A 57,373-nucleotide genomic window follows, 5' to 3' on the forward strand; every position below is an offset into this window, starting at 1 on the left:
AAATAATTGTTTTATCTATTAAAAATCGTGCATGACAAAGTTAAAAATCTTAAAAGTTTGTCTTATGTTGTTTTGTCATGTACTTACCTTTTACAACTCAAACGAAATCTTAGAACATGTTTAATGAAGATATCTCCGTTAAAAAAAATAAATTTAATGAAGGTATCATGGAGAGTTTTATAGCAATATCATCTTCTCCACTAATTTCAAATACAACACCCATTAGTATTTCACTTCCTACAACCTATAACAGGTTACCCCCCACCACCCCACCACCCTTTCCACCTCCATTTTCACAACACTAATTTTACATCACCACAATTTCCATGTCACACTTCACCCCAACAATCTACCATTTCCCCCAATATTTTGCTAAACCCACACACCCCCAATTTACTTTAACTAACCACAATCCACATACATATCACCCAAAGCTGAAATCAGAATTTTTTATGTATCAGATACTGGAATATTTTATATTTAAATATTAGTAAATTATTATATTAATTATATATCAATTATATATCAAATTATTTAAATATTATTTAAATATTTTATATTTATATTAATTATATATCAAATTAAGAGCATAAATTGATTAAGTGGTCAAATAAAATTAAAAGACATTCCTTTTTTTTTTGTTTTAGAATGAAAAAAAAGAAGTAAATGATGCAAAAATTGATTATACGAAAGCGGTAAAGTGTGAGAATTGGATGTCAATGAAAATTGAGCTTTTGGTGCTAATGAAAATTGGGCTTTAATTGCCAATTGATGTTGGGCTATTTAGAAAATAATTTATTGCATATGGACTGAAATAGAATGGATTTCAGAATGACTCATTTTGGAATGGGAACCCTAATGGGTCATTACCCTATATATATGGTACTAGTAGATGAAGAATCATACAAGTCACCCTATGAAGAATCATACAAGTCATCAAGCCTTTTGTGTTTCAAGATTACTTTTGTGTTTCAAGATTACTGCCAAAAAACTATTATCATGGATCCAGGTATTCCTAAAGATCATCTTGCCAATCCTATAATTTTAAACATGCTTCTATAACTATTTGGTTTCTGCACTAAAGTTTATGTTATAATATGTTGAGCATGTATATGTTATTGATTTAATTCTAACATCGGATCTTTTAGAATGGTCGTTTCGAGCTGACAATTTTTTTCTTTTCATTTTATAATATTCCATTTGAAAATTGTTTACCTATGTCATCATTTTATATGAAAGGGGATGCTTCAAGAGCTGACATATATGGATGTTTCAAAACAATCAATTGACTAATTGGAATTCTTTTTCTTTTGCTTTTGAACTACAATTTGGTCAATCATCTTATGAAAATCATCAAGCTCAATTGTTTAAACTAAGACAAATTGGATTTGTTGCTGAATACCAGACTAGCTAGTTTTGAAAAACTATATAAAAGCTAGGATGTTGGGATTACCACCTGAAGTTGCTTTAAACTGTTTTTTTTATCAGATCTAAACCTAGAAATACAAAGACCTTATTCGATCTCTCAAGCAATTGGTCTAGCCAAACTCATTGAGGCCAAAATTAAAGACACAAAACCAAAATTTGACAAAGCCTTTTGTCATCATCCTACCATAGGATCCACACTCACCCACCTACCCAAAAGCAAGCAACAACCCAGAGTTTTCCTACCCTTAACAAAAAAACAAAAACAGATTCGCTATAGTAATTGCGTGACGCAGTTACTGCTTTCTTCCGTCCGATCATAATTAATGATTGGGATTGTTTAAGGTTGATTTTTATTTGGACCTTTCGATCTTAAATCAATGGTTGATATTCATTACTGCATACGATGGTGTCATTTTCCCTCCTGCGGGTAATATCTTGATCCACAAAAAACAAAAACAATGAAGCAGATATACTGCTGTAATAGTTTTTTTTTTTTTTTTTTTTAAAAAAGATTTCCTGTTGTAATCTTCCCCACAATTTTCACGTAGTTCTGATTTTGGATCGTGCAGTTTGTTATGCACGGTTGTGATTGTTTTGATGGATTTTACGTCTGATTTGATCAGAACCATTTAGTCAATAAGCAACGGCCAAGATTGAAACTACGTGAAAACTGTAGTTTTATTACTGTAGCAAATCGTGGTCCCAAAAACAACTCCAAACTCTAAACAACTAAGGTAAATTATAGTACTTGTCTGGTATTCACTTGAAATAATCATAGAAAATATTAATACAATTCTAAAACAACTCCAATGTAAATTATAGTACTATTTTATTATTAATATTAATTTACTTCATTTAAAATTAGAAATTTACTGTAATCTTCCACACTAAATAATTGCTTTATATATTACAATATAGTATATATTAATATTATTAATATTGATTTACTATATTTAAAATTAGAAATTTACTGTAATCTTCCAAACTAAATAATTGGTTTATTACAATATAGTATATATTAATTCCAGTCCAAAAAATATATTAACTAATTAACTTTTATAAACCAATTTCCATTGTTGTCAAAAACCTTAAACTTTGTCCTTTGTAAATTCTAAGTCTATAAAACTGAAGGCCCAAAGGTGTCCATCCTTAAAATCTTCATTCAAATTTTTTGTTCTTTATGTATATTTGTTAGATTCAAACATTATCAGTTATTGAATAATATGTATATAATGACAACATTTTCAGTTTTTGGCGAGCAAGAAGCAGAAGGAAATAATTTGTCAATTGAAATATCATCAATTGAATGTTTAAGGAGAAAGAAACTTCTTGTGCTTGATTTGAACGGTCTCCTTGCTGATATTGTATTTCCACCACCATGTCATTCCAAACCAGACACCATTATTGAAAGAAAAGCAAGTAAGAAATATATAGTTGTTTTTTATTTTTATTTTTATTTTATTTTATTGTAACTTTTTTATTTTACATTTTCAATGAATTAAGAATTTAAGTTGAGTAGCATACATGTTGTCTTAGGTTCAAATCTTACGGTCTACATTTTTTAGGTTCAAACATTATTATTATTTTTTTATAAAATGGAGGGCCGAAGCCCAGAATAAAAAATTACATACTAGTGTTCCAAGATTAAGTAGGTTCAAACATTTTTAACTATATGACACCGCTACTAAAATGTTGACACTAATAATAAGTTTAGTCACATTACATGTATCTATATAATTAATTCATTTTACATCAGCGGTGTATATAAATTGAATCTTTGAGTTAATCTGTTTTTTATGATTGATTTTTTCAGTATTCACGAGACCTTTTTATCAAGAATTTCTCAAGTTCTGCTTTGAGAAATTTGACGTGGCTGTGTGGTCTTCAAGAACAAAGTACTATATTAAACCTAATTCTTTTTGTTCTATAAAATGTCATTTAACAAATTGTTTTCACTTTGTATACAATTAATTAATTTGTGGTTGGTTGCTGATTCATGTGTTTTATAATCTTGTAGGAAAAATGTCGACAGTATCGTTGATTATTTGTTTGGAGACATGAAACAAAAGCTGATTTTTTGTTGGGTTAGTACTAACATCAATTTTATTTAAGTTTTTTTTGTGCACTTCATCAATTTTATTTGATTTAAAAAATTTATCTAATGATGCGTTTTAAGTCACTTTTATCATTTTAATAGGTGTTTGTTATAAATTTTACAAAAAATTATTTTGTCAAAAAAAATAATTTTAACTTTAAAATGAAAAGCTAATTCCTAGTAGCTTTTATAAAATCTATTTTCTCTAAAAATAAGAAATTTAAGTGTAAGAACTTCAATTTATTTATTTTAAAAAAGTTTTATGATAATACAAATTAAAAGAACAATAGATCAAGGTTTCCAATATTTTTTTGATACATAGAAATTAAAAGAAGGAAAATGTTAACATGTGCACCAAGGGCACATGTTAAGGAAGCAAAAGTAGAAATATTATATTAAAATTTGTGCATTTAACTTTTGAGAAATGCTACTTATCGTGAACAGGAGCATCACGAACGTGTAACGAATGACGTGGAATCTTTTAGTCCACCGATTTGTATCATTTCCATTAATTTATTTTGCTCTTGTTTATCTCTTCTCTCACATCCTCGTCTTCCAAAATTTCTTATTCTACATTTTTTAACTAGTCGTTTTCATCTCTTCTCCATAATTTCTCTCTTAATCTAACCAATTGAGGTATTTTTCTATTACCTCTCAAGACTGACCTCTTTTTTCAACTTGGTTTTTCTTTTTCTTGTTTGAAAGAACTGTTAAGATGAGATTTTGGAAAGTGAAGATTTTGATAACAAACTACTCTTAGAAAGTCTTTGTTTTGAGGTGTATCGGTGGAGATGAACTGGTTGACTATTGAAGAAATCGAATTTGTTAAGTGGTCAAAAAATTGGTGGTTGAAGGTTCCTATTTCTTACTCTTTTGTTCAACGTTTGCTGGGATGTTCAATAAATTAAACCCAAAACTTGCAGGAGTGTAGTTGATGGTGTTCTGTTGAAACTTTTCAGAGCATTGAAATCATTTTTGGTTCATGATGTTGGTAGCAGATGGTTTGATGCATTTTTCTTGTAAATGGAGTCATAATGACTTGCATAAATTTGATTTTGTTTACCTGTTAACAATGATCTATTTCACGAGGCTGTATTTCTTGACAAAACAATGGTGGGTGGTATTTGCATAGTTTGATGTAGTTACTGGTAGTATATAGGAGTACAATAAAAAAGAAAAAACAAAATATTCCCTTCGTGAAAATTCGCGAGAAGTTCGTTCGCGTTATATAGCAATGCTTTTAACTTTTTAAACATTAAATTTTTTTCGAACATTAAATGCTATTTTCTATATTTAGAAGCTTAACATGCGCTCTTTGTGCACATGTTAACATGACCCTTAAAAGAAAAGCAGAAAGCAAACTCCAATATTTATTAGTTCTATTTATTAGTGGTATCGATCATGGTTTCTAACTCGACATATTCTTCATAGGACATGTCACATTGTACTGACACAGGTTTCAAAACTCCTGAAAACATGTACAAGCCAATTGTTTTTAAGGATTTGAGGAAAATTTGGCTTAACTACTATCCTAATCTTCCTTGGGAGAGAGGATATTACAATATGTCAAACACATTGCTTTTGGATGATTCTCCCTACAAGGCACTGCTTAATTATGTAAACAAACAAACTAACTAACTGATTCTTTTTTATCATGCTTTTTTTTTTCTTCCAGGTTTCATAAATTGTGACATGTCCTAACTTATGTTTAATGTTTTAATAACTTTTCGTAGGAACAAAATTCAATCTTCCCAAATACTTTCAGTTATTTGAATCAGAATGACAATTCATTAGGTATGATACATGATAATTTATGTATTTGTAAAGTAAGAAGATTTTGCTTCATTTTCTCCTTCTCTATTCCTCTCCTTTGTTAGACTATTTGGAAGAGTTTATTAAAATCACATCTATAAGCTATTTTGATTATGTAGTATTGACACTTCAGATTTTAGGTGTGTCTAGTATTCAACACACGTCAGTATTTAACACTAACATGTGGTTATATTCAACTATTATGTTTTCTCAAATTATTACCTATGTTGAAGAGTTTGTGTCAAACCTAGTGTCTGTCTGCATCCGCGTTTCCTTAGTTTTCATCTTATTTTTATAAGCTCTTTGGAATAACTTATGAATCCACTTTATAACTTATATGAACATATATAGGTTTTTATTTTTTTTTATTTTTACAAAAATAGCTTATACACGAACACCGTACAATAATAAATGTTTATGCACATGCATTATTAATAACAAAACATGTTTTTAATTTGTTAGCTGTCGGAGGCAATCTACGTCGATATCTAGATGGATTGGCAAATGCTGAAAATATGGTGGAATATGTTGAGCATCATCCATTTGGTCGAGAACATATCAATGAACATAGTGAATATTGGAATTTCTACGTCCATGTTGTCTTAATACTTTTATTGTATGCGCCAGAAAAGGTTTATCCTTCGATTGAATTAACATCAATATAGTTTGTCTGATGGGCTAAACAACTATAGAACTGTGTATTATGCCCTCTTTTAATTATGGTTTTTCTCCTTTTGGAGTAAATGTACAAGGGCCGAAGAATTTTGAAAAGAAATCTTGTTTGTTGAAATTTTGCAGAAAAAATTTAATAAATGAATTTCATAGATTTTCTGTGTGATTACATATTTTATATATATATATATATATATATATATATATATATATATATATATATATATATAGGTTTTGCTAACGTACACCCACTTGTTTTTTAGAAGGTGTGTATTAGCAAGTCATAACTAAAAAGTGGTAACATACACCTTGAGGTGCATGTTGCTAAAACACTCCTTCTAAAAAATAAGTGGGTGTACGTTAGCAACTCCTATAAGCATTTGCTAGAATACACCCACTAATTTTTTAGAAGGTGTGTTTTAGCAACTAATAACTAAAAGGTGATTAAATACACCCTAAGGTGTACGTTGCTAATGCACACCTTCATAAAAATGGGTGGGTGTGTTATAGCAAATCCCTATATATATATATACTATATGCTTCTTAATTGACTATATTATAAATTAGACTATTATAATTAGGTTCATTGTATTTAGACTATATTATAAATTAGATACATTAATCATGCAATGAATTTAAAAAGTAACTTTTGCTTATATTTTGTTACGGAAAGTGTATTTTAGTAATGGAATGCCCATAAAATAGCATTGATACAGTAAATCAAAGGCCTTAGTGTCTTACAAGTATTATTGTTAGGATGAAGCTCATAAGAAGTTCCAATGTTGGACACTTGTTTTTATCTACTCAGTGTGGATGGTTTACAAACCTAGAGAGAATCATTAAGTACAACATGAACCTACAAGAAGAAAAGAAATAGCAATGCCTTCTCATCTCTTTCTTTTCTTTCTTTGTAACAGCCGCGACCTCCAATCTTAGTTTATTCTTTTCTTTCATCCATGAAGAAGGGGTGGCTTTTGTTAGATAATAATATTATTAGGGCTTTAACTCACTTGGGGTCTGTCGAGTGGTGTTGGCTTGGGCCCTTGGAGTATGCTCCTCTCAAGGTCTCAGGTTCGATTCCCACTGGTGCCAATTTCGGTGGGCTAAGTCCATACAGAGCAAAAAAAACTCTGGCTTTAAATGGGGCCCCCGCAAGTGGGCGGTGGGATTGGTCCCCTTGGATTAGTCGGCCCTAAGGCCAGATACCAAGTTTTAAAAAAAAAAATATTATTAGGGCTTTGAGTATTGGGCTTTATGTGTTAGTTGTATAGTAGTCCATTATGAATTATTATAAATTCTCTTGTAATCCTTATTATGTTAAGCAATTCAATTCTGATATTATTGAAACCCTAGCCGTCACTTTGTGTTTCTCTCTGAACTTTAACATGGTATCTAGAGCAAAGTTCGATCCTTCTTGAATTTGTTTGTTGCTTCCGCTGCCGAGTTTCCAAAAGTTTGGAAACGTGTTTAATTTAGCGTTTGAAGTTTGGTTCTAGTGTTGATATTTTGAAATTTTTGTTGGATGTTTTACATGTTTTGAATGAATCGGCTGGGAAAAGAGTTGTGGCTTATTTGATTTTGCAAGCACCAGTATTAGTATGTTGTGGTTTCATGATCGGCCATGTCGGCAATTTGGTGAAATTGGTATTTTTATTCTAAGGTTGATTGCTTTGAATTTGGAAGGTACGGTTGCTGCTCTTGTGTTTCTTTGATTCCATTTTGTTTGGTCCGGTTTGATCGGTTTAGATCAGTTCCGTTTGATTTGATTTGGTTCCGACTAAATTGGTTTTGTTTTGTTATATTTGACTACAATCTGAATATCTGAATCTGGTGAGCGAAAGCTCGCAATTTGTCTGGTGAGGGAATACTCACAATCTGAATCCGGTGAGAGAATGCTCACAATCTGAATCCGGTGAGGGAATGCTCACAATCTGAATTCGGTGAGGGAATACTCACAATCTGAATCCGGTGAGAGAATGCTCACAATCTGAATCCGGTGAGGGAATGCTCACAATCTGAATTCGGTGAGGGAATGCTCACAATCTGAATTCGGTGAGGGAATGCTCACAATCTGAATCCGGTGAGGGAATGCTCACAATCTGAATCCGGTGAGGGAATGCTCACAATCTGAATCCGGTGAGGGAATACTGTCTGAAACTGAAACTACTCTGAAGCATGAAATCCGAAATCCGAAGCTGAAGTCTGAAATTGAAGCCGAAATCCGAAATCTAAAGCTATTAGTTAATTTAGTTTATTTTCAGGGTTGATATTGTGACAAACTCAATGCTTAGTAAGCTTTAACTTGAGGGGTAGTATTAGAAAGAAAAAAAAAATTAGTTAGAGTTAGTATGATTTTTGTTTCTTGTCTGACAAACTCTCGATGATTATCTGTTAATGCATCGTGAGTTTGAGTGGAAGTGTTAGATAATAATATTATTAGGGCTTTGAGTATTGGGCTTTATGTGTTAGTTGTATAGTAGTCCATTAGGAATTATTATAAATTCTCTTGTAATCCTTATTATGTTAAGCAATTCAATTCTGATATTATTGAAACCCTAGCCGTTACTTTGTGTTTCTCTCTGAACTTTAGCAGTTTTATGGTCAATTTTTGACCCAAAATCATTTCTCTAAATTGTTTTCCCTTTTCTTTTCATTTAAATACGTGATTTTCACATATATTTAGTGTTTTTCTTTGTGATATCGTTGTCTTAGTGCGACGTTGTGTTAGTTTTCGTCTTGTTGCGGCGTTGTTTTGTTATTCTGTCTTAGTGCGGTGTTTTTTTCGGTTCAGATTGACAGATTAGATTGACTAAGTGCATATTCAATCTATGACTTTGACGTCGTCAACGTTGCAAACTCGGAGAGATAGGTATTCCGAGCATTTCAATTTCATCAAATTTGTAGGCTTTGTCACATTTGTAGGTATTTTGTCATTGTATGCCATTAACGTGGATGTTGTGAGTTTGTTCACAAATTCATCCTTTTCAGTTTTTAGCGATTTTGAATTATATTATTCAATGTATTCTATCAAATTGAATGAATGAATGTAATTTTTAGTAAAAAAATAAAAAAAGTAAAATAATAAAATATGAATATTTGCTTTCATTGATATATCACAGAGTGCAAATACGTTTTACATATATAGAGTGATGCCTTCACCCTTTACAATAGTTGGATCCATAATCTTAGCCTTGATTTGAGGAAATGATAACATCAAATATCATGACTTAATTACAAATTTACAACATATTCAGCAAGTTAATTACTTTCTCTTTACTGTTTTACTGTTGGGAGCTTCTATGGTGCATTCCAGCTTTGGAATGTATGGGTGCATTCCAAACTTTTAACCAATAGAATTCAATTTAATTGCCACATCAACTAAGGTCCATGGTGAGTCTCTTTTTCCTTAATAAACTTTTGTTTATTGCATATGAGTCCTCCATCAAATGAAAAATACAAATCAAAAACATTTTTAATTTCAATTTAAAATCATAAATCATTTACACTTTTTTATTTATGATTTTTAACATTATTATTTGAACAAATTAAAATTGAAAGTGAAAACCCTAAATCCCAAATTCCCACCTGTTCTCCATTTTGTTCATCCTTCTTCGTCCTTCTCCTTCTTCGATTGTTCATCCTTCTTCGTCCTTCTCCTTCTTCGATTGTTCATTCCTTTCTTTTTCTTCGTCATCCATCGTTTTATTCTGGCCTCTCTCAGACTTCGTCTTATTCGTTTTATTTCATTGATATCCAACTAAAGCATTATCGACTTCTCACCCAATGTCGTATCTGGGTTCCTGGTCGTTTGTAATTCGCCAAAAACTAAAGCGTAATTCGTATCTGTCTTCACCCAACAACTATTTTCAGTGCAAGATTGTTCTATGGTTCCAAGCATCGTAGTGTACTTCACAGGTAATTGTTCGTATATTTTAGCCTCTGAAATTATCAATTTAGGGTTTACATCGTTAATTGAAGTTGATTCAAATTGTTACCCTGTATCGATCGAATTGGGGATTAGGGTTGCATTTTTAATTGAAGTTGCTTTGAATTCTTACTGCATAAACCATCCATTTGGGGATTAGGGTCGTTATATATATTGTAGTTGATTTCAATTCTCAACCATAAAGTTTGGAATTGGGGATTTGGTTTTGTATTTATCAAATTGTTAAATTCTGTTTGTCAATTTTATTTGAATTCATTTGATTTTTGAATGTATATATGCTGATACTGTTATTTATGGGTTGGGAATTATGGTTTCATTTGAATTGGGGATTACGATTTGTAAGCCATTTTAATTGTGAAATTAGACTATGATATTATTCATAGGAAAAATAAGTATGGTATTGTGAATTTGACTGTGATATTAGTGTGGTATTTCCTGACTTATTGCATCAATTATTGTTCATATATACTGCAGTTAAGTAATGGATGACAATCTATTCACTCTGATCCCAATTGAGGAATACTGTGTTATCAAAATCTTAAAATTCTGAATTTGATGTCATTTGAGCTGGTGATTAGGGTTGAAATTGGACTGTGATATTATTCACACTTAATTAGTGTGCTTATGTTAATTTGAATGTCATATTAGTGTGCTATTCTGAATTATTTGATCAGTTATTGTTCACATATCATGCAGATAAATAATGGATGGCAATATTCCACTCTGATCCCAATTAAGGAATCCTGTGTTTACGAGGTTTGAACTGGAAAACAGACAATGTAGAAGGGCTTGAAGGGTAAACAAATCAAGTTTTGTAATGTTAAGTTTATAGTTAGTGATATGTATTTGAGTTGAATAAGCACTAGTTAATGATATGAAGTCATTGCTATATTTTAGCTAATGCTCAGTGTTATAGTTGAATAATATATACCAAATTAAGCTGTAGTACAGTAACAATTTTCAAATTGAATATTGTAATCTTTTTTACTTGAGTAAAACATGGTACATTATCTTTTGGAGGCTATTCAATGTTACTTAATTTTTGATAAGCTATGATTTATGCAATGTAATGAGAAAGATGAAACTTTTTAAACAATTCCAATTAACTTTTAAAGGTTGCTCCAAGCTTAAGTTACCTAACTATTCATAAGCTATTATTTATGTCATGTAATGAGAAACATGCAACTTTTTTAATCTGTTCAATGTACATTAACTGATCACACAAGTCCCATTAAAGGTTGTTGAATGTACCTGATGTGAAAGATGTATAAGTTTTGTAAGTTATCATGAGAAAGGTGTAACTTTAATAAGTTTTGGTAACTTTAACGAAGATGATCCAACTTTTACAGAACAATGTTGTGTAATTTTGGACAATAACATTTTTGATATTGATTATCCAATTTTTAAATAGTTTTGATTAAATACATGAAAAATGTCTATTTCCAATACCAACTTTTGTTACAATGCCAAATGTATGTTTATTAGGTGATAATTACAGCAACTTATGTTTTATTGCAATTTGAAACAGGTTACATGAATATGCATGCAACATGGTGATTAGACTTGAAGTCAAAAATGTTAAGAAGGAAAGGTGATTCATATCAATTTTACAAAGACATAGAACTAAGAGGTATGTTCCCAACATATATATATATATAATGTTTTGAAAATTGTATGAAACAAACAAATAAATCAAATAGTTATCTCATGTATTTAAGTCAAAAACATAGCATGAAATTGGATAATAGCATGAGATACCTACAGCTTAAGACAAACATATAATAAATCTTAAAACCGAATAAACCACAATCTCCAAAATATCCACCAGAATAGAACACTGTCAACTAAATTCAACAGAATATCCAAAATAAAACTTCAAACCGAATAAAACAGCATATCCAAAATATAAGACCATATTGTGCAAAATACAACCCACTGGTTAACAATCAACAGTACCAAAAATCAAAACAGAGAAAATAAACCAAAATATCCAAAATAAAAATTCAATCTTCAAGCACCCATCCCATAGTCTAAGAACCAAACTTGAAACTTCAGATATCAACCAAAGCCTTCCTTTTCTTGTGCATATCATCCCAATACTTTGCAGCATTTGCCAATAGTGATTGTAACAACATATTATTAGATGAATGACAGAGATATAAAGCAAGCTTCATCCTTGTGGCAGTGTTAACCTACATATCATGAAAAAACAGTGGATGAATTAGAAATTTGCTTAGATTGAAAAATGTTTTACAAAAAACCATGACATTAATTCAACTTACAGTTATGCCTCCATAGTTACTATTGTATGGACATTCAATCATCCATTTAGCAACCCACACTCCACAATCATTCCTATGATTATTCATAAAATTGCATTAGTACGACACTAATATGTAGTTTAAGTAAAATCATTAATAGAGATAGGGGTTAACAATACTTACGATCCAGGTCGCTGATGCGGGAGACACGTAGGTTCAATCCTGGTGAAGTTTGTGATTAGGTTATCATGACCAATTAGATTAGCAACATCAACAAAACAAGGAAGAAGCAGGATTTCCTCAAGCTTGACAATCTGCCACAATAGTAAATATAAAGTAAATATAAAATTTGAATTAAAAAATCGAACAATAAATTTGAATGTAAAACAAACTATAGATCACATGCATACCAATCTAATAATTGAATGACGCCTAGGATGATATCTTTCATCTGAAGGTAACGAGTCCAACCAATAAACTTTTCTTTCAGTAAACTCAACAACCACCAAAAACCAATGTGCACCCCCATCATTCATAGGAATAAAAATCTGTAGTTATAGAAATCATTTTTAGTGGCATGAACTGATTTTCAGGTTTAAATCACACACTAAGCAGAATTTATAGAAAACTCACCTTTGAAACCACAGAGTTTGTTGGCATGAACTTATCCTGATATATTTTCCGGATATAGTCAGCTGTGTATTTGTCATCCAGAGCATATTGCTTAAAAAGTAATGTAGTTTAAGTCAGTGGTTATTACTCAACTAATGTAAATGTAAATGTAAAATAAATCAATGTTAGTTAGGTAATTACCGCAAAATATGTAGGCAAATACCAAACAGATTTCATTTTTCCTAACGATTCAACCAGCCAATTGCTTCGTGCAACAACCAAGTTGATAACCTATATAGCCAAATGAAAACAACGTTATGTCAAATTTTAGTTCACTTTCATCTGTCATAGCCAAATAATTACAATGTTAGGTCAAAATATAACCTCTTGGTCCACATTACACCTAGGCATCAACGACTTAATTGCTTTCCTGTCCCCATGAACACCTGATGTAGATTTAATCAGAACCTCGCCACTGCAACAGGTAGATGTATGAATTGTTAGATGTATTCAAATTAAATGGGCTAAATAAATTTACAGTTAGGTTTAGCAAGATATATTAAAAACACATACCCATGTTTCTGCTCATCATCGCCCATAAAGGCGTATGCAATAGTGTAAGCGCAAATATCATTCAGATTCATTTTTGGGGATGGCCTAAATGTGACAGGCATCCACTGTAATAAAACAAACGTGGAATAAATATTTTTATTAGTACTAAATGAAAGTGTTGTATTAGGTTTAAATATAAGACGATTAAATAACTTACCTCAGGAATAGGGACTCCGGTGTCGAAAAATTCATATCCCATCGGTGTCGATGGATGGTAGTTAATGTGGAAATCATTGTCATCCTCCTCTTCTGGCTGACAGAACAGAATTTTGTTAATCTTCTTATATTGCCTAGCTTCAAGCAATGCAGTCCACTCCTTGATATCCTTCAATCTCGAAGGTGCCGATGTTGATCCCAAATTGTGACAGATTTTTTTGTTGGCTGCTTTTGTTTCTGTGGCAGGGTATTGTTTTTTTTTCTCCTTTGCTTTTGGTTTTACAGGGGTTGATGCTGTTGAGTCACAATCTTTTGAATCTTCCTGGTCATTCCACCCTTGGGTGGTAGTGTGGTGACTGTTCAAACCATTTAACAAAATAAATTAAAATTACCTACTGGTATATACAACCATTAAGTCATATGTAGTAGCTGAAATATAAATTATTAAATAAAACAGTAAACTTTATTATATTTTTGTTGAAAATCATGATAGATTCAAACACACACATACACATACAAATCCAAAGACTGTTTCTTTATGAATGTTGATGGTACTTTTCGTATAAATTTGTTTAGAATCATCATAGATTCAGACACACACACACACAGACTGCTTATGAATCAATTATTAGATTAAAAAATTAGATTCAGACACAAACACACAACATATAAGGTACTACAAATCTGATTGGTTATGAATCAAATATTAGATTCAGACACACAAACACACCTCATATAAGTTTCAGTCACAAACACACATCATATAAATATTAGATTCAGACACAAACACACATCATATATATTTCATGCGTGTTTACAATAAGAAATGAGTCAATACCTGGATGATATGTAAACAATCTCAGCTTTGAATTTCTTTTTTGTAGTCTCAGAATGCTGCTGAGTTTCAGTCTTCTCAGTCTTAGTGTTCTGAGTTTTTGTCTTTAGAGTTGTAGTGTTTGTGGTAGTGTTTGAAGTAGTGTTTGTAGCTTCTTTTCCTCTCTTACTGGTTTTTGATTTTCTTTCAGGCATGGCGCGTTTTGTGCTTGGACTTGGTGGATCAGTGTTTATCATTGTGTTTTGTTTGCTGGATGATGAAGTTTGCTTAGAGTTGGACGGTTTTTGTGTTCAGAAAAGCAAAAGAGTATTATGCATGAGTAAAGTTAAGAGTTGGACAATTTGGGAGGTTGATACGTATTGGAAGTTGTAGCTACCTAGGTTTTATTTTTCAATAGGCTTTTTTAGTTGTAATAATTAGCAAGTGCAATGTGTGTAAGACTGTAAGTAGAAGGCCAAGCATCACGTTTTTGTGTGCTCAATGTAAGCTAACCAACATGAATTAATGTGTTGTCCATAATAATAAATTGTAAGCATGATTTATTTCGTAATTGATTTTTTTCAAATAAAAAGAATACTAACCTATGGCCTTATATTTGTATGAGTTCATAAGTGTCGGTGTCGGTTTCGGACGAGGACACCGACACGTGTCTAACACGGACACGCCTAATTTGAGGAGTGTCGGTGCTTCCTAATTCATAACTCAAATATCATAAAAAAAAATTAATAATTATAAAAAAATTATTAAATTTTGAATTCGTTATTTAATTTAGTTTTAAAATATCTGTATTACTTTGTTTTTTTTTAAATTAATAATAAATAGTAATCATTTTTTTTTCGTAATTAATTTTTTTCAAATAAAAAGAATATTAAATTTTTATTTTTATTTTTAAATAAGTTACTAACCTATGGCCTTATGTTGGGCTATTGGTCGTATGTGATTATACACTGAGTTATATTTGTATGAGTTCATAAGTGTCGGTGTCGGTTTCGGACGAGGACACCGACACGTGTCTAACACGGACACGCCTAATTTGAGGAGTGTCGGTGCTTCGTAATTCATAACTCAAATATCATAAAAAAAAATTAATAATTATAAAAAAATTATTAAATTTTGAATTCGTTATTTAATTTAGTTTTAAAATATCTGTATTACTTTGGTTTTTTTTAAATTAATAATAAATAGTAATCATTTTTTTTTTCGTAATTAATTTTTTTCAAATAAAAAGAATATTAAATTTTTATTTTTATTTTTAAATAAGATACTAACCTATGGCCTTATGTTGGGCTATTGGTCGTATGTGATTATACACTGAGTTATATAAGTGTCGGTGTCGGTTTCGGACGAGGACACCGACACGTGTCTAACACGGACACGCCTAATTTGAGGACTGTCGGTGCTTCGTAATTCATAACTCAAATATCATAAAAAAAAAATTAATAATTATAAATAGTAATCATTAAATTAGAAAACTTGTTTTTACAAGTTTTTAATTGTCATTATAATGACAAACTACGAACAAACTACTAAAATACATGGGAGCCAAAATACATACAACATCGGCGGCAAGCATCAAGTTTTCCAAAATATAATCAAAATACTAATGGTTACAAACTTTGAAATCAACTTAAGCTCCTCACATAAAAGGTATGGTCATCATATATGCTAGATGTGTTGAACAGTAGGCGGTCTCTAACTTTAAATCCGTTAATGGCAACAACTTCCCTCCATCCCCTAAAGATCGATACCACGAACGGATCCATTTGATACTCTAGCTCACACTTATGCTTTTCTCTGATTGTTCCAATAATGTAGATCTCATCCAACATCGTGTCACACAAATACTCCCCCATATCGTTTGGCAATATCTGCAACAGATCAAAGAAAATTTGATAAGCATCAATTTGTCTTAAATTCGGATAATCAATTTAAACATTAACAAAAACAATTGGATTGAGATACCAACCAAATATGGAACAATTTCTGGATCATCCTTCATAGTAATTTCGAAGGTAACAGCTTTCCGGAGGGCTCGTGATCGGGTATGCCAAGTAGGGAATTTATCAGGAGTAATTGGGTCCTCTTTGGGAATGATCTGGAACTGATCGTTCCCCAAATATTTGAAGAGAATTGGATGATGACCTTGAAATTGGTAATGTTCTCGTATAGTCATCCAACCGTCCGTAATTCTAAGGACATCATCATCATTGTTGAACTCTACGCAGAGTTGAAGACCTTTGGAATCAAACAGGTACCAAAATTGACCCAACTCAGCCTTGCAGTTTTCGTAAAAACTTCGTTCAACCTCGCCCTGGACCTAAAAAATAAACAAACCGAAACTAAGCATAATTGACGAAAACAGACACAGGACTCAATTTGGCGAGTAACAATAACCCAACTCTAAATCAGTGAAACATTCATACTTATTTACAAACGGAAACAAATAAAATTAACATCACACATAACATGCTCTGTTTTTTGGACAAAGATTTGTGACATGCTCTGTTTTTTGGACAAAGATATGCTCTGTTTTTTAAAATTTTTTTACTCTAACTTGTCTAAATCAGTGTAAGATCTAGATCCAGTTTCAAAACGAAATAAAAATAAATAAATACGAACAACATATAACATGCTCTGTTTTCTAATCTATGGTTTGAACATCATGCGATTTTTTAAAAATCATATTTGGCGACATGAACAGTCAAAAAAATCAACAACGAAATCAACAAAACATACTATCAAAGTATCAAACTTACCTCTCCTGCAACATGAACAGTCAAAAAATAATCCCTTGCTGGCTTTCGAAGAACATCGGCAAGAGTTTCCACCATTTTTTTTGATTGATTATCGTCGCAGGAAGTTTGAAAGACGGCCGAAAGTTGAAGGTGAAGGAAGGGAAAAAGAAGAAAAATGGCGTGTGAGAGAGTGGAGATATGAAGGGACTGGTTCAGTCTTGGTGAGAGGAAGAAAAGATTTTTGGTTAATGATCTTTCTTGGGAGAAGAAATGTAATGGTTTGTAATGATGATTGTTGGTTAGCAAAATTAATTGTTGTGTTATTGGTAAGGCGCGACGAAACAATTGGTACTGGAAAGTGGGAAATAACACTGTATCAAGTTGTAATTTGAATCGTTTAATTGGTTTGAGACTACAAACATTTACAGTGTCATGCAACACATGTTTTGGATCGTAGGATCAACATCGTTTGTCATCTAATGGTTGACATTAACAAGTTTACTTTCTGACTTCCTAAAATAATCACCGTCCGATTAAAACGAATCGACATGGAACATTGGATGATGTAAACACGTTAGCAGTTGTTGCATTGGATACATCACTCGTTTTTTAGCTATTAATCTTAAAATTAATATTTGTTGATGTTTTATTTTTTAAAACCATTAATCCTTAATAACCGGGATCATACATCTAAGTCTACTATTAGGGTTATCGGTTCTTAATTGAAATTTAAACTTACTACGAACAAATTTTTTTTAAATTTAAAGTAATTACTCGTTTGAAATTTAAAAGTCACCGATATATGTTGGATCAATAGATAAGGCCATTAGTCCTTAATCGAAACCGAGATCATACATCTAAGTCCACTATTAGGGTTATCGGTTCTTAATTGAAATTTAAACTTACTACGAACAAATTTTTTTAAAATTTAAAGTAATTACTCGTTTGAAATTTAAAAGTCACCGATATATGTTGGATCAATAGATATGGCCATTAGTCCTTAATCGAAACCGAGATCATACATCTAAGTCCACTATTAGGGTTATCGGTTCTTAATTGAAATTTAAACTTACTACGAACAAATTTTTTTAAAATTTAAAGTAATTACTCGTTTGAAATTTAAAAGTCACCGATATATGTTGGATCAATAGATAAGGCCATTAGTCCTTAATCGAAACCGAGATCATACATCTAAGTCCACTATTAGGGTTATCGGTTCTTAATTGAAATTTAAACTTACTACGAACAAATTTTTTTTAAATTTAAAGTAATTACTCGTTTGAAATTTAAAAGTCACCGATATATGTTGGATCAATAGATAAGGCCATTAGTCCTTAATCGAAACCGAGATCATACATCTAAGTCCACTATTAGGGTTATCGGTTCTTAATTGAAATTTAAACTTACTACGAACAATTTTTTTTAAAATTTAAAGTAATTACTTGTTTGAAATTTAAAAGTCACCGATATATGTTGGATCAATAGATATGGCCATTAGTCCTTAATCGAAACCGAGATCATACATCTAAGTCCACTATTAGGGTTATCGGTTCTTAATTGAAATTTAAACTTACTACGAACAAATTTTTTTTAAATTTAAAGTAATTACTCGTTTGAAATTTAAAAGTCACCGATATATGTTGGATCAATAGATAAGGCCATTAGTCCTTAATCGAAACCGAGATCATACATCTAAGTCCACTATTAGGGTTATCGGTTCTTAATTGAAATTTAAACTTACTACGAACAAATTTTTTTAAAATTTAAAGTAATTACTCGTTTGAAATTTAAAAGTCACCGATATATGTTGGATCAATAGATATGGCCATTATTCGTTAATCGGAACCGGGATCATACATCTAAGTCTACTATTAGGGTTATCGGTTCTTAATTGAAATTTAAACTTACTACGAACAAATTTTTTTTAAATTTAAAGTAATTACTCGTTTGAAATTTAAAAGTCACCGATATATGTTGGATCAATAGATAAAGCCATTAGTCCTTAATCGAAACCGAGATCATACATCTAAGTCCACTATTAGGGTTATCGGTTCTTAATTGAAATTTAAACTTACTACGAACAAATTTTTTTAAAATTTAAAGTAATTACTCGTTTGAAATTTAAAAGTCACCGATATATGTTGGATCAATAGATATGGCCATTAGTCCTTAATCGAAACCGAGATCATACATCTAAGTCCACTATTAGGGTTATCGGTTCTTAATTGAAATTTAAACTTACTACGAACAAATTTTTTTAAAATTTAAAGTAATTACTCGTTTGAAATTTAAAAGTCACCGATATATGTTGGATCAATAGATATGGCCATTAGTCCTTAATCGAAACCGAGATCATACATCTAAGTCCACTATTAGGGTTATCGGTTCTTAATTGAAATTTAAACTTACTACGAACAAATTTTTTTAAAATTTAAAGTAATTACTCGTTTGAAATTTAAAAGTCACCGATATATGTTGGATCAATAGATAAGGCCATTAGTCCTTAATCGAAACCGAGATCATACATCTAAGTCCACTATTAGGGTTATCGGTTCTTAATTGAAATTTAAACTTACTACGAACAAATTTTTTTAAAATTTAAAGTAATTACTCGTTTGAAATTTAAAAGTCACCGATATATGTTGGATCAATAGATATGGCCATTATTCGTTAATCGGAACCGGGATCATACATCTAAGTCTACTATTAGGGTTATCGGTTCTTAATTGAAATATAATACGAACAAATTTTTTTTAAATTTAAAGTAATTACTCGTTTGAAATTTAAAAGTCACCGATATATGTTGGATCAATAGATAAGGCCATTAGTCCTTAATCGAAACCGAGATCATACATCTAAGTCCACTATTAGGGTTATCGGTTCTTAATTGAAATTTAAACTTACTACGAACAAATTTTTTTAAAATTTAAAGTAATTACTCGTTTGAAATTTAAAAGTCACCGATATCTGTTGGATCAATAGATAAGGCCATTAGTCCTACGAACAAATTTTATACTACGAACAAATTTTTTATTTTAAAATAATTATAATTTTTGTAAAAAAAAAAAAAAGGTTATAATAAACCAGCAAGATATGCTGCACTGATGTTAGTCATATTTGGGGAAAGAATTTTAATCACAGCCCTTGGTCCATATTGGACGGACGTGATATAGCTTAGCCTAATAAATCTGAACCATTGATGTTGATCGTACTGTCGATACGTTTTCTCTATTTAGACTTGCTCTGCATCCTTTAATTATGCTCCCCCATCTAAACCAAAAATATATAATCTACTAATGTAATTCGAAAGACCCATTTCTTCTCTTCCCAAAACCCTAAATTCCCAAATTTTCTCACCTAGTTTACAGAATCACCTTCAACAAATAAATCGTTTGTGTTACTAATTCAACAATGTCTTCCTCTTCTGTTGCAAACTCCATGGCAGTCCAAATCCCAGAATGTGGTTGCAAAAAACCAATGAGGATGTACGTATCCAATACAACCGAAAATCCTAAAAGGAGGTTTTGGAAGTGTGCAACTCATGGGGTAGGTTTCGTTCCATACGATTTTGTAGAACTTACTTTTTTAATTTTTTAATTAATTGCTTGTCATTCTGTTTCGATTGATTTATAGTTGCTCTGTTTCCTGACAATTGAAAATTCGTTCAATGTTGTCTGTTGGTGTTGTTCATAGAAAGCTGGGAGTTGTAACCTTTTCGATTGGGATGACCTAATTGAAGGACACCCTCCCTATGTTCGTCCAACTGTTCGACCAAGCGAGCCTGAACTCAGAAATGTTCTGGGTTATAACGATTCAGATACAAATTGTGGAACAAAAATTTGTGGTTGCAGATGCTCAGAGTTGTTCAGAGACGTGGTTACCATTGTAAAAGAAATTCAATACCAAAAGGGAGAGAAGATGAAGATGAAACTACAGAATGAAAGGAAGACATCCAAAATGTTTAAGAACTTGTTGATCTTTTCCTGGATTTTGATCTATGTATACTATAACATGTTTGCCTAATTAATCTAATTTATATTTCGTTGTAATGTTTAAACTTTTAAGGTATGAAGAATAATTTTTAAATTTTGCTCAATATAATTGTTTTGTTAAATCAACGATTTTCCTTTTAAAACATGTGGGGTTATGGAGTGAACGTATGGAAAACATTTCCATCACATAGGGGAGTAAATATAGGCATAAGACATAGGTTTAGCGTGACAAATGGGTTTAGCATGGTTATAGGCTGTTCCAACTTCCAAAACTGACTCAATTTGAAAAAGGATACCTATTTATTGAGTTTAATGAGTACAGTAACATAATTAACAACATATGAAGCATGGACTCCAACACGGGCACTGCGATACGACACAGACACTGATAACGTAAAAAATATAAGACACCGACACCGCTACATAGTTTTTTTTTTTTTTTAACCAAATCGCTACATAGTTTTTTTTTGTAGTTATGAAACCATATAATTGAGAATCAAAATATATTAATGTAAATTTAATTTGAGCAAGTATGAGAGTCTTACATGAATGTCAAACTAAAGGAAAAATTGAATTTTTTCCGACGTCGATATGAGCTATCTGACAATTGTGGGACAAGCGAAAATAGAAGTGTCGGACACAGACACGTGCCGAACACCGCGACACGTCTAAACAAAGAGGTGTCGGTGCTTCCTACAGAGTCACTCATGATCTAAAAACTGCAACATTTTGGCAAAACATTAACACATTTTGATACAAAATGCTATTTAAGCAACAATCAAAAACCTACTATTCCTAAACCTTATATTTTTGTAAGCAATGATCCAAAATATACTAAATTAAACACAAACATTTCATTGCAATGATCCAAAATGTTGTCCGGCTACTACTAAGAGTAGAGATTGATACACTTAAACATAAAATACGAAAACATAAAATAATACAACCATTCAGGAATTTGTTAATTCATTAAACTAATAGAACTTAAACAGTCACTAAATACTACACATGATACATCCATAAAGCTTAACAATCAATTCAACTGGTGGGATCTTTGCGGAATAATTCAACAGCCATGAACTCAGGAGGGGATTTTTTAACAGAAAAATGCAGCAGGTCACCAACTTTAGGCTTGTGATCGTCCAGATAATCATACCAGCCACTACCAATGTATCTTTGAAACGGGCCTCGTCCCGGATTCAAAATAGTGCAGTTATAGATACGGCGGTTGGTATGAGATCGCAGCCTAATCCCAGACAATCCTTGTAGACGATCCTGCACAACCCAAGCTGGAAGATGCTGGACAAATATTTGAAAAACAAAAGTAAGTCAGCAATGAATTAATAAACTTAAGTGAAATAGAATTAAAACTAATGAAATCACCAACACTCACCAATGTTTGTTTTTTCTTCAAGTTCTGAATTGCTCGGGAAACCGGAGTTACCCATTCGCAATTATGAGCATTGGCCTCTGCTGCAGCACTCTTGCCCCGCACCGAATCATTCCTGCCCTGTACTGGAGTACGATTGCTCTGCATCCTTCCATTCCTCCCCTGTACTGGAGGACTACTGCCATGCATCCTTCCATTCATGCCCTGTACTGGAGGACTACTGCCCTGCATCCTTCCATTCATGCCCTGTGATGCCTCACCCTTGCTCTGCATCCTTCCATTCCTCCTTCCCTTAACTATTGGACCCTCATCGTCAGAACTTAAGTAAATAAGATTCTCTGGTTCAATTTTGACTCTGTTCATCCTAATTTCAGCATAAAAAAAACATGTTAAACATCATGTTTTAACCAAAAATAGAAACTTTTGTCATAACACATGTACATAGAACACAATAAACATAAATTTCTTTTGAATCTAAGCATTGTTTTTTCCAGATGCGAGGTTACGAAAACAACATCAACCTAATAAAGGAAAAAATTATATCAAAACACCATTAACAGAGATGTCATTAACTTGTTCATACATCAAACAACAATTTTTTTTTTTTCAAAATTAATAATATAAAGAATAACTTTTTTCATTCATCGTTGTAAAAAAAAAAAAGAAAAAAAGCCTAATAAAAAAAATCAAATCAAATCGCCATCAACAGATAGCACATCAATAACTTATTCATCCATTAAACAACAAAAAAAAAACAAATTTTGGGTAAAAATTAATTTTCATTCTTCCGTAAAACAAAAAACACTACTTGAAACCCTAGAACATGTTTAACAACAACAAGTGCATGCATCACAGGACACTTCGATCTCTCTGAAGTTTGATTAAAAACTATTACCCGCGAAGTTTAACGAAACGAAAGAAAAAAAACACGCAACGACAACGTCAATGTAAGTTGAAAAGGGGTTACCTGTTTTGCGACGAGGACGCCATTGGTGGTTTTCAAAAACCAGGCTTTGAAATCAGCGGTACGCTTTGGACGATAGGGAAGGAATTTTGAAGCAGAGTGAGAGTGCAAGTTAATGGAGTGAAACGTTGTGTGGAAGGGGAAGAGTGAAAAAGTAAAGTGGCGAAAGGTGTGACCTTTCGTCGCCACGTGCGTGTGTATTTGTGGGAAATACAAATATTTGATGTGCTTCTAAACTGGGCCTATTACAGGGGGTACAAATAGAAACATGGCCCAATTAGGGTTATCGGTTCTAAATTGAAATATAATACGAACAAATTTTTAAATTTAAAGTAATTACTCGGTTAAAAGTCGGTTGGATCAATAGATAAGGCCATTATTCGTTAATCGGATATAATACGGGTTATCGGTTCTTAATTGAAATATAATACAAATTTTTAAATTTAAAGTAATTACTCGTTTGAAATTTAAAAGTCACCGATATATGTTGGATCAATAGATAAGGCCATTATTCGTTAATCGGAACCGGGATCATACATCTAAGTCTACTATTAGGGTTATCGGTTCTTAATTGAAATATAATACGAACAAATTTTTAAATTTAAAGTAATTACTCGTTTGAAATTTAAAAGTCACCGATATATGTTGGATCAATAGATAAGGCCATTATTCGTTAATCGGAACCGGGATCATACATCTAAGTCTACTATTAGGGTTATCGGTTCTTAATTGAAATATAATACGAACAAATTTTTAAATTTAAAGTAATTACTCGTTTGAAATTTAAAAGTCACCGATATATGTTGGATCAATAGATAAGGCCATTATTCGTTAATCGGAACCGGGATCATACATCTAAGTCTACTATTAGGGTTATCGGTTCTTAATTGAAATATAATACGAACAAATTTTTAAATTTAAAGTAATTACTCGTTTGAAATTTAAAAGTCACCGATATATGTTGGATCAATAGATAAGGCCATTATTCGTTAATCGGAACCGGGATCATACATCTAAGTCTACTATTAGGGTTATCGGTTCTTAATTGAAATATAATACGAACAAATTTTTAAATTTAAAGTAATTACTCGTTTGAAATTTAAAAGTCACCGATATATATTGGAACAATAGATAAGGCCATTATTCGTTAATCGGAACCGGGATCATACATCTAAGTCTACTATTAGGGTTATCGGTTCTTAATTGAAATTTAAAGTTACTACGAACAAATTTTTTTAAAATTTAAAGTAATTTCTCGTTTGAAATTTAAAAGTCACCGATATATGTTGGATCAATAGATAAGGCCATTACTCGTTTCAAATTTAAAAGTCACCGATATATGTTGGAAATAATTCAAAATGAAGTTTACGATGTCGGTTCCTACTTTAAACCGAAGTTTAGTACGAGTTAAATTTTGAATAATAATTAATTACTCATTTAAATAATAATTACCCCCCAAAATATGTCTATTAAAATAAATTAATTTTAAATATCAAATTAACTACAACTTTACAAATCATACAAAATGAAATAATTAAAACATAAAATTGGAAATAATAATGTAAAAAAAGACCCCAACAGGATTCGAACTCCTGCCAAGTCTTTCCAAGATAAACGCCCTAACCACTGCACCAAATCAATTAATTCGTTATTCTTTCGCGCATCAAAATATAAATAACACAAATACTTACATGGCCTGCTTAAACATATGCCTTGCTCCTTTTTTTTTTTTTTTTTTTTTTTCTCCTTTAGCATATGTTTTCAGTAATAGTGTTAACAAACATTAAGTACCAAAAATCAATCATAATTTAACAGTACCTTAAAAACAATAATTTATGGTTCAATTCATTCCAAATCTCAATGTAAATGTACATTTAAAAAATAAACTTAGTTTCAAAATATCATAAACATTACAGCCCAAATAAAGAAAAACTCATTGTTGTCCATCAGCAGATTTCATCACCTGTTGTAACAGACCATAACACGAAGTTGAATTTGCACCAACATTCATTCCATACATTTGGTATATAGGTGGTACATGTGGTACAGAAGTTACATGTTGTGCAGGTGGAACATGTTGTCCAGATGGTACGTGCATCTGTCATAACCGGATGTAACATAGGAATCATATGTTGAAATCCATACATCGGAGTGAATTGCCCGGTCGCACTAGTAACATCAATATGTGTTGGTGTTGACACATTAGCGCCACGCTCTTTCAGTTGCACCGAACATTTATTTTTCTTTTGCACAATACTTTCACAACGATCTTTCGGTAGCTCTGAACATTTCTTCTTTTTTGGTGCCACTCTACTTTCGCAAAGGTCTTTCGGTTGCTCTGCACATTTCTTCTTTTTCTGTCGCACACTACTTTCACCAACGTCAACCGGTAGCTCTGAATTTATGTCTTGCACACTACTTTCAGCGTTGCAACTTTTTTTTCTCTTTTTGTCCTGTTTATAACAATAAAAAAGAAATTTTACTACAAATATAAAACAATATAATTAATAAAACATATTATATGAGTCGAAAGATAAACAATCAAGAATTATTAAAATTACCGAACAAGTCCTCGCATTATGAGTTGTACTCTTGCAATGAGTACAATGCCTGAGAGCTTTTGCGTCATTCTTTTTTTTCTTTGGAGCACCTTTACTCTGAACCGGGATAGGATCACCAACAACTGACTTTTGTGTTCCAATAGGATCCTCAACACTGCAATATTTTTTTTTTAAATTCATGAGGTCATCCATAATGTCACCATACACACCACTCTTTTTAGAAGCTTCTTTGCAAAATGATGTCAGAACAGAACAATATGCACCAAAACGGGCAAGCTCAATCACATCGGAATCAACTGGATCATTAACATCCACCATGTTCAAATAATCAATTTTAGCATCCTTGGTCCATCGCGACAATACCAAAGTGCTAGGAATGTGATCAACATGTTCTTCCTTCATCACGTGAAAAATATGAGAACAAGGAAGTCCACGAGAATCAAACAACCGGCACGAACATTGGAATGTATCACCATCGTAAACAACTGTTCTTTCATACACATCCCGACAATATTTAGTCAAAGTATAAAACTTAGTATCTCCAATTTCCTTTTTATGCTTAACAATCAATTCACCGGCCTTCATAATTTCTTCTTTCACTTCTTTGAAAATCTCCGCTGTATAGATTTTAGCGGCATTGCTCTCAATCAAACGTAGTTGAGTTGTCAACACAGGTTCTGAAAACTTTGACTTAAAATCTTCAACAAGTTCATTGTTTCTGTAGCCTCTTAGAGCCTGCTCAAAATTTTGCATAAATTCAAAGATGCATCCTTTCTTTCTGACATAACTCTTTATTATTGCATTGATTGCTTCACATTGAGACGTAGTTCTTATACGTCCAAAAAACTTATCCCGCAGGTATGCAGTTGCCCATAGTAACTTGTTCTCGTAGGTTTTGATAACCCAAGGATGTCCTTCAACTCCATTTTCTTTAATCATCTCTGACCAATACTCTTCAAAATCATCCTTTGAAAAATTTGAGAACATGGCTTTTTTAAATCCCTTCAAAAAACCTGAATTCTTCACATTCTCACCTGCATTCTTATTCAAATGCCAGGCACATAACCGATGGGTCGCATCGGGGAAAACCTCTTTTATAGCCTCCCTCATAGCCCCATCTCCATCTGTCACCACAGCTTTTGGGCGTTTATTTTCCATACACTCCAAAAAACAATTCAACACCCACTTATACGTCTCCGTGGTTTCATCTGATACCAACGCAGCGCCAAAAATTATTGTTTGGGAATGGTGGTTACAACCTGAAAATATAACCAGCGGGAGGTTGTATTTGTTCCTCTTGTATGTTGTGTCAAATGCAACCACATCTCCAAAACAGAAGTAGTCAGATCTACTGGTCCCATCAGCCCAAAAAAGAGACTTCATCCGTCCATTGCTAGTGTCAGCAGCATATTCAGCATAGAGCATGGGATCAGTAGCTGACTTTGCATTAAGATAATGTAGCGATGCGGCAACATCACCATCTTTAACAATATCACGCATTTTTTTATCAAAATAATTATAAAGATCTTTCTTCGTAAACCCAACACCACCATATCCACCCTTCTGAGCAACCATGTACCCCATAATATGACAAGTTCTAATTCCACGTGACTGCATACCATCAACCTGAGCTCTATCTGCTTCGCTAATTTTACGATAAACCGGGTGTAAGTGCACAAACCTAGCTGATGTTAATTCATGGTTATGAGTCTCTTCAAACACAGACACTACAAATCTACCTTTATTGGCTTTGTATGTCACACGAAACCTAGCCGTGCATTTCGTACGTGTCAAACGTCTATGCTCTCTTTTCCTATCTAACCTAGATATGTGTCTCTTATCTCGTAAACCTTGTCTACTGCATACAAAAAGCTTGTTTGTTATTATTTTACTACCATCAGGCCCTATTTTTTTCTTATCATCACTTTTCCTAACGGAAAAACCTTTACATTTACCGTATTGATAATAAAATTCATAAGCTTCGTCAACACTACCAAATTCCATACCACGAATTTCATCAGCAGTCATAGAATTAATACGTACCGCTCTTTCACCTATAGATGCTTCATCACCAAAATCATGGTCATCATCATCATCATCATCATCATCATCATCATCATCATCATCATCACCATCATCATCATCATCATGGTGGTCACCAGTATCATCGCCATCATCTGACCTATCATGCCCACCGGACACCGAATAGCTGGAATCCTCATCATCAGATGTATGACTATCGGTTGAACTAACTTCATTCGAATCAACATCTAGAGATTCATCAATTTTTACCATTGTTGTGAACCTGAAACACAACAATTGTCACCATCAAAAACAATACCTCCAAAATTGATAAACAAAATGAAAGGTAACTAACACAACTGAAAATCAAATTTATACACACGACTAATTTTATACAGAAAACAAATTAAATCTAATTCCCAAATTGAAAATCAAACTAATTCTTAATAACTAATTACAAATAAAACTGCAATTCAATTTCAGCATGAACCCTAACTCCCAAACGAAATCAAACTGATTTTCTGCATAAACCCTAATTCCCAAATTGAAATCAAATTAATTCTTATGCACACGCAAACTATTTCTGTTTCGTATTTACCTTATGCAAACGCACACGCAAACTTCTTCCACAAACTCGCCGTCGGATGGAGTTTCTTTCAAACTCAGAAGAGGAAAACGATGAGCTAGCAAGTTCGTCCAACAATGGCGAGCGTATTGGAGGTTAATGTTGTTGTTTACACTTTGTTGGTGATGAACACAAACTCAAACTCAGAAGATGATGATGTTGTGTATTTGCTGGTAATGAACACAACCTCAGAAGAAGGAAAACGATGTTTGATTGAAAAAAAATTCAAAAGTTAATTTGTCATGTTTTTGTTTTATTATTTAATTTTAGTTTTAATTGATTTTACATTCATAATTAAAATTAACAAAATATAAATATTGGGGTAATTGTGTAAGTTTTAATATGTAAGGGACTTAATTGAAATATTAAAAGATGGTAAGTTCCATGGTAAGTACCATACATAAAGGTTGTATCATATCATTCAAAGTTGGTCAACACTGCATCCTCATTGGCCAGTTTTGGAATGTACCAAAACATTCCAACTAAGGAATGTACCATAGAATTTTCCTTTACTGTTACCTCTATTATAAAACTTGAAGCTTATTTGGTGAAAAACAACTAAAAGGATTACATGCAAGCACACAAGTGTGTAATGTGAGTCACATTCTACATGTGCATTAACTTAATTACAATTAGTAGGTCCGACCAACCTATTATAAAATTAGGTAAAAAGTTAAAGGGCCAAAATTATTATTATAAAAATTAAAAGGTTAAAATTATAAATTTATGAAAATTAGAAGACAACTCCATGTGAAAATTCCAAAAGAGAAAAAACTAAAGTGAGAGAGAGATCAGAACACTTTTCGTTTTTCCACTTTGTTGTGTTTGGAACTATTGCAAGTACTTTCTTTTTCTGTCATAAAAACATTTCGAACTTCTAAAGTCAGAAAAACCGAAAGCCCAAAAGGTCAATGCTATATTTGTTTTTCTATTCTCTATTTCTATTTCTGGGTTCAAGTCAAGTCATGAACTAGAAAATATACGGAACCATCTTCAGGTACGTCACATTTGAGTTTCTTTTAGTCTGTTTTCTCTGTCTTTTTGATTCCTACTCATGTTTTTGTTCCTGTTCTTATCACAAACCTAGTACAATTATTATCGTATTTATGATTCTAGTACTTTAGTTTTTGTTTATGTAATATGATTATGTTACATTAATTTGAATATTATGTGATATGATTATGATGTTTATGTTTATAGAATTAATTTTGAATGAATTAGATAAGAGGAAAAACAATGTTTTTTTTTTTTGTATTAACCCTCTAGTTTCTAGGAAAAGGGGACCGGTAATCCAGAGTTCGGCCACAAGATAAGTAAAGTTTGACCATTAATTGTTCTCATGAGGAATCGAATTTGGATTCTCCTGAAAGATTTGTCCCGGGGGCTCATTAATCACTTGAGCGCAATGTTTTGGTTAAGAAAAATGGTGTTTGGTGTAGCAAAGGAAGAAGATACTCTTACCGAAGAAATCATGACAAAATTAACAGTTGCTGATGAGAAAGAAAAAGAACAGGAAAAGAAACTGTGCATTTCTTCAGTTGAAATATCATCAATTGGATGTTTAAGGAAGAAGAAGCTTCTTGTTCTTGATTTGAATGGTCTTCTAGCTGACATTGTTTTTCCACGTCCGAAGGGTGCTAAACCAGATGCAATCGTAGCGAAGAAAGCAAGTGAGAAATAGCTGTTTTATTTTATTATTATATATTAGTACTTTTTAAAGTTTTTTCAATGAAATAAGAATTTTATTTCGATACACGGTTCATGTAAAAGGTTTTTCAATGAACCACGGATACATGGATTGGATACCATACTGACACTAATAGTAATTTGAGAAAATGAGTTAATCGAATGTAATCATATGTGCCACTATTGTGCGGACCGACACATCTTCAATTTGAAGTGTTGGTGTTATGGAGATTTTTATTGATCTGATTAGTAAAATATATTGACAGTGTAAAAATTTCTTACACATTTGACTTAAGAGATTGTGAACTAATCTGTTTTTATTTGATTGGATTGTGTTTTTATTTTTCAGTATTCAAGAGGCCTTTTTACCATGAGTTTTTGAACTTCTGCTTTGAGAGATTTGAAGTGGCTGTTTGGTCTTCAAGATTGAAGTACTCTTAAACTTAATCCTTTTTGTTTTCAATTTGTATACAATTAATTAGTTGCTTCTTATTAATTAATTTGTTTTATAATTTTGTAGGAAAAATGTGGACCATTTCATTGATTATTTGATGGGAGACATGAAACAAAGGTTGATTTTCTGTTGGGTGAGTACTAGCTAGTAACTACTACTGAGCACTTCATCAATTTTACATGATTTCCAAAGTGTTCTTCATTTTCAACTAAATTGTCCTATAGGGAATCTGTTTTGTTAGATTTTCTATAAAGCATACTATTAATTTTGTGAGATTTTTAATTTTAGCAGCCATGTTGAGTTATGTATGCATTAATTTTTATTATGCTGTTTTTAGTAATGTAATCTATATAGTATGTACTATTTCATAGTGTTTTTGATGTTAGGGGTTATCTAGGTTTTCAGTTGTAGTATTATCATGATTTTAAATTGCAATTGCGGTAGAATGTTGGAAAGTGTGGCTGATGCAGTCGAAATTGCAGTTTGCACCGTTGCAGTGACCTCAAAATCTGTCATAGTGCGTCTGCAATTTTGGACATCCATGAGATGTATATAGCTATTTTGATCGGAAACTAATTTAAAAGAAATTGCATCAACTTGGCTCGACACATTTGTAAATTTTGGAATATACTACAGTATTGATCTGCAACCACAAAATGCTGCTATGATTGCAGTCGGTAAACATCGACTGTTAGATGCAAATCAAACTGATTTGTGTTTTAACTTTTTGAATCTGATTTACAATTTACAATACAACTTAAAATCGTTACTATCCGATCTTCAACGTATGGCTGAGAATACAACTGAAGGAAACGTGGATCGGATGCAATCCATCTATCCATACTATCTTTATGGATTGATGCTTGAATTTTGTTTTAGCATAATTGGTGTCTAGTGTAAAACATTTGTCTAGAGATTCATCTAATTCTACATATTCTTGACAGGACCTGTCACATTGTACTGCAACAGGTTTCAAAACTCTTGAAAACAAGCGCAAACCACTTGTTTTTAAGGATTTGAGGAAAATTTGGGACATGTATGATCCTAATCTTCCTTGGGAGAAGGGATATTACAATGAGTCAAACACATTGCTTTTGGATGACTCACCCTACAAGGCACTGCTAAATCCTGTAAATAAATTTACTTTTTATTTGAATTTTTCTTCATTTATCATGCTTAATAATAGTATATAATATGTCCTAAGTTATGTTCAATGTTTTGATAAATTGTTGCAGCCATACAACTCAATCTTTCCTCATACATTTACTTATGAGAATCAGAATGATGACAATTCATTAGGTATGGTACAAAATGATGAGAATCAGAATGAATACTTGGCTTGATTCTCACATCTTTTAGAGTAACATCAGCATGCTATGACTTGTTTGGATTGATTAATTATAACTTATCACACATGTCCATTAAACACTTGTTTGAGAGAGTTCTTCTGATGAAATTTTGATAAAATTTATTTTCGTCAGCTGCGGGAGGCGATCTACATCAATATCTGGATGAACTAGCAAATGCTGAAAACGTGGTGAAGTATGTAGAGGAACATCCATTTGGTCAAGAACCTATCACTGAAAAAAATGAATTCTGGGACTTTTACCTCAATGTTATCAACAGTCTTTCTGTTTGTCAATCTGAAAAGTGAAAATTTTGTTTCTTTCAATTGGATTGTGTGATCAATTTAGTTAGTCTGCTTATAGGCTAAACTGCTATAGAATGGTGTATTAATCTTGCATGGTTACATAGGTGTCCCTCTTTCTGGAGTAAATCTACGAGGGATGAAGAATTTTGAAAACAAATTTTGATAGATGTGTTGTGTGATTATATGTTTATATATGTTAGCAATATTTGGTGTTAAAGCAACATAAGATTGGTAATGGTAAAGTAAGCTTCTTTAGCTATGAATTGGCCAGAAATGTATGTAGCATAGAACCGATGCTTGATATCGAATGTGTGTTTGGTGTCTAACACGCGAGTATTGATGCCAGCGTAAACTGACACATATACTTATAATCAATCAATTTTCATTTTCTTAAATTATGATTAGTATCTCTGTGTTAGTGTTGTGTACGGTATCTGTTTAGTCTAGTGATTAGAAATTTCACCTTAAAGGTGAATAAATGAAGTGTTCGCGATTCGAACCCTGACTCCCGCATAATATATGTGATGTCCCTACTCCCTACTAACTGAGTTAAACTCACGAGGACATGATTAGTCTATTTCAAATTGATTAAAACATGATGGATTTGTATTCTAATCCAAGGATAAAAATGATTCAATACTTTATTAGCGATACATTACAAATTCTTTAAAAAAAATTAATCTAATTCATTTACCAAATATAAAAACCATGCAATCCATTTATTATTATTTTTGAACAAGCAAAAATGAAATTATATTAACACCAACTAGAAATTCTGCCCAGCACAAGATGTGTCGATCAGAACCTGATCACCGTCGTTTCGTGATCAAAATAATTTTAAAATAAGTAGTACAAGGTAGTGACCTTGGTCGTTTCGCAAGGACTCACGATCGGTTTAACAATATTAGAATGAATTTAAAGGTTGCAATTTGGGGTTTTTTTGTTTGTGGAAGCAATAACAGAGATTACGAATTTAATTAATATAAAAGCAATCAATCCATTGGTTTTAGGCAACTTTGTTTATCATCTATCATGGGTTCTTATATGAATATTCATACAGTTTATGCTTCGGCTGATTATAGAACTAATTTAACAAGCGAAAATCAGTTTTATAACGAATTCGTTGATTAAGCACCAGCGTGTTCGACTAACTATGGCGATGATCAAGCGTCACCAATAACACAGTTAAAAATCATAACAATAATTCGGCAGCCCTATTTTGCAAGCGAAAATAATATAACAATTTCCTATTCAGATTAATTTGAACAAGCGTGAATTAATTTGAATAGTCTCAATGTTATGAACATGAAACAAAATAATTAAGCATCAATTGCATCAACTCATACACAAAAGAGAGACAAGAAAATTGATATATGATAAGCATAAACATAACGATTTGCTATTAAAACCGAACCTCAAGATTCGAGAACAAAGTTCCTTACACCAATGGATCAATAGAAGTTTAGTTCTCCATGGAAGATGACGGCTGCTCTAGGGTTTGAATATTTCGTGAACAGTGAAATCAATAACCCTAGCTGCCTTTTTTTCAGTTTAAATAATACATGGAACGGGCCTTAAAACAATTGGGCCGAAAAATATAAAGTTGTGCTGAATTAAATTCGTCTGGAACATAAACGCAATTATTTGACACACTTGCGCTCCGAACTGGGTTTTGGCCTCAACATGAAAGTCGTAGCTCTTGATCTCAGCTTTCCAACGCATCTTCCTGCGCCTCAATCCGATATTTGTAACTCCAGTTATGACCTGCGGACCGGAAGGGTGTCAAAGTGCTATTTATTCATAAATTAAGTGCGAAAATAAAATAGAGTTAGAAATAAACTTAAATATAAAAACACCTTAAAATAGTGAAAATAGTAAATTAAACCATAGGAATACACTAGTACAATAGTAGAAGAATGTGCATTAAAATGCACTGATCAGAACCTCAAAAGTTTACATACATCATACAATCAAAAACTGAGAATCGAAAGCTTAGCTAATGCCGAGACAAACCAAAGAACATTTTAGGCCTTCAACCACGAAAAGTAATGTAACTTAACCTTATCTAACAATCCATTTATTATTATATTTTCAATGAATGATTTTTCATCCAATCTCTTTTTATAGAAGTATATTAATTTTTTAATGCATCAATACTTTTTGATGAAATTAAATTTTCAATGATAAAAACATTTTCTTTAAAAAGCATATATGAATTTTGGTGAATACTTGGAATAGCCTAAATTTATATGAATTTTGGTCTATTGGTAATGGGAATCACGTTAGAGCTTGGGATGACAAGTGGTTGTATCAAGACAAGTCCATTCATGACTTGGTATCATGGTTCCAGAGGAATTGAATCATATGATGGTTAAGGATCTAATAGATGTTAATGGGGGGTGGAGGTTCGAATTGTTACTACCATGGTTGCCCAACAATCTCATTAACAAATTACATGCTATTATGCCTCCTTCTAATGACAGCAACGATGATAAGGTGGCTTGGAGTGGCACTTCAGATGGTGACTTTTCCATTGCTTCGGCCTATACACTTTTATGCCAGTTTAGTGACGAGGCGTGGGAAACGGATTGGCTTCGAATATGGATGCTGCGAGTTCCAGAACGGATCAAAACCTTTATTTGGCTAATTCGTCAAGATAGCCTTTTAACAAATTATTGGAAGAATAAAATGCACAACGGTGAGCCGTGGTGTAATCATCGTGTTGATGTGGTTGAGGACACTTTACATGTGTTGAGAGATTGTCCCCTGGCAAAGAGTGTTTGGTGCAATTTGTTAAATGGAGAGGATAGAGATTGGTTTTTTGAAGCTACTCTTGATGAGTGGATTGTGTTAAACATAAAGAAGCAGCTTGGATGGGACAAAAAATTGACTTGGGCTAGTGTTTGGGCTCCTAGTTGTCACTACCTATGGCTTTGGAGAGATAGGGAAGTGCATGGAGACAATAGATTGCGTCCCCTCCAGCCGTGGCATTTTATTTTGAGATGGGTGCTGCAGTATTTTGAAGCAGATGTTAGTGGTATTGTGATAGCAAATTGGCAAAAGATTGAAATAGCCATTGCTTGGCAATGTTTGGAGGAAGGCTGGTTAAGTTTGAACACGGATGGGGCTAGTAAAGGACACATAGTAGCTAGTTGTCGTGGCTTGCTTAGAAACTCGGATGGACATTGGCTTGGCGGTTTTTCAAGAAATTTGGGCCGGTGTAGTGCGTATATAGCGGAGCTTTGAGGAGTTCATGATGGCCTTTGCCTTGCTCGTGACAAAGGTGCCACAAAGCTAGTGGCGAATGTAGATTCAAGCGTATATAGCATGACTGGTGGGACTGTTGTGGGATGGCGTCTTATTCAGGAAATTCGTCGGTTGTTAACATTGGATTGAGAGATAAAGGTGTGTCATTCCTACCATGAAGCAAATGTATGCGCAGACGCGCTTGCTCATGGGGTGCAATCATGGCTTGGGGATTCGGTTGTATGAGCATTGTCCATCGTGACTGAGCTTGTTGTTATTAGCAGATGCTATGGGGATTTCTACCCTTAGAGGCATTGTTGTTTAGTTGCTTCTTTCTTTGGGCTTAGACCCCTTTTTTGTATAAAAAAAAGCATATAAATATTAAATCAATTTTTTATAAAAAAATATATTTTTTATGAAAATAAATAGATTTTTTCGCCAAAAAAAGAGTAATTTATTAGTTTTAAAAATATTTAAATATTGTGTTAAAAAATATTTAAACATTATAATCTAGTTTAATAATTTTTAGGAATGACAATCGCACCTAGCTATATGCATATCTAGTAGGTGGCTACAAAAAATAGGGTAAAAATTCACATTAGATATGTAACAAATGTGTGTAATTATCTACAAAAATGAGTGGGTATGGGTATGAATACAAGTATAATTTTTATTTATTTATAATTTTCATAAAGTCTCCATTAAAATCTTTAATTTTTTTTTTTTTTTTTATAAATTTTATCTTTAAAGAACTTTTTTTAAAGAACTTTTTTAATCTTTAAAGAACTTTGACATGGACTACCAACACCTTCTCTTTTCCATATTATTACTATTAATTAAACAAGCCAAGTATCTTGTTAAACAAAAAGAAGCCTGTCGACAGCAAACCTCATGATGAGGCAAGGAATTTCTTGGAAGCATCGTAAAGGATAGTAATTTCTTGGCCATAAAGAAAAAAAAGAAGACTTTAAATAGTCTTCTCATATTCCTGCATCTTCATCATGTTTCGTCACACAACTACGGCCAAGGTTAATTATTTCGCACAAATTAAAAAAAAAATATATATATTTACAATGATTTTAAAGTTAAACAAAAATAATAATTTGGAAGTTATATGAACAGTTCTAAATATTCCCGATCGTCTGATTATAAATACGTGGCAAAGATTAAATTTTATATTAAATTAATCATCAAATTAATTATATAAATCAGAACCGTCCGATGTATTTTTGCCGGTCACGACTACTACGTGTAACTGTGTGGATCAGTTAACAACCTATCCAAATCCCTCTATTTACCAAAAAAAAACATAAAAAGCAAGTTTTGATTTCCCCACTTTGTCCTTGGAAGTTGGAACATTACAAGTACTTTCCCTTTCTGTCATAAAAACAGTTCCAACTTCCCAAGTCATCGAAAACCCAAAGGTCAATACTTCAAATCTTTCATTCATATTTTCTCTTCTCTATTTATACGTATTCTTTGTGTTTAACTCATGAACTAGAAAAATCCAAAATCATCTTCAGGTATGTTATAGTATTCAAATTTCTCTAATTCTGATATCTTTTCTCTGTCTTTTTTAATAGTACTCATGTTGTTGATCTTGTTCTTATCATACACACACACACACACCTAGTTCAATTATTGTATTTATGATTCTAGTCAGGGACGGATCCAGAAATTGATGAGACAGGGGGCCGAAAAATTTAATATTAAATGTTAAATAAATAAAATCTGAATTCAGTAGCAAGATGATTAAGTAAAGTCTGACAATAAAATTTCCTTCAAAAAATTGATAGTATAATTTTAAAAGTAGTGTATTTCATTTTTATTTCCTTAATCATTGCTACTGACCTTAAATATGACTAAGAAAGGAGGGAGTATAATCCTTTTATTCAATATGACTACACATATATTATTAGTATTGTAAGGCAATGAACAAGAGGGAGGGAGGGGCCCAAGCCCCTGCTTGCCCCTGCCCAAGTCCGTCCCTGATTCTAGTACTTTGTTTTTGTTTACGTATTATGATTTTGTTACATTGATTTGAATATTACTACTATATGATATGATTATGATGTCCATGTTTATAGAAAAAGGAAGAACAATGGTTTTTGGTGTAGCAAAGGAAGAATATACTATTACCAAAGAAATAATGACAAAATTATCAGTTGCTAATGATAAAGAAGAAAAAGAGGAAAACAATTTGTGTATCTCTCCAATTGAAATATCATCATTTCGATGTTTGAATACGAAGAAGAAGAAGCTTCTTGTTATTGATTTGAATGGTCTACTTGCTGACATAGTTTTTCCACCTCCGAATCATGCTAAACCAGATGCATTTGTAGCGCGGAAAGCATGTGAGAAACCAATTTTATATTTTGTTATTTATTACATTTTTTACAAATTTTCAATTAATTAGGGAATTTATTTCGATACATTGTTGGTGTAAAAAGTTTTTCAATGAAGATCTGACACTTTGACCGGATACGATATTGACACTGATAGTAATTTGAGATAATGAGTTAAATGAATGTAATCACACGGGCCACTATCATGTCGGACACTGAACATGTCTTTAATTTGAAGTGTTGTTATTCTTTACACATTGACGGCATATGCACTAAATCGATGAATTAATCTGCTTTCTAATGATTTGGATTATGTTTTTATTTTTCAGTATTCACAAGGCCATTTTACCATGAGTTTCTGAACTTCTGCTTTGAGAGATTTGATGTGGCTGTGTGGTCTTCAAGATTGAAGTATTCTTAAACTTAAACTTTGTGTTCTATAAAAATTCATTCGATTTAACGTCTTTTCAATTTGTATTTGTATTTACTTAATTACTTGTTGCTTATAGGAAAAATGTGGACATTGTCATTGATTATATGATGGGAGACATGAAACAAAAGTTGATTTTCTGTTGGGTGAGTACTAACCACTACTGAGCACTCATTCATTTTACATGATTTCCAAAATGTTCCTCATTTTTCAACTAACTTGTGCTATAGAGAGTCTGTTTTGTTAGAAGAGGCAATCCTCACCCTACAAGCTGATTTTGTAGGGTTATGATTGCCTCTTACTTATAAATCATTGTCCAGGTCAACTCGCATCCGATGTTGGACTTCTTAACAGTATATTATATGTTTGATTAAAGTCTGAGATTTTGAGCAGCCATGTTTAGTTATGTCTGCATTAATTTTTATTAAGCTGTTTTAGTAGTAATGTTAATGTAATCTATTAGTGTTTTCAATGTTAGGGGTTGTCTAGGTTTTCAGTTGTAGATCTTTAGTTCCATATATTAGAGGTATCATGGTTTTAAATTGTGATTGTGGTTGAGGTTACACTCCGAACCTTTATGTCACGGCAGACTGTAAGAAACTGCGGCCGATGCAGCTGAAATTGCAGTTTTTGAGGCAGTTGCAGCGACCTCAAAATCTGTCTTATTTTGTCGGCAACTTTGTACTTAAAACCATGAGTTCTATATATGTTAATTTGATTGCCATTGTAGAGACCTCAAAATCTGTCTTTGTCCACAACTTTGGACTTAAAACCATGAGTTGTATACGCTACTTTGATTGTAAATTAATTTAAAAAGAAATTGCACTGGCCCGATACATTTGTAAATCACAAAATGCTGCAATCATTGCAGCCAGTAAACATCAGTTGTTAGATGCAATTCAGACGAAACATCGATTGTTAGATGCAATTCAATGTTTGCTGTGTAAAACATTGGTCAATATTCATCGATCTAATTTTACATATTCTATACAGGATCTGTCACATTGCACCGAAACAAGTTTCACAACTCTTGAAAACAGGCACAAACCACTTGTTTTTAAGGATTTGAGGAAAATTTGGGAGAAGTATGATCCTAATCTTCCTTGGGAGAAGGGATATTACAATGACTCAAACACATTGCTTTTGGATGACTCACCTTACAAGGCACTGCTAAATCCTGTAAATAAACTTACTCTTTCTCTATACTTAATTTTATTTATCATGTTTATTTTCAGTTATCATATATATGATATGTCCTAACTTAGGTTTAATGTTTTGATAAATTTGTTGCAGCCATGGAATTCAATATTTCCTCATACATACAGTTATGAAAATCAGAAAGACAATTCATTAGGTACAAAATGACTTTCATATTTCTAAAGTCAGAAGGTTTTGTTTGATTTTGTTCCTTTTCTATTGCTATTTTGTCTAAATATTGTTTTGTGTAGCTTTCTTTTAGCTTTTGGCTACAATCTCACATCATCATTTTCATAACTTCTTCTGAAGAGTTCTGCTTATGACATGTCCATAATATGTTTTACGCTTATTTTTATAACCTTTTCTGTATAGCATGTGAAAAAATGTATAGCTTATATGAAAAAAATTGACTTTGTTATATTTTTTTTATTGAACTAGCTTATACATAAGCAATTAATAAACCAAACATTGCCTATAGGTACCTTCTGTCTAAAATTGGCTTTTTGTGGGATCTGTACTTTGCTACATTATAACTTTGTAATCACAAAAAATGCATGAATTGATCATCTTTGAAGGATGCCCTTTTTTTCATACTATCCAGAACTTATGCATTATTAATAACAAAATGATTTTTATCAGCTTTGGGAGGCGATCTACGGCAATATCTGGATGGACTAGCTAATGCTGAAAGTATGATCAAGTATGTAGAAGAACATCCATTTGGTCAAGAACGCATCACCGAAAGAAATCGATTCTGGAACTTCTACCTCAATGTTATCAATAGTCTTTCTTTGTCAACATGAAGAGTGAAAAATATTGGTTTCCTTCAATTGGAATATTGTGATGAATTTAGTTAGTCTGTTAGGCTAAACTGCTGTATTAGAACTGTGTATTATTGCATGGTTACATATTAAGTGCCCTTTTTTGTGTATGGATTTTAATTATGGTTTTTCCTTTTTTGGAGTAAATGTACAAGGGATGAAGAATTTTGATAACAAATCTTGTTGGTTTGAACTTTGAAGAACTTTTTTGTATAAATGAATTTAATAGATTTGTTTTGTGATTATATGTTTATATATATGTTCCAAATTAACTGTTAGCTAAATTTGGTGTTATGCAACATAAGATTGGCAAAATAAGTTTCTTTATTGATGAAATTGGCCAGAAAAATTTATGTTGCACCGACACTTCACATCAAAGGTGTATTTGGTGTCTAACACGTGAATATTGATGCCGGCACAATACTAAATTATTATTATTAGTATCTACGCGTGAGTTCCTTTACGGTATCTGTTTCACTGTTCTATAACAAAATATTGATAGCAACCTTTGAGAAGGCTTGAAAGTAACTTTTGAGGAGGCATGGAATTTCCAATTTAATGCTGATTAGTTTATTTCAAATTGAAGACTAGTATTTCATTTTCTTTTTGGTTCTCTAATCAATGAGAACATTAGATGGATTGAAAGAAAAGTTTTCTTAAACTTATGTCAGATTAGTCAGTACTCGCATCATCAATTTTGAAACTAAAGAAATAGTAATGATGTGAAGCTTTAAATGAATCCAACATCTTGTTTTTGACTATACACAATTAAGGGACAATGATGCAATTGCAACCCAGTCTCTCTTCTATAACACGAAGGGAACGGGTACCACAACACTCTTGATCCAAGTAAAAGGATATCCTTCAAGGCGAATATACAACAAATGACAAGGATGAATTCCTACTCAAACCCTAATAACACTCGAATTCTTATAATTCTTATAATGTTTTAGAGAAAAATAAATATTTGGCTTATGCCACCTGGCAAGGTTGCGAAAATTAGGAATTGCATTAGCCATTAGGCTGCCCAATCGACAATTTTAGCTGAGAATAATCATTGGTCCTGACAGTTCCGGTGACAGCTTATAATATTTGTAAATTTTCGGTTTAAAAAGCTTGATCGATCATACAACCGTGCATGAGGCACATTATGAAGCTATACCCGGCCGTATTATAAGGTATATTATATATTGCACACGTATTTCATTTATTTTGTTAATTAGATGCATGTGAAAAGGAGATTTTTTTGGTTATACTCTAATCTCACATTATTCTTTACATGTGATTTTTTTTGACCGAATCTTTATTTGATATTCATCTATATCTATATTATATTAATCAAGATACAAAAACAAAGAGCAATTATATTTGCCTCTTCAACCACTTTATAGAAGAGCTAGCTCCATATATGGAAAATTAATAATTATAATGTTGATAAACATTTAGGTTTAGAGTGTGTGTATATATATATAATTATAAGGATTGAGGAGCAAGATATTGGAATATCAGGATTATTGAGGACCACACTTGTGAAATGTATCAACCAAAAAGAACATAACCAACAATACAGATGTGGTATGGTGAACAAGTCATACTCTTTCTAGGTTGGTAACATACATTAGAGCTATTGATATTCCATTTCCTATAGTAACTATTCAATTCCCTTTTTCACAAGTTCTATAATTTCATCATTTAAGAGAATTCAATAGTTTGTATTTATGATACTGCTCTGCAAATACAATCCCCCAACAAAATTCTAGGTAAAATGTACCATTCATCTAATAAATACTTCACTATCAAAACAATATAAGCCTATTAGTTCCACGTTGGGTGAAATATAATTTTTAAAAAAATGTTTATAAGTAAGAGATATATAGGTCGTGTTACAAGTCAATTTTATAGTGTTGAGTTAGATAACTAAAATTTTAATATGGTATTAATGCTGATATTTTAAGATTTGTTGAGTCATCCATTTGGTAAGATTCATTGGACCGTCCAATATCAGACTGCTCAGATCATGACTCTCTAGATGTCCTATCTTGGACTTGAGAGGATGTTTGACGAGTCTCACATTTGATGTGTGTTTATAAGTGAGATTCATCACTCAAAAGATTCGTTAAACCAACTTTTGATTCACTTAGATGACTCTTCAAATATCTAGCCTTAATTAACTATGAGGGAAAGTAGGGTTGGAACACTGAGCCTTGCATATTACATGTAATGTCCCTACCAACCGAATTATGCTCACGAAGATGACTTAAGTTAAACTTTAAGTGTTTACCGTGGTGATTGCAGTACATATTGCAAACTTTGATATTGCAGCATGTGACAAATACAATCACAATTGAGTAAAAAAAACTTCACAATTGAGTGTGCAACATTGAAAAACCTCTGAAACCTTTATACGGCGCTCGCAATTGCGGTTGTATATCTCAATTTAGATCTTGTTGTGGCATTCGGGAAAGCTCGAAAAAAATAACGGGTCAAATGTTCTAGAACCATAAGAGATGTAGACGTCACATCTCCACCCAAAATATTAAAGACATTAGATTAATGAATCACATTTCTTATAAATTCAACAATATTCTTATCATTCATAATCAACGTGGAACTTAACTTATCACTTAAAACTCAACAGATCTATGATCAGTTCCAAGAATGGAAGAAAAAGCTAAGAACCCATCAAAAGATCAATTCGGAGAAAGTGGGATATGCATAAGAATATTTGAACAAGTGCTTTTGATCCTGCAGCTTTAAACTGAAGATCCTCTATCCACTTTTTGTCATTCAATATTCTTTTCCATTGAAGAATGAGTATACAAATCCACTTCTTATCTGACAAACTCCACATGTTAAAGGAGAGAGAGGTTTGAAGCAACTGACCCACCCCACGTTATTTTGTTCACATGGAAGTGGTAGGAAGGAAATGACCATATAGATAGTATATCTGACCCACATATTCATATATACAACTTCCTCTTAACCTTCTTTCTCTTGTTTCTTTATTAAGATTTTGATTCTTTTGACCCTTTCTATCTCTCTCTCCTCCTATGTGTCCATGGAATGGAAATTCTCATCATGTGTCATTATTGATGCGTTAGATGAAGATCAGACGACTCATACTCATATACTAGTTAGATGGAGAATTAAACCATTTAACTTAGTAATATTATTTATAGATTTAAATCTTTGATATTAAAACATGGATTCACGAGTCGTTTAATCTTTATGTAATACTTCATATTTTGTTGATTGATGGAATACATTTGAGTGCAAAAATTGAAATACTCAATTTTTGGGAAGTAAAGCGATCTAACAGTTGAAGTGGGTCATCTGATCTTAATCGAAAAAATAAGATGTATTGATTTTAATTTGCTTGCATTTTAACTTTGTATAATGATGAGACTAAAACACATAGTTGTAAACTGAATTATCTGATCTTGACTCAAATGCCGATATTCCAAAGGGTGATGACTTGATTAAAAAGAATATATTTCTAACAAATTATTATCACCTCAAATAATTTGATCACATATTTTGGAATTAATTGAATTTCCTAACGTCATCAATCCACACATTCACAGTCAACAAATCAGTGGTCATTCGAGATTAAAGATCCAGATTTCAATACAACTTTATCCCATATTTTAATATTCCAAATCTGAATTGTCTAATTTTGATCGAACGGTATCCCGATTCTAAGCATCTTTATCTCTCTCCCATATTTTAATACAGAAATATATTCCAAATTCCAAGCATCTTTATCTCTCTCCCTTACGTAATGTAATTAAAAGGTAGTCACTACTTATATTCTAAGCAACCTATTTTTTGACAATATTCATATATATATTTTATAGTACACCACAATTCTTTCCTAACACAAAACAACACTACACACACTCTGGCTTCTGGCCTCTGCATCTTCTTGAGATAACCAAAAAAACAGTAAAACTAAAGTATTCCTCTGTTGTTCTGTATCCAAATTCAGACAGAGAAACCAAAAACATCTCTTCTTGGGTCTCTCAAATGAATCTCTCTTCAGTTTATGCATTGTTAGTCAACAAAAGGTAAATACTAAATGTCAGTGTTAACAGCATTTTGGAATTGCTTTGTTTCTACTTCTAATTTGTTTGTTCCTACTGTTTCTCTTCACTTCTATCCATTCTCTTTCTTCTCTATTTCATTCCATCATCCAATGACATTTTCTTCATGGTTTTAAATTACGGTTACGATGTAAATCTTTATATTATTGTAACATGCAGCTGATGCGGCATAAATTGTAGTTGTGATTCCGTTGCAGAGACCTCCAATATTGTAGTTGTGGACCGCGATTTAAAACTTGATTCTCTTCTACTCACATGCATACACATGTAAATTGTAGTCAATTTTTTTTACCTCTGATGATTTTAAATTGCCGTCTGCAACTGCAACTGTGGTTGAAATACAAATGATTTCGAAGTTTCTGCATTAGTATGACAATTGCAACATTTCTTCAAAGGAAGAGGGCTCAGTAATCCAAACCCTATAGCTATATTTCAACTTATGATTTTTAAGTTAAATTCTTTGACTTCCATTGAATCCAAAAAACCAATGATTTTTTTCTTACATATTCAACAGGGGAATGATTGTGTGTAGTTAACAAAAAAAGAAGAAAAAGGCTTGTGACATTGCAGAATTGAAGTTTGAAGGAAAATAAATATGTCTGGAAAGGGTTTGAAATCTATGAAAGATGAAAAGCAAGATTTGCAGAAGCAGATTGGGTGTATCACTGGATTTTTTCAGCTCTTTGATCGCCACCGTTTCATCACAGGTCAACAATCTAGCAGATACATTCAAAATGCATCTTCTTCAGGTATGTAATTATTCAGATTCTTCATATTTTTATATATATATATATATATATATATATATATATATATATATATATATATATATATGAAATATTGTTACAGAAACACACGATATTTGGTAATCAAGTTTGATCAATTGTGTCTTTGTCTCTGACTGCATAAGCATGATTAAGAAATTTATTTGACAAGGGTATTAAATTGAAAACTGTTAGATGAAAGTACACAATTTTTTAGATATTTGTCTTGTATTTTTGGCTGGAGGAAACAACAGATTTTCATATGAGGAGAAATTTCTTAGATATTTCTCATATATTGGGACTAAGCATAAACGTTAGAAATTTTGTCCATACACCCCCAATACCTTTTATAAAAACAAAAAAACTGTTTTCTTATACTCTACAGTACTAGTCAATCAGTTACAGTTGATCTACTATAAGAATTTCTTAATTTTAGCTTTTGATCCAAAAGTTAAATCAGAAAAATATTATATAAAAATTACTTAGTAGTACAAATTTGGTTTTTTTCAAAAAATACATTATATGTTGAGGAACAGTTTTTTGCTGGCTAATGAAGTTTTACTAATTTAAGAGATTAGTCTTTGTGCATAGAAATCTTTGTTTCAATATAGTTTGTAAGAGATAATGCCGAGATTGTTAATCTGAACATTTTCTGTAGTTATCCAAGTTTGAACCCAAAATTTTTTCTTTGTGTGTGTGTGCGTTTTCACGTGATGTTTGTCACTACGTTTACATAATGAGAAAAAATGTTTTATACCAAAAAAAAGTTATGATCAATTTGGCTTGCAAATATCAACAGGAAGTTTCCTGAGTAGATTCTACAATCTGTACAACCAGTTCCAAGATACAAGTTGACTTATTTCATTTTTGAAGTCAACTGTTCAATTGATCTTGATCCTCGAGATATGGAGCACAGAAATTTATAAGATGATTTTTTATTACACGTTCAAATAAATAATCTTCTCCTTTGGACATTTTTCTGATTTTAGTAAAATAAAAATTCAGCTTTTTGTTGTGACACATTGCACTATTTTAGAGTTAGAGAATAACACATTTTATTTCCCTCATTTAAAAAGAATAATTAGAAAGTTGAAGTTAAAATTTTGAGATAAAAAATTCACATATATTACTTCTATGTTCTAACTCAAAAGTTTCTTCATTCTCAGGTGTAACCAACAATTGTACCAAAGAGCTTAATAGTACAATACAGAAACCAAAGGTAAGATAAGGAAACTATAGTTTTACTCTTTGGAGAATTTCAGCAAAAATCATTTAAAAACATGTGACTATGAATGCAGGCAAAGAATCAAAATAATGCAAAAGAGAAGCAACAATTTTCGACAGAGTCGTCTATAACTTCTGTCTCTTCATCTTGTTCATCTAGCTTGTCATCCATTGAGTTCAATGCAATAATTAAGACAAAATCACCATCAACCAAACCAATCCAAATTCCAAAAAAACCACATTCAAGACAACAATCACTTGATTTCTGTGATATTGTCAAAGATTCAATGCATAGAGAAGCTAAGGGATTATATGTGAATACATTAACCAAAGAAGAAAAAAATGGTCAAGCTTATGCATTGAATCGACACATAGACTCTCCAAGGCCTATGCTATCTCAAAACTTTGTCAATGCAAGAGTTACGGCTTCAAATGAACCATTACATACTCTTTCAAGGTCGAAAAAATCACATTGGGACTCGCCACGACTCTCTTATGATGCATTGAAATCCACCACAAGGAATAAGGAACTTCCTAGGTTTTCCTTGGACAGCAAGCAAGGATCCATTAGAGGGATCGAAGGAGGAAACAAGGCTCGCAATCTGTTGAATGGTGCACAAAGAGGGTATGAGAGGAACTCGAGCGCAATGCTTAATAAACTGCAAGAACCAGAAACATCAAGAAGATCAACGAGTGTTGTAGCTAAGTTGATGGGACTAGAAGTTCTCCCGGACTCAACACAAACTTGTCAGACTTCTATCTGCTCCGTCGATAAAAAGGAGCTCATGGAAAGAACTAGCATAAGTGGTGAATCCAAGAAACACCAAAGTTCAGTGTCCCCAAGAAATAGAAGGGGTGATGATTCAATCACAAATGTGAAACCTTGTTCGCAATTTGCACTAGAACCAACTACTCCTTGGAGGCAACCTGATGCAGGCCAAAGTTCTTTGTTACAAGATTCTTCAAAGGGAAGTGATTCTGATATAAAAGCATCAAAGCCTTCCCTTTCTGTATATGGCGAAATTGAGCAAAGGCTGACGGAACTCGAGTTCAAAAAGTCCGGAAAGGATCTCAGAGCACTTAAACATATCCTTGAAGCAATGCAGAGATTTACTGATTCATCATCTGACACTAGGAATAATAATACTAGTGTATGTGAAAATTCAAAAGTTCAAAGTCCAAGAATCCAACAAAAGGACTCTCGCTCGGAAACTACCACAGTTGAGCTGTCAAACTCGATCAAGGGTAGCAAATCACCAATTGTCATCGTGAAACCAACAAAAGTAACTAGAAAAGCCAATAATCCCGCTTCTACAGAATTGTCAATTAATGATAAATCTTGTATCAGCAAATGTTCTTCAACAAATGGAAGATTGGTTGATAAACAAAAAGTTAAAGGTATTGTTTCCACAACAAAAAATACCAAGGACCCTTTTGGTCAAAATGTTCCTTCCAAATTGATGCAATCATCAAAATCTTTCCAAGAAAGCAATCAAAAAAACACCATCAACTCTGGCAGCATAACAGAAACTGAGAGTCCAAGACTACAGAAGAAGTTTGGATTTGAGAGGCGTTCTCCGCCAACTAGTCCATCATCAGATTCCACCATTAACAGAAGACAGTATAATAGACAGCAGAAATTCTCTATTTTGCAGGACGGAGATGAACATTTTAGTGACATGAGGAACTTTAAGCACCGTGTTAATGTCATTTTTGAAAATTTTGATAGTAACAGAAGCTTGGACGCTCGAAGTGACATAGAAGTCATTCGAATCGATCAATCGGCAAATATCAATCAAAATGTAAGAATTTTGCCCTTGCATAGTTAGTTAGATTTTTAGATCAAAACCAATTAGTTAAACATTCTTTTTTTGTTGGTCGATCAGAATGCATTTGAAGAGGTGAGTCAGGAAAGCTCTGAAGCTGATAAAATTGTCACTGCTGAACAGCCAAGTCCTGTATCTGTTCTAGATGCTGCATTCTATAAGGAAGATCCACCATCTCCGGTGAAAAAGCAATCGAGCGTTTCAAAATATTTAGGTAAGCAACTTAGATTGAATTCTGAACAATCTGAATCATGGTTAGTATTATCTTATGATACGTTACAAAGTTAAACTCAATCAATATGAATCCTTAGTTTGAATGTATTGTAGACACAAATCTCATCTTGGATTTCAATTTATTATGATAAATTATGATTATGAATAATCCTGATTCATGCTGATGAATCACTACCTAAACATAGTGTAGCCAACCACAGCGGCCATGGATACAGTATTGTCACGAATCAGTATTGTGTATTATAGCAGATATTGCAGCATTTTTTTTTTATACAATAGCAGATATTGCAGCTTAAAATGACGGATTATTAGCTTTCTGCAATCAATAACACCGCAACTTTGTATAGTCAAAAACTTTTCTTTTGTCATCTAATTTACGATATGAAACTTGATTTCATAACCCTGATCTGAAATTATTGATCAAATCATCAAATAAATCACTAAGGCGTAAGGCCAATATACGACTTATAACTTTAAAAAAAGCATCATTGAAAGGATTACAAATTAACATATTTATTCTCTTTAAATCTTCTGCTATAGGTGAAGCTCTAAGCACTGATGATAGTGAGGAGAACACAGTGGCTCAAATTCTGCAAGAAATTGACCAGATTGATGAGGAACTCATCGATTTTGATAACATCAAGAATCCTGATCATAAGTATATATCAGAAATACTCATAGCATCAGGTCTAGTCAGTGACCGAAACTCTAACCAGATACTTCATTCACATGGCCACTTGATTAATCCAAAGTTATTCTTTGCACTTGAACAAGTAAAGACAAATAAGGTGCATTTCAATATCAAAGATGACGCCGAGAAAATTCACAGGGCTTTTAGTTCTGAGAAAATGCAAAGAAAACTCATATTTGATGTTGTTACTGACATGTTAGTTAACAAATTGATATATCAGACTTCTTCTAGAAAGCTAAAAGGGAAGCGGCTTTTCGAAGAGTTATGTACAGAAATAGACGAGTTACAACCTCCAAATATGAACGACAGCAATGTTCATGAGGATGAGAATTTGACAAGTCTATTGTGCAGAGATTTGAAAAATAACAACACAATTTGGACTAATTGTGGCAGTGAGAAACCGAATATCGTGTTGGATATCGAACGGTCAATCTTTAAAGATTTGATAACTGAAGTTTGTGACAGATGAAGTAGAAAACTCTTTTGGTGGTAATTGCAGGCAAATGCTGTTTCTTAAGTAGGAAATTTAGTTAATGAGTTTTAGGGTGGAAAAAAATAATCAGTACTTGATATTTCAGATTCTTTTTTTAATGTACCTATAGATATAGTTTGAAAGGGGTAATAATCTGCTTAATTGACAGTTTCACCTTTGTTTTTCTTCATGTATTTATAGTTTATATGCTCATAAATACATGCAGAAATACAGATAAATGTATATCAGTATTGATGATTTTCACATGGTTAATGAAATATTGCAATGACTTTAACATATTACATGAATGTAACACATTAATATTATTATTGTTATTATTTTTCAATTCTTTTTTTAAGGCATTGAGTATAATCGCAGTCGCACCAATGCTATTTTACTGATTTTTCCTTGTAGTTGACACCAATGCTAAATTGGATGTATTTACTATCACAGTTCGATTATGTTTGTAACTGAGTTGAGATGGCCAAACTCATGTGTAACCATAGTTTGCCGTGAATTTGGTAAGTTACAAACCGGAGTGGATAGCTTGACAAACATCCTACCTGTGAATCTCAATTTTTCCCAACACAGACATAAACAAACAATTGCTCAAATGAGTGTCATCAAGCAGTGCTTACATGCCTCGGTCAGAGGAGTACAAAATATGCATTTCATCTCAATTACAATGAACGACTTTCTTAAAGCATGAGTACCTTACTAAATGAATGCAAATGATTTATCAGGACTGTTGGAAAACAGCAAATTGCAAAAGCAAAAGAGTGAGGGGCATAAACAGAACTTCCGAGTCATACAGGGAAGAAATTCATAGCTAGATATTGATTGATGATATGGATGCCTGAAATAGTTGACGACCTCAATATCAGTATCTATAGATAGCTATTAAGATCCGAGATTCATAAGCTGAAGCAGCAATAAGTTAGATTAAAGAGGTATGCACTCAAGCGGTCAAGCCACACATGAATACACACAAATCTCATCATCCATCAAACACTCATCTGCACATTATTAAAACGGACCATCACATACATACACAGCTTTTTCTCATATTTGAAAACCAATCAGCTACACACAAGCCAACCAATTCCGCCCAAAATCTCTTTACTTTCAGATTTTCTTTTTCAAACATTTGCAGCATTGCCCCATCCCCCATTCCTTCTCAATCTTACAAATTTGTGGTAGACAGAGAGAATGAGGGAGAGGGACGTAGCAGTGGTGCGGACTATGCAAAGGAACGGATCTAGAAAAAGATACTGGATCCAATCCAACCTGGACACCCTCTACAGTCCACCTCATCAAGCATCATCCAATCCCACACTTCAGTGGCCAAAATCCAACCTGTATCCCTGTTTTATTTTTTTAAACTAGTGTATCTCTCTTTGGATGAAAAACGGTTCGAATTCCTAGTAAAAAACATGTGAAACTGGGTCGAAATATGCAAAAATGGATCGAAAATGTGTGAAACCAGCACGAGCAAGCACTGTTCCCACGATTACACAATCTTCTTCCGTGTGTTCACCGCTCCGGCCTATCCAACGACTTTCGTACCGCTCCAACATGGCGGAGGGGGAAAACACGTGAGATTGTAAGATCTCATGATCTAGCTCACACTCTTAACAACCATGGTTTAGAGGCCATAATTCACATGATCAAGCAATCCTAAGTCCTATGCAGCATGCAACTTTAATGGCAATGCCTCTCATCACACTACATTATCTATAATTAAGTAAAATAAAAATTTATATTCTAAATATGGAAAGATCTTAGAGTGCCAACAAATTTCAATTAAAAGAATCATAAATTGATCTACCAAGCAATTGACATACACAAAGAATCATACATTGATCTACCAAACAATTGACATACATGATACACATACCTGAAAGATTGTTAAACTAGTAACATCCATCCTATAATGCCCATATAAGCAGACAGTTAGCTAGATTTCAATATCCCAGAAACAATTATCATGATATTCTCATGATCAAGTATACAGATTCTAATAAAGCAATCTATATTACAACTGAACAAGCTGATCTGGGTTTTCCAAAGATTCTCTCAAAATTTTCTCAGCCCTTCTTTTCCTGTCATCCTTCTCATCTTCCATCGCAAACCACGGCAAAGTCTTATTATGCTCCTCGTTTTGCGGAATCAAACCAATGGACCTTGCTAAGAATTTATTCTTAGTCCCTACCTTAAATCGTACAGTAGGTTTCTCTTTCACAGGAAATTTGGTCTGATCTTCCCTGGAATCACTGCATGTGCTTTTTATCGCTTCAATTGCCGGAGCAAACGTCTCCAATACTGAAATGGGTTCATTTTCAACAAAATTTTCTAAAATGGGAATATCAGAAGCTACAGTATTATTAAAGAATTTAGCTGGTGGGGCAATGGAAGCAACTTCCTTATCCTCAAATTTCAAAGGTGCAGCAAGGAAAGGGTTACTTTCTGCTGCTACTGTATTTGCCTTAGGAACTGCAGGGTCATTCATGGCGGTGTTTCCAAACATACTAGAGACAATCTGCTGCTGTGAATTCAATAGAGGCCGATCCCCATTGCTATTATCATTTTCAACTTTGGTAGCATGAGGTTCTGTCCCTCTTCCATTGACTGTAGCTGACTGTGAAAACGTTTCTGGATCAGGGAATGCAGGCAACCACGCCGGAATATGATCATCGGGAGGCTCTTCTCCTTTTTGCAAGAAACTCGGAGGCAACACCCGTTCTTTCACAACTGGAAACGGAGGAATGGGGTGTGCAAACATAACAGGTTCAACCTCATTAACAAACTGACTAATTTCACGAACAACACCCGAATCTTCAAGCCAGTGATCAATATCCGAAGCACCCGTAAACCCCTGCGCATATCCCATATCTTCTAACCCTTGAATGACGTCAAAAATATTGCATTCAGCTCTACCAGCAAGATTAGCATAAGAATTCGCAGATTTCCCAATGCTCATAATATACCGAGCAGTAACATCAGACATTGTCTCAAGCGCTGACTGTTGAAATCCCTGAAAACCTTTACTTTCGCATACTTGAGCTACCGCAATCTTCGCAATGGCTTGTGCAAATTCATCACCACCACTTACTTTCTTCCTTCTACATGTGGGACCAGCCTGTTCAATCTGTTTTCCAGTCTTCCCATTGCCATTGCTCATATTCAGCAAAACATTCCTCAAATCACTATAATTCTTGATTCCCAAAATTCATCAATAACAAATCTCAACAATGTCGCTTCTGATAAAAATTCCAATAAAAATATAAACTTCAGATTACGCATAACACGAGATCAATGCAAAGATCGCAACTTTAACGATTAGAACCAACATTTCAATTAAGGAAAAAAACCCTAGCTCATTAAAAATCAAAGATTCGGAAGAAAGATTCAAAATTGTAAATTGAAAAGAAAAAGGGAGAAAGAAAAAAGCTTACCGATGATTGATTAGATCCAAGGGCATAAAGAATCGATTGGGAATTTGGGAGATGGTGAGAGGGAGTGCAAGATCGAGTGAAGAAATTGGGAAATTTAGGGTTCGAATTGGGTTTTGGCTTAAACCCTTGGAAACCCTTTGTCGTCGATTGGAAGATTGAATTCAAAGTTCAGAGAGAAAGTGAGAAGTGTTGAAATTTTGAAGAGGACCCGATGCGATTTTGAGATTTGAACCCTCTTAATATAGTACAATAAATACATCATATTTTTACCTCAAAAAATATTTTTACCAAAAAATATAACAAAAATATACTCCATTAGAAAGTGAGGAGTTAGGATCCTCTCCATTTCCAATTATTTCCATTTCCTCCATTATTATATAGTTTTGGAAATATAAATGTAAAAGTGTGACATTAAGTGGGTCCAAATATCATTTATACACCCAAAAACATTTAAAAACTTTGGTAATGGAAGAAATGGAAACAATAGAAAATGGAGAGGATCCCAACTCGAAAGTGAGGAGTATATACTTTTGACAAATAAAAAAAAGTGGGTTAAATATGGGATTTTCTGGCTTCATTAGAGAGTCTCTTGAAATTTTACTTGTAGAGTTACATGCCATCTTCCGATGTCTCATTTTGGCCAAACAGTTAGCTATTGATGAGCTAGTTTGCTAGTCAGATTCCTTACTCTGCATTAACCTTATCCAAGGTCTCATAGTCAAGTATCATATTTATATTGTGTTGATTCAAGATATTAAGGTGTTAATTTCTCAAAGCAATGTTACCCTTTGTCACACTCTTAGAGAGGAAAACCAATGCGTTGATTTCTTAGCCAAGCTCGGAGCCTCTTCGAATGCAGATTTCTTAATTCATGCCTCACCGTCGGACGGCATTCTTGACCTTCTCGGGAGCGACTCGACTGGAACCTTCTTCCTGAGAGATTAATTTATTGTTTTTATGTTCTTGTTGTTTTTCTTCTTTTTTTTTATTAGCCTTGTAACAAAAAAAAGTGGGTTAAATATGTTTTTCATCCCTATAATTTTTCAGAATTTTCATTTTAATCTCTGAAGTTTTTTCCGTTAATGTTTTTAGTCCCTACTTTTCATTCAACTCGTGTATACTTTCACATTTTTTAATGATTTTTTGTATTCATGTTTATAATATTATAAGAACATCTCCGATAAAAAATTAGAATTTTTTAACATAAGATGAATTATTTATGAATTTTTATGTGTAAAAAACTAAAAAATTCATATTTAATTCATCTTTTGTTAAAAAAACTTAAACTTTTGTCACAGAGATTCATATCATGTACTAAACATGACCGTAGAAAAAAATTTAAAATGGTATATACGAGTTGAATGAAAAGTAGGGACTAAAACCATTGACGGAAAAAACTTCAGGGAGTAAAAAGTGTGAAAAAAATCTTTAGGGACTAAAATGAAAATTATGAAAAACTATAGGAACCAAAAACATATTTAACCCTTTAAAAGTTTAGGCAATTCACAAATTCTAGCTAAATTGATAGAAATATCAAAATTGTTAGTGTTGGATGCCATAATTAGGATTCGAACCCCGATTCTCCCAATTTTTAATTTTGTTTACAATGGTGACAGTGAGCATCGAACCTAGGACCTCATACATATTACTCAAATCCCTCACCATTAGACTAAACCTAATGACTTTCCTCCACTTTATATGTGAGTTTTTAATGGTTTGTCGTTTCGTCTATAAAAAGAAAATCTAAGCAAATTTTTTACTAATTTTAAGAAAAAGTCTAAGCAAATATAAATATAATAAATTTTGATTCAATTCTTTGCATTTTTCGACAATTTTAGTCAAAATGATGATGTGGTTAACTGAGATTTATGTGACATATATGTGCTATTTTTAGTGAGTTGTCATCCAAGTCTTTTCATGCTCAATATATTAAAAGTGAAATTTTAATTATTAGGCTACTTAATAAAAATAAAAGTTATAGACAATCATCTCTTGAACATACCCGCCATTAATATATCCTCTCCATCCTTGAACTTTTTCCAAAAGCTATAGCTTAAATGATTAGAGTGTCCAAATATATACATCTAAAAGTTCGTACAATTAGTGGGAGAATCGGGGTGAGAAAATTTTATTAATTTATTTTATTTCTCCGAGAAACAATAGAACAATGTACTCATATAGAGAAAATTAATAAAAAAAAAAGAAAAAAGAAGAAGGGTGAAAAAATGTACGAGAAATAGAGATAAATTAGTGAAGGAGAGTGAAAGAGAAACAATAGAACAAGTGAAAGATCCAAATCCGTCTTAAATGCTTGAAAATATATGATTTTTCAAAATATATTAGGTGTAAAATGGTATTAACATCAAATTGTGGGGGCATGACTCGTATGAGGTAAAAAATTTCTACTTGCAATAATGGGTCTATTGGAGGGAAGCCCATACTATCCTCATAGAAAATTTCTCATCCTACTACCCACTTTCTCACCACACCCCTGGAATTTTCATTTTTGCCCTTGGTCAAAAAATTCGGAACGCGTTTTCCGAATTTTTTTAGTTCAAATTTGGAAAAAATTCGTAAAACACATTCCGAAGTTGTTTATGAAGGCAAAAAAAAATTCGGAAAACGCGTTCCGAATTTTTTGACCAAGGGCAAAAATGGAATTTCCAGGGGTGTGGTGAGAAAGTGGGTAGGTGGGATGATAAATTTTCCTCATATTCTTCAAGAATTGGGCCCATTAGGATTTTAGTTCCTGTTGGACCAAAATTGTGAAGCCCAAAAGATTTTGTAAGGAAGGATTGTTTCATGCAGATTATTTTTACACAGGGAAGGAAGAAATTGTACGGGTTTTATGGTTTTTACTTGAATGCTCCTATATGAATTGTATGCAATAAAATTTTCTTTTATGTAATAAGTTTGAATACCACTTGTTTTATTTTTAATAAATTTTTTCATATAAAAAAATAATTGTTTTTTTCTATTTTTATAAAAAATTAATTATGTAATAAGTTTGAATTGTATGCAATGAATTGTATGGAGAATAATGTGTCTGACAGGTAGTTTGAATACTACTAAATCTGCCTCTTTTTTTGTCACGGAAGTTACTTGTCTTTGACAAGTAGAGATGAGGAGGCCGTCATTGAGGAGAATATGTTTATTAGGTTTGGATCAAAATTATCCCTTTTGAAGGGTCTCAATTTTTGTTTGGTAATTTTTGGCGGAACCAAAAACAAAACCTATAAAAAAAAACTACTAACAAAATATCTTTTATTTAGGAAGGGAATTGTGAACGCTGATTCTTTTCTTTGTAGTTTTGGTTGTGGTTTCGTTTAATTCTTATCACATATTTTATTTGTTTGTGAGTATGCTTATACAGCATGGTGTGCGGGATTGATTGAGCATTCAAGGTGCTTTTCTCAACGGTGCTCTCTCTCATGTTAATTTAAGTGGTTTATAAGGTTTGTTTCTTGAAGATTAAAGATAACTTTAAAGTCATTTTTGTTGGTGATAATTTGGAAAGTTAGAAATGATTGCATTTTCAATCGCAAAAACTTTTGAAGTAGATTTCATGATTCATAATATCAAGTTTCAAGTGTGGTGGTAATTTAAAGTGAAATTCAAGGTCTTCCGATATAGTTTTTATATGCGAGATAGAAATCCGTTAATTTGTTCGGAGGCTACGTGATGTGCTGCCCTTTTGGCTTGATAGATTGTAGTTTTTTTTTTTTTTATTATGTAATTTACCTTTTGTTTAATCTCTTCATTGTCGACATTTTGTGCTAATGTTAATTTTTTTTTTTCATTTTTAATATCATTAATTCCTTGGTTGATTAAATAAAAAATTAAATATGTCACTTTTTTCGTTACTTTTTCCATACGTTTTTTCAACCATATAATAATATTCTATTCAGCTTTTTTTATAAGCGACTACATTTATTAGATTTATTGAATAATTAATGTATTTACTTTATATTATAGACCACATATATTAATTATTCAACAAATCAAAATAAAAAAAAAATTGTCTCTCATAAAAATCAAGTCAAAAACTAAATATAA

The 57,373-nt window shown here is 32.5% G+C and overlaps 6 protein-coding genes and 1 long non-coding RNA gene across 16 annotated transcripts; 5 read left to right on the forward strand and 2 right to left on the reverse strand.

The window, feature by feature from the left end:
• Nucleotides 1–924: 924 nt before the first annotated feature.
• On the forward strand, nt 925–6,037 carry LOC123888484 (ubiquitin-like domain-containing CTD phosphatase 1). The gene is made up of 7 exons (XM_045937547.1): nt 925–1,009; nt 2,677–2,847; nt 3,242–3,323; nt 3,446–3,512; nt 4,955–5,140; nt 5,257–5,317; nt 5,798–6,037. Exons 1-7 carry the CDS (start codon nt 1,000–1,002, stop codon nt 5,998–6,000), a joined length of 780 nt encoding a protein of 259 aa, XP_045793503.1. The 5' UTR covers nt 925–999; the 3' UTR covers nt 6,001–6,037.
• A 3,259-nt stretch (nt 6,038–9,296) lies between these two features.
• Nucleotides 9,297–10,977, forward strand: LOC123891231. Of its 2 annotated transcripts, none has more exons than XR_006803023.1 (2): nt 9,297–9,397; nt 10,650–10,977. It is a non-coding gene; the product is annotated as an uncharacterized LOC123891231 (long non-coding RNA). The 2 variants fall into 2 exon arrangements; XR_006803022.1 differs by having other exon boundaries at nt 9,304–9,922.
• Nucleotides 10,978–25,329: 14,352 nt separating this feature from the next.
• Nucleotides 25,330–29,220, reverse strand: LOC123887991 (protein FAR1-RELATED SEQUENCE 12-like). 2 transcript variants are annotated; one of them, XM_045936925.1, is made up of 4 exons: nt 29,119–29,220; nt 28,692–28,888; nt 26,072–28,376; nt 25,330–25,963 (listed from the first exon to the last, which is right to left on the reverse strand). In XM_045936925.1, exons 3-4 carry the CDS (start codon nt 28,364–28,366, stop codon nt 25,457–25,459), a joined length of 2,802 nt encoding a protein of 933 aa, XP_045792881.1. In that variant the 5' UTR covers nt 28,367–28,376; nt 28,692–28,888; nt 29,119–29,220; the 3' UTR covers nt 25,330–25,456. The 2 variants fall into 2 exon arrangements, with proteins under 2 accessions (XP_045792881.1, XP_045792880.1); XM_045936924.1 differs by having other exon boundaries at nt 29,114–29,220.
• Nucleotides 29,221–29,509: 289 nt separating this feature from the next.
• Nucleotides 29,510–32,662, forward strand: LOC123889465 (ubiquitin-like domain-containing CTD phosphatase 1). 2 transcript variants are annotated; one of them, XM_045938808.1, is made up of 7 exons: nt 29,510–29,715; nt 29,985–30,388; nt 30,754–30,835; nt 30,925–30,991; nt 31,803–31,988; nt 32,094–32,157; nt 32,340–32,662. In XM_045938808.1, the coding sequence occupies exons 2-7, from the start codon at nt 30,058–30,060 to the stop codon at nt 32,510–32,512; spliced, it is 903 nt and encodes a 300-aa protein (XP_045794764.1). In that variant the 5' UTR covers nt 29,510–29,715; nt 29,985–30,057; the 3' UTR covers nt 32,513–32,662. The 2 variants fall into 2 exon arrangements, with proteins under 2 accessions (XP_045794764.1, XP_045794763.1); XM_045938807.1 differs by having other exon boundaries at nt 29,992–30,388.
• A 4,437-nt stretch (nt 32,663–37,099) lies between these two features.
• LOC123892574 (ubiquitin-like domain-containing CTD phosphatase 1) lies at nt 37,100–40,793 on the forward strand. Of its 3 annotated transcripts, none has more exons than XM_045942386.1 (7): nt 37,100–37,278; nt 37,843–38,109; nt 38,430–38,511; nt 38,610–38,676; nt 39,524–39,709; nt 39,824–39,884; nt 40,367–40,793. In XM_045942386.1, the coding sequence occupies exons 2-7, from the start codon at nt 37,857–37,859 to the stop codon at nt 40,528–40,530; spliced, it is 813 nt and encodes a 270-aa protein (XP_045798342.1). In that variant the 5' UTR covers nt 37,100–37,278; nt 37,843–37,856; the 3' UTR covers nt 40,531–40,793. The 3 variants fall into 3 exon arrangements, with proteins under 3 accessions (XP_045798342.1, XP_045798343.1, XP_045798341.1); XM_045942387.1 differs by having other exon boundaries at nt 37,112–37,179; XM_045942385.1 differs by lacking the exon at nt 37,100–37,278 and having other exon boundaries at nt 37,821–38,109.
• A 3,523-nt stretch (nt 40,794–44,316) lies between these two features.
• Nucleotides 44,317–50,261, forward strand: LOC123889248 (protein LONGIFOLIA 1-like). Of its 4 annotated transcripts, XM_045938501.1 has the most exons (7): nt 44,361–44,615; nt 44,811–45,058; nt 45,166–45,400; nt 46,582–46,634; nt 46,714–48,441; nt 48,526–48,679; nt 49,240–50,159. In XM_045938501.1, exons 3-7 carry the CDS (start codon nt 45,247–45,249, stop codon nt 49,857–49,859), a joined length of 2,709 nt encoding a protein of 902 aa, XP_045794457.1. In that variant the 5' UTR covers nt 44,361–44,615; nt 44,811–45,058; nt 45,166–45,246; the 3' UTR covers nt 49,860–50,159. The 4 variants fall into 4 exon arrangements, with proteins under 4 accessions (XP_045794456.1, XP_045794457.1, XP_045794458.1 ...); XM_045938500.1 differs by lacking the exon at nt 44,811–45,058 and having other exon boundaries at nt 44,317–44,615; nt 49,240–50,261; XM_045938502.1 differs by having other exon boundaries at nt 44,811–45,400; nt 49,240–50,205.
• Nucleotides 50,262–51,659: 1,398 nt separating this feature from the next.
• LOC123889249 (transcription initiation factor TFIID subunit 8-like) lies at nt 51,660–53,592 on the reverse strand. 2 transcript variants are annotated; one of them, XM_045938505.1, is made up of 3 exons: nt 53,318–53,556; nt 53,112–53,122; nt 51,660–53,071 (listed from the first exon to the last, which is right to left on the reverse strand). In XM_045938505.1, exon 3 carries the CDS (start codon nt 53,041–53,043, stop codon nt 51,898–51,900), a length of 1,146 nt encoding a protein of 381 aa, XP_045794461.1. In that variant the 5' UTR covers nt 53,044–53,071; nt 53,112–53,122; nt 53,318–53,556; the 3' UTR covers nt 51,660–51,897. The 2 variants fall into 2 exon arrangements, with proteins under 2 accessions (XP_045794461.1, XP_045794460.1); XM_045938504.1 differs by having other exon boundaries at nt 51,660–53,122; nt 53,318–53,592.
• Between the last annotated feature and the right edge of the window lie 3,781 nt (nt 53,593–57,373).

The sequence above is a fragment of the Trifolium pratense genome, linkage group LG6 (assembly GCF_020283565.1).
Source record: "Trifolium pratense cultivar HEN17-A07 linkage group LG6, ARS_RC_1.1, whole genome shotgun sequence".
In the NCBI taxonomy this organism is placed as follows: domain Eukaryota; kingdom Viridiplantae; phylum Streptophyta; class Magnoliopsida; order Fabales; family Fabaceae; genus Trifolium; species Trifolium pratense.

Excerpts from the sequence above, each read along its gene's own strand:
- LOC123888484 (XM_045937547.1), top strand. Across the intron at positions 2,848-3,241 it reads CATTATTGAAAGAAAAGCAA|TATTCACGAGACCTTTTTAT; the intron begins GTAAGAAATATA and ends TGATTTTTTCAG. Across the intron at positions 5,318-5,797 it reads TCAGAATGACAATTCATTAG|CTGTCGGAGGCAATCTACGT; the intron begins GTATGATACATG and ends TTAATTTGTTAG.
- LOC123887991 (XM_045936925.1), bottom strand. The coding sequence starts at position 28,366 with ATGGTAAAAATTGATGAATCTCTAGATGTTGATTCGAATGAAGTTAGT. Across the intron at positions 25,964-26,071 it reads ATAATGCGAGGACTTGTTCG|GACAAAAAGAGAAAAAAAAG; the intron begins GTAATTTTAATA and ends TGTTATAAACAG.
- LOC123889465 (XM_045938808.1), top strand. The coding sequence starts at position 30,058 with ATGAGGAATCGAATTTGGATTCTCCTGAAAGATTTGTCCCGGGGGCTC. Across the intron at positions 30,389-30,753 it reads AATCGTAGCGAAGAAAGCAA|TATTCAAGAGGCCTTTTTAC; the intron begins GTGAGAAATAGC and ends TTTATTTTTCAG. Across the intron at positions 32,158-32,339 it reads GAATGATGACAATTCATTAG|CTGCGGGAGGCGATCTACAT; the intron begins GTATGGTACAAA and ends TATTTTCGTCAG.
- LOC123892574 (XM_045942385.1), top strand. The coding sequence starts at position 37,824 with ATGATGTCCATGTTTATAGAAAAAGGAAGAACAATGGTTTTTGGTGTA. Across the intron at positions 38,110-38,429 it reads ATTTGTAGCGCGGAAAGCAT|TATTCACAAGGCCATTTTAC; the intron begins GTGAGAAACCAA and ends TTTATTTTTCAG. Across the intron at positions 39,710-39,823 it reads ACAAGGCACTGCTAAATCCT|CCATGGAATTCAATATTTCC; the intron begins GTAAATAAACTT and ends AATTTGTTGCAG.
- LOC123889248 (XM_045938500.1), top strand. The coding sequence starts at position 45,247 with ATGTCTGGAAAGGGTTTGAAATCTATGAAAGATGAAAAGCAAGATTTG. Across the intron at positions 46,635-46,713 it reads GTACAATACAGAAACCAAAG|GCAAAGAATCAAAATAATGC; the intron begins GTAAGATAAGGA and ends CTATGAATGCAG. Across the intron at positions 48,442-48,525 it reads CGGCAAATATCAATCAAAAT|AATGCATTTGAAGAGGTGAG; the intron begins GTAAGAATTTTG and ends TTGGTCGATCAG.
- LOC123889249 (XM_045938504.1), bottom strand. The coding sequence starts at position 53,043 with ATGAGCAATGGCAATGGGAAGACTGGAAAACAGATTGAACAGGCTGGT.